At 46.2% G+C, this 72,089-nt stretch overlaps 1 protein-coding gene across 1 annotated transcript; it reads right to left on the minus strand.

Annotated features, from left to right (window-relative positions):
• Positions 1-11,981: 11,981 nt before the first annotated feature.
• Positions 11,982-45,283, minus strand: MARCO (macrophage receptor with collagenous structure). Its single transcript, XM_058548608.1, has 14 exons — positions 45,175-45,283; positions 34,109-34,210; positions 33,034-33,255; positions 30,767-30,811; positions 28,141-28,248; positions 24,696-24,794; positions 24,554-24,589; positions 23,968-24,066; positions 23,818-23,880; positions 15,833-15,877; positions 14,763-14,861; positions 14,190-14,234; positions 13,462-13,638; positions 11,982-12,266 (listed from the first exon to the last, which is right to left on the minus strand). Exons 1-14 carry the CDS (start codon positions 45,281-45,283, stop codon positions 12,136-12,138), a joined length of 1,380 nt encoding a protein of 459 aa, XP_058404591.1. The 3' UTR covers positions 11,982-12,135.
• Between the last annotated feature and the right edge of the window lie 26,806 nt (positions 45,284-72,089).

A 72,089-nucleotide genomic window follows, 5' to 3' on the forward strand; every position in this document is an offset into this window, starting at 1 on the left:
ACCCGGCACGGTGCCTGGCACGGAGAAGCTGCTCCGTATACCTTTGTCAAGTGAGGGTACCATGTGGTTTCCTGCCACAGGTAGGCTTGCGAGGCCTGCAGGCTTTGGAGCGTCATTTTGCCTCCGGCCCAAGCTGTCATGGGCCCACATGAGTCAGCTCAGATTGAGCCCAACTAGGAGAGTTCCTGTATGGATGGGGATGGGGAAAGCTCTCTGGAGCAAACTGATGTAAGCAGTGACTCCTCGGCCCCTTGCCTGGTGTGGATTCAGCCGTCAGCCAGGAGACTCTGGGAGAGGCAAGTCCATTCATCCAGGAGATAAAGAGCCGTCAGGTGCTGAGCTGGAAGCTTCTGTAAACACGCTCACCAGGGGAGGAGGCTCATGTTTAATTAACTGCAGCCTCTTTCATCAATGATAGCAGGGGCCACAATCAGCACCGCAGAACCACTTTAACTGCCTCTGAGAACTCTCCATACTTCAGGTGCCTTGAGAGGGCCTCCTCAGCAGGCCCAGGCAGCCCTGATGGGTCCCTCCTGTTCATGCCAATTGGACAGCTCCTCTGGGGCTCCCACAGGTCAAACCCAAGCTTCTCTCTCCCTCAACCTGTCCTCCTCCCAAATTCTCTGTTTTGGTGACTAGCACAACTGCACTCCTGGGTACCCCAGCCAGGAACCCAGGAATCGGCTTGGAGTCCACCCTCCACTCCAGGCATCGAGGGCCCCCCCATGACCTTTGCCCCTGTTCCGGCCTTCACCCTCTCTTAGCTGGGCTGCTATACCCGTCTTCTCACTGGTCTTGTCCCCTAAATGCCCAGACCCCACATCCCCCTCATCCAGCCCCCTTTCCCTGGAGTGTCTTCTCTCTGCCCTTGCTCTCTGCCTCATTCTCCTTGCTGACTTTGCTTAACCTCCCAGCTCAGGTGGGACTCCCGCAAGAAGCCACCAATGACCTCCAACACCCCCAGTCCTCCTCCACCACACTGTCTTCCTCTGTGCCCCTGAACCCTGTATTGGGTCTTCTAGTGGTCTGCTGATGGTTCTGTCTCCCCGGCTGGACCGAAAGATCCTTGAGGGTCTGGCTGGCACAGGTCGTCTCCATCTCCGTGGCCAGCATCTGCTGCAGGGCCCAACACTTAGAATGTGCCTGAGCAGGGTTTGTGGGAATGGAATTAAACCCAACATGCTCATAGGGGAAAGAGCCCAAGGAGAGAAACAGCTTCCATCAAGGGAAGGGTGGGCTGTCAAATGCTGGGGGCACTGCGCAATCCCAGAGGGCGTGAGACAAAACCAGTGGCTGTGGGCCCACTGAGACCATGGGTGACTACGTGCTGGCGTGGGCATTTACTGCCCTGCTCCCCTGCCTTCTCAGACCAACTTGCCACCCTCAGGCAGTCCTGGGGCAGGAGCATCTTTCAGGGCCTCTGGTCCTCTGGTGCCCAGACCCCACTTCACAGATGGCACAGCCCTGAGACAGTTTGCATGAAGGCCACTCTTGGCTCTTTTCTGTCCTCACTGGCCAGCCCTTGGAGGAAGTCCCTAGTTGGAGAGTCCTCCGTGTGCAAACTGTTGGAGATATTAGGGGTCTTTGGAATGACCTAGTCCCACCCCTCCATGTGTCCCTTCTGGGCCCTGGAGGAGAAAGACTTGGCCTGAGGTCACAAACCAATATTTGACTGAGTAGGGACTAGAACTCAGCTCCCCTGACTACTTTGGTGCTTTTTCCACTATAGAACCCTCAGTTTCCCCCAAGCTCTTCAGGAGTCCCTCCAACAAACCTCCTGGAGTAGCTACCCCCTCCTGCCCAAATTCTTTACCAGGGGTGTGGGCACAGGAAGGGGATGGCAGGTATAGGGGAAGGACATGGGTTTCTGGGTCAGCTTTGGGTTTGGACTGTTGGCTTTGCTGCATACCAGCTCGCTGTGCGGCCTTGGGCAAATAATTTAACCTCTCTGTGCTTCAGTTGTCTTCTCAGTAATATGGGAGCTATAGAATCTCATGGGATTGTTCTTAGGTGTTAATATATATAAAGAACTTTATGCAGTACCAGTTCACTGTCAGTTCTTAATAAATGGGAGTTTTCCTTAAGGGTGCTGACCCTCTGAACGTGCCCTTTTGAATGCGTTCTGCCGAGGGCCAGCGGTAAATTGGTTATTACTGAGGATCAGAAGGAGAGAATGAGGAGAGAGTTTAGTGGAGGCCCGGACTGGGCACAGATGAAAGGGGTGTACTTCTTCGGAGGCAGGTGGGCAGGTCCAGACGGCGCCGGCCCTGGAGCCTTCGCGGGAACCGCAGCCTCCCTAGGTCCCGGCCCTGGCAGAGCCGAACGGAGCCCGAGGCCGGCGCCTGGCGGGCTGAGCACGGCCTGCAGCGCCCCCGCGTGCCCGCAGCGAGAAGGCGACCTCCCAAACCGCGCCCGCGTCTGCAGGTACATGTCCCCAGGCCTTGCCCTCTGAGGGGAGAGCGGAGTCCGGCCAGCAGGCGTGGAGGGAGAGGCAGTCAGGTTACATTTGTGGGAGCGGGAGGCCTGAAACCCACCCTTCCCCACACCGTTCCTCAGTCGCAGCCCCGCCACCCCCTGCAATGGTCAGTCATCGCTCAGTGTTGACCACGTTCTCACGGGGGCGCCAGGAGCCTGTGTACCGGGCACCTGCTGTGCTCCATGGTGCGCTTGCTGTGTTCTTCCCAGCCCCCACCAAAAGGGGCAGGGGGCCAGAGAAGAGCTCCCATCAGCTTATCAGAGGACTGCAATCAGAAAGTCTAGGAAAATGCCGTTTTAACAAACAGGCAAATTTCGTCTTATCTTTTGATGATTTTGAGTGCAGTTAGTGGGGAGACACCGTAAAGCTGTTTTGTGTGTGTTCATTACAGATTTGGGAAGAGGAGTGAGGGAAGGAATCCCAGCCCTGCCCTGAGCCTGGTGGGGCTGAGCAGAGACCCTGCAAGCCCCCACATTTCTGGGCCAGCCCAGCCCATCACTCTGTGCTGAGACTGTATTCATGGTGGTTTCCCCCGTGGACTCCGACATCAGGGGACAGGAACCGGGTCTTTAATCTTTGTGTCAGTGGCTCCCAGCACAGCGCCTCACATGCAGAAGGCACAGGTAAATATCTGCCAAATTGCAGAGGAAAATGAAAGTGTGAGATGGTGAGGCTGGGAACAGGGTTGTGACAGGTGGAAAGGAAAGCAGTGGAGAGGCACAGGATTAAGCACAGAGAGTGGCCCTCATTAAAAACACCCCTGACCTCTCTGTTAGGACATTAATGTGTTAGAGCCCCCAAATTTGCTGGACCCTCGGGAAATGGGGCCTGACCGGGAGGTGAGCAGTGGCGCGTGGTGGTGGCCAGCCGGGCAGAAGCAGCATAGGCATCTTCAGCAGGGTGTGTGGAGGACCCTTGTCTCTGTGATCAGATGTACCTGGGTTCAGATCCAGCCTCTGCCTCTTAGTAGCTGTGTGACCTTGAACACACAGCTCCTCGTCTGCACAGTGGTCCCAGGAATCCCCACCTTGCAGGTTGTTCTGAAAATTAAATGAGAGAATGTGTGCCTGGCCCAGAGTAAGCCCTCAATGGATGGTTGCCTGGTGACTCCTAACGTTTCCGATAAAGGCAGCAGGGCAGCCCTCCTCCCCGCTCCAGAATCAGATCCTCCTCCTGTGACACCCCCAGTACACGTTCCTGCCCCCCACCCCAACCCCTGCTCAGCTGCTGACCTTGGCTCGAGCCCTCTGAGAAAATAGAAGCAATCAGTCGAGAACTTGCCCTATCCCTCATGTTCCCACCACCACATCCACTGACTTCTGCATCTTTATTCGTGTTTTCCCCTGCCTGCCTCCCTGCTATCATGGAAGAACTTGCTCCCACCAACTGCTCAGAACCCCTTGCTCTCTAGTCCTTGTAAGGACTTGACTCCTGAAATCCTGCCCTCTCCTGAATTATTAATTTCTCCCTCTCTCTGGGGTCATTCCCTGCAGCATACAAACAGGACTTATTATATCTTGTTATAAAACATAAAGTCCTCCCCTGCACCCCACCTGTCTCCCTCCAGCTGCAGCCCCCTTTCTCTTCACAGCCCACACAGCATAGGCATTCTCTGGACCCTGTACCTCCCATCCTCTGAGGGGCATGCGCACCAGGGACACACAGGAGGACCAGGACTGAAAGTCTGAACTCAGGAGGGGCTCTTTGATGATAAATATTGTACTTTTATTATTTACTTTAAATAACAATTTCTTTTCTGCTTATAAATATATATTCATAGTAGACAACTCCCCAAACATGGAAAAATACAAAAAATAAAATAAAAATCAATCATAATCCTACTGCCAAAGAGAAATATTTTTGTGTTTCCTTCCAAATTTTTCCCTAAGCATATTACATTTTTAAAAAATTATTCATTTATTAAATATATATATATATGCTGCATGTCATGCTCTGTGCTCAGCAATGGGAGTACAGCAAGGCAGACACAGTTCCTGCCGTCAGAGCAGGGAGAGGCAATGAGCTCCTTAACTATGCTGAGTGCCAGCAGGCTGGCTGATTCCAGGTGTGTGGGGCTCAGAGGAAATGAGGATGAATGGCCACAGCTCTTCTCAGGGGTGAATGAGATTCTTCAGGCTGGAGAGTAAATTTAGGCTAGGTGGCAAGTGGCAAGTGACAATTCAAAGACTGAGCAGTCAGCTGGGACCGGATGACCTGGGGTCCCTTATACCACGGCTGGGAGTGGGGACTTCCTTGTGATGGCAGTGGGTGATCTTTGAAGGGTTTGAAACAAGGAAAGGGACCAGACCTATGGCCACTTGGGCTGTTTTGGGTGAATGGCTAGAAGGCGGCAAGACTGAAGGGAGAGAGACAAGGTTGGAAGCGATTGCAGTCATGCAAGCCCCTGTCGGTATGTCTCAGGCCTCGGTGGGGGTGGGGATGGGCGGTGGAGGGACGAGTGGACACACCAGCAGGCATCTGAGGGAGAACACACCCGTCTGTGGTGCTTGATTGAATCTGGGGTAGGGATGGTGAGGAGATTGGGGAAACTGTTTTTATAAAATGGTGGTCCTTCTCTACAGACTGTTTTATAACGTTTTTATCTTAAAATAAATATATCATGAATACTTCTCCATATTCCTAAATATCGTCTGTAATATGGTTTATAACGGCTGAATGGTCTGTAATTGCATTTTATGTACTGTCATTAATTAACCAAACGCTGCTGTAGGCCATTGGCTATTTCCAGTTTTTGTTGACAAGAGAAGCAAATCTCAGCTCATAAGGGGGAAATCACATACAGTCAAAATACCTTTGAAAACCCCTTAAACTGCTGGTGATGTACTGTCTTCGTTGTTTTGCGTACACAGTTGTGTATAGTAATGTGTGTGTGTAAAAATATAATGTACAACATCTAATAAAGAAGATACATGCAAAATATAACTTTAGACCACGATTTAAATTGCCATTTTTCTGTTAGTTTTTCTGAACTCAGGTAGTTGGATTTACATAAGTGAAAGGCGGGTCTGTGCGACTCCACGGGGTTATACACAGTGCTCCGAAGAACTTCGACGCACTTCTGTGGGTTGGTAGATGCCTCATTGGCCCCAGTCCTGCACCCTCCCACACATGCCCCTTGCCCCTCTGCTCCCACCAGAGGCGGAGGGAACTCCCTGCCCTATGACTGTGGGCTCGGCCGTGTACTTGCTTTGGCCAATGAAACGTGGGCAGAGGTGACAGTGTACCACCTCTGAGCTAGACCCTAAGCGGTCTGACGAGTTCCTGCTTACCCTATTATGCTGCTGCCTTCACCAGAAGGCAGGTTCTAGAGGGAATACAGGTGGAACAGCCAAAGCCTGAAGCACAGCAAGGAGCCAAACCCAGCTGGACCTGCCGCTGGAAGCAGCGCCGCCTAGTTGAGCCCAGCCTAGGTCAGCTGCTCTCAGGCCCACCTGCAGATACACAGAGGAGCATAAATGATGGTAACCTACCAAATCCTGGTGTGATTTTTGATGCAGCAATAACTAACCAATCCAGTGGGCATTTCTCATCAGTTCTTTTTCCTGTTTGAAAAAGCTCACATCACATCTTGCCAAATCCCCACTACCCCCGGGAAATCCGTCTACAGTTCTGTTCACAGTGGGCAACAGTGCCTGTTTCTCTCCTCTCTGACCAGCACCAAGGATTTTTTTTTAATCACCGATTTAACATGCAAACAAATGATCTTGCTTTTTTTTGCATTTCTTTTATTATAAGTGAGGATGAACTTTTTTTAATATGTTTACTGGCCTATGGTCTCTCTTTTGTGAACTGATGTTTTATATTCCTGGGTCTTGATCTTATTCACCCCGATCACCCTGCCATAAAGGGGAACTGAAGAAGGTTTGAATGAAGGAATTCCTTGAGTCCTGATCCCCTCCTCGGCCCCATAGACTCAGAACAGCCCTGTCAGGTGAGTGCTGTTCGTGTATTACTTTAATAATGAAGATTCCTACATTGCAACAAGACTCATTTTCTGAATGCTTCCTGAGTCCAGTGTGGTCCAGCACATGAAAAAGGATTCAGAACTAGAAGACCTAGAGATGAGTTCTGATGATCAAAGGAAAATCGTTTTATTTCTCCCAGGCTTAGTTTTTCCATCTGTAAAATGGAGATAATAATGGAACTTTCCACTCAATGTTGCAGTGAGGAATAAATAAGACCATGGGTAACCAGCACAAAAATATAATGCATCTAGCATGGTGCATACCACACAGTAGGCCCTCAGAAATCCTTATATTTTGCTCTGGTTTTTCCTTCCTTATATGAATGGGCTACAGGGATTGAGAGAAAGGAAAAATTTCTGGAGTGAGAGCAATCAGGAAAGGTTTCCTAAAGGAAATACAATTTGAATTGGGCCTTAAAGTGTAGAAAGGATTCTGAAGTGGTAGATAGAAGGGAAGATATTCTGGGTGTGGAGACATGGTTAGAACGAGGCTTCGAGTCAGAAGCAGTTCTAATAAATACTGCTGTTATTCAGTCCCCAGTATGTGTCAAGAGCCCACCAGTAAATACACATAAGGGAGTTTTTTATTTTCTTTTCATCATCATCATCATCATCATCATTCCCACTTTACAGATGAGGAAGCAGAAACTCAGAGAAGTCACACGATTTCCCCAAATCCGCACAATTGGTCATTGGTGCTGGGATTTGAATCTGGTCCCAAATCCCACCCTCTTTTCAGCAAATCATCTTAGCAGCCGTGGAGGTGCTTCTGGGTCTCCGGCTTCAAGAGAGAACCTGCTGTTCAGCTGTGGGAGCGCAGGAGCCCCCGGCCTCAGCACAGCACCTTCAGGATCCACCTCCACTTCTGGGGCAGGCCCCTGCCAGGGACTGAGTGGTGTTGTGGGGGCAGGGACTAGGGCCTGGCTACTCCTGCCCAACATGGGACTCCTCTGAGGGGCAGCCTTTGCTCCGGATCTCCCGCAGAGTTGGCTGCGACTTCGTCATGTATGCGTGTGGGTCTGAGGCTCTCCTGCACAATCCTGCTCCCTCCACCTTGTATTTGTCATAGGCTTATCTCCAATAAGCTGCTCCCACTCCTAACTCCACCTCTCTTGGCTTCCAGAAGACCCACAGACACACCACCCTAGTCCATCCTACCTCCCCGGCCTGGTGTGGATGGGAGGGCCCCAAGAAGACCCGTCTACTTTGTGCAGAGGGCTCAGTGGGGCAGCGCTGGGGGTGAGCGGTGGATGTGAAGGGTCTTGAAGGATCATAGTAACTAACACTGAGCATTTACCATGTGGCAGACACCATTTTAAATGCTTGTTTTAACTTATTTCAATTAATCCTCACAAGAACTCTGAGAGGAAAGAATTATTACTATCTTTATTTTACAGACGAGGAAAGCAAGGCCCAGAGAGTTTCAATAACTTGACTATCCAGGTAAAGGTCTGTTACATGGCAGCATCAGTATCCTAACCCAGGCAGTCTGGCTCCAGAACCTTCTTTCTTAGCTGCGTCTCTACAGCTGGATACTGGGAAGCTCTCTGGGCCTGCCCTGCTGGGCAGGAGAGTAATGGGGGGACTTTTGCACAGAGGGTCCTTTGCGGGCACTGCCATCTCTATCCTGCCCAGCCAGTCTGCTTGGTGCTGGGGTCTGTCCCATGGGCCATAGCCAGGGCACAGTGTTTCCAAGAAGGGGAAGCAGGAGAGGGGAGAATTATTTTAAATGGACAGCAGGGTCACACAAGCAGGAGGTCATGGCCGACATTCAGAGACCCCAGGCCCCCCCAGCCTGCTTTCTGGCAGTTGAGGATGCTGTCGTGGTAATTTTACCCAGTTCCCCTTCAGCCCCACCATCAGCCCCTGATCAACCACAGAACCAGCGTTCCCACACTCTGCCGGTGTGGGATGTGGCCCCTGTGGTTCTGAAAGGGGAGTGTTCTCATCCTAGCTCGGCCTGAGAGCTTATCAGAGGACCTGCCTGGCAGAGGTGGCAGCTACCGTCCTTTCTCTCTTAATCTCGCTGGTGTCAGACAGACCTGGGTTCAAATCCCCCTCTGCCTCTTACTAGCTGTCAAGCTAATTTTATCAGGTGGTTATTGCTGTACCACAAACCACCCCCAAACCCAGTGGCTTTAACCACAACCATCTGCCATTGGTCATGAATTTTTGGGTTGGTTGGAGGTTAGTTCTTCTGGTGTGGGCCAGGCTTGACCAGTCTCGGCTGGGCTCACTAACGTGACTGCGGCCAGCTGTGGGTGGCTGATGGACATGTGCTCACTCAGCCTCCAGCAGGCTAGCCTCAGCTTGTTTGCATAACATGGCGGGAATCTGAGAGAGACAGAGAGAAGGAGCACCAGACCTTCTTCTGATGAGAAGAGCTGCAAAGTCTCATTGCACAGGCCCTGAATGTGAGGGTGGTGAATTGGAGCCAACATTCCACATCACGTCACCTCTGTGACTCAATGTGCTCGTTATAAGATGGGAGTGCTCTCCCTTGTGTCGTGTGATGCTCCAGTGTTCTGTGTCCTTTTAGGGGACAGTGAGGTGCAGCCACAAGAGAGGACACAGGAGAGGCGCAGGAGAACAAAGTTTACTATATCACAAGTCCTAGAGCCACAGAGTCACTGTAGGCCAAGAGGGGGCCCCCACAGGGAGAGCACCAGGGGAGGGGCTCAGCCAGGCAGGCAGGGAGCTGAGAGAGGGCGAGGACCCATGGGCAAAGGCAGGGTGGGGACGGGACCAAAGGATGAGAGGGGGTTTCACTGGTGCATTTGAATGTCACTAAGTCACAGGAGGGGGAGCTTGTGGCTGGGGCCCACCTTATCACACTGGGGCACGTGGTCACTGGGGCTGGTGCTCATAGCCTGTTTGTGGGGATACGTAGGCAGCAGAAAAATATGAACTTTAAAAAGATGTTTAAAACTACACCCAGTAAAACTTGGGCCCCATGATTCCATTTTGAAAGCTAACCTTATAAAATGTAAAAGGCCGAGGATTAGATTTGCCTTTGGAGGAAACCATTCCGTGGTATTTGGGAAACTGAGTGGGGGCCTCTAGTCACAATAATGAGAGTATGATGTACCATAAGCATGCATCTCCTGAAGAAAGACTAGGAAGCAATCCCAGGACAGAGAAGCTAAGTGCTCTGCTTAGCATTCCTCAGTTTCTTCATTTGTTCATGTAGCCATTCATTTATTCAGGAAGTGAATCAGAAGATATTTATCACGAGCCTATTGTGTAAGAGACATTGTATAAGAGAAACTGCATGAACGAGGGACTGGATGTAATAGAGATTAAAGGAGACATGAAGGTTGCTGGAGTACTGTGTGAGATGGATTGTTGGGGGCACTTCTTTGTAAGACACCGTGATGAGTTTGGCCCACTGCCTGAGGGAATGGGGAGCCATTGAAGGTTTTAGTCCTGGAGTGACATGGTTAGCTTTGTCATTTCTAAAGGTCTCTCAGGCTGCTGTGTGGTGAATGAACAGGTGGTTGGTTGGTGGAGCGTGGTAGAGGAAAGAGACTAATTAGGAGATGTTCCAAGCATCCAGGCCATTGGTGCTGTGGCCTGGACCATTGTGGTGGCAGAGATGGAGAGAATTGGATGGACTGGAGAGATATTTGGGAGGTAGAATGTGGGTGAAGGGTAAGTGACATGGAGGCATGGCATCTGACACTCAGTTTCTGTCTTGGGCACTGGATGGAGGGAGCCATTGGCTGAGATGAGGAACAGGAGGGGCAGATGATGAGTCAGGCTTTAGCTGCCTGGCCTTGGAGGTACCCGGGCAGAGGCAATTGATAGACAGATACCTATGACTAGAGCTCAGGTGAGAGGTCTGCACTCGAAGTGTAGGTTGGGGAGTCAACAGCTGAGAGATAAAAACCAAAGCCATAGAAGGGAAGTGTTGGGTGTGGCTGAGCCACAGCCCTGTCTCCAAGCTTCCTTGCTATGGTGGTGGTGAGGAGGGGGTGGGAGTAGGGTGGCGTATGGTCCATTCTCTGCAAGGATTTTGACTATTCTGTGCCTGTAAGCTGTTGTTTGTTCCTATGGAAAGACATATGTGTGTGTATGTGTCTGTGTGTGTACGTACATGAGAGAGAGTATGTGTGAGAATGTGTGTGTGTGAGAGAGAGAGAGACAGAGAGAGAGAGAGAGAGAGAAAGAGAGAGAGAGAGAAAGCACGCGTGCTGACACATCCCTAAGGATGGCGGAAGGGATCCAGGCAGGAACCAGTCCCACAGTCCATCATTCTTGGAGGAGGCACATCCTAGGACAGGAAATGAAGATGGGGGAGCTGGGCCTGAGACGGCCAGGGAGGACCCTCCCCTCTACTTCTGTCTCCTCGTCTCCTTTTCCCACCATCCACCGGGAGGAGGCAGGGGGAGTCTCGTCATATGACCGTCCTCTTTGCTCTGCTCAGACTTCTCTTACCTAAAACGCTATGATCAAGTCAGCCAGGCTTGGCTTTTGATAAGCTAAATGGAAAAAATTAGGAGATTGTTTCTGCTTTCAACTCTATTTTCATGGCTCCTATGTTTCTAAAGAGGTTCAGGAAGTCAGCTTCGAGATTCAGATGGGAGAGATGACATCTTTGTTTCAGGCAGCTCCTGCCCTTTCTTTCCCTTAGGCAAAAATACTTCTTGGGACATAAGGAACAGGCAACAGAATTTGAGAGATAAGGGGCGCTGATAAGACACATTAGTTACACATTTGCAAAATATTATATCCCACAATGCCTGATATGGCTTAAAATGTCTTCTTTCCTCCCTGACCTAACACTCCCTGATCCCAACATACCAGAAAAAGGTGCATCATTATTAAAATTAAATTTTAATTGCCAAATTAAAACAGCCAGCCCTCCTCCCATGCCCCCTACCCTGCCGAGAGCCAGAGCCCTTCTGTCCTGCAGCTCTGACACTTGTAACACCTGGAGAGAGAGGGAAAGAGAGAGAGCACGTGATCACACTTAGAGAGTATATTCCAGGGAAGACTGAGAAGGGAGCGAGAAGCCAAGTTCCTCAGAGAGGGTGAGCTGCTGTACCTTCTTGGTTTAATTCAGTCGTTCATTCAATAAATATTTACTGAACCCCTACAGGAGTGAATAAAACAGACAAAAGTCTGCATTTAGGGAGCTCACATCCTAATGAGAACTAATTTTCATGCTTAAAGGTACAATTCCTATTTATCATGCAACGTGGTGCCAATCGCGGGCCAACCTCTTCACTTGCTGGCAAACAGCTCCAACACTGAACGGAGAACTCGCTGTGAGAGGTGCTATATCTGAATGACTGAAGGGATGGTCGTGACTAAATTTGACTACGGGTGGTCTTCACTTTCTGCATCACATTTAGACCCCCCTCAACCTCTCCCCTCCCCCTGGCTATAAGCTGAGACTCCCTGTCCCTGTGTGCAGGGGCAGGTGGGGACTCCATGAAGTGTTGTGTGCATTGAGTGGGCACATCAATAAGGGATGGGAGGTATGAACTAGCGATTTCCGCCACAGACAATGACCTTGCCAGGTAGCACTTTGAGCTTTATTGGTGACCCCACCCCAGATGCTGCTCAGCCGCTCCCAGGGAACTCCTCCGAGATCGCTGGCCTTCCCCGGGGGGTTGAGCTTCTAGGCTGCAGACGCCTCGGGAGCAGAGCGGTGAAGGGGCTGCGGGGGTCAGCGGCAGCTCACGCCAGCGTCCTCGTTGTGGTTACAGTTGTGAGTGCCCCAGTTACTCTTGTTGCAGCTCCAAAGGGTCTGCTCTGTCCCTCGGCATGCGACATCATCCAGCCAGATGGTCCCAGTGCCTGATACAGAGAAAGCAAGGAGGAAGGGGGGAGTAGCATTAGGGTCAAAGCAGAGCACCAGTTTGTCCTGGGGGCTTCCATTTGGGGTAGACAGGCCCAAGGTGCTGACTACTGGTCTACTCTCTTATAATGACTCTGCCTCCATTCTGCTTTCTACCCTTTGACAAAAGTCTCATCCGAGTATTTAATACTTAATCCATGCACTATTTGAAATCCCTCCTAGGGGCCGCCCAGCATTTGTCTCTTCCTCAAATGCCTTTTTAACCAGCGCATTCACACCTCCCTCAAACTCCCTTCCTTCTAACGTAAGTGACTTCAGATCAAGATCCCAGAGGAAAACAGTTGGATTATTTGATTACAGTAATTTCTACTAGTGTGACAATCTATAGAGCCTTAATCTATACAAGGAAAATGTGTATTTTAAAGGTGTTTTACAATCCAACTGGACTTAGATTAAAAAGTACATGTGCACTTTGTGGTGGAGTAAGGGGAGTGGACATTTGGGGGTGGCAGCAGGAGGAACTGGCCTAGGGTCCCTGCCAGGTCAGCTCTTATGGCCAAAGAAATGGTCTCAGCCTGGGGACTCAACTGCTTTGTTGGAAGTTTGAACCAGAAGGTTCAGCAGAACTGAAAGACGTGGGCTAAGTCTCTAGCACCCCAGGACGTCTTTCCAAAACTGGTTTTAGGGAGTCCCTGCTCTGATTTGGTTTCTCTTCCCTTCACACCTTCTCCTTACAGATGACAACAGTGTGGGCAGTCCGGGCCTTTAGCCTTCAGACAGCTGCACTGCACCCCCGTGTTTGTCTGCCTGCCCTGCGTCTTTTCTCTCCTTCCAGCACCAGTGCCTCAGTTGTCCTTCGGAGAGGTATGCCCCACGAATGCCCGCAGCCAGGTGGCATTCTGCCTTCAGGGCTGGACCGACACTGACCCCAGCCAGGCCAGCCAGAGCCCCAAGCAAGCCTTTGCTGTCACTGTTGGGGGAGAGAGGTCATCTTTCTCCTGGGACTGCCAAACTGGAAGGATGTAATCCTGGGTCCTGAGCTGCAGAACTTTTCAGTGGCTTGAATCAATCCTTTTCTTTTAACCCAAACCATGCTGAGTCACTTGGAACCAAAAGGTGCCAACACCCCACCAGGGAGAGAAAGCCCATGTTAGCACCTCAAGGAAAGAGGCTCCTGGTTGAGGACTCACTTACCAGCTCCCACATTGTTAACGGCCGTTCCCGAGGAGTAACCCAGCATGCGGCAGAAGACAGTGGCATCCGAATTATCCCAGTCATCATCGCAAATTGTTCCCCAGGCACCGTTATAGTAAATTTCAGCCCGGCCTCGGTTCACAGAGCCAACAATCCTCACATTTAACTGGGCCTCTCCTGGGTGAGAGCACACGTGTGGGAGAGGTGAGGACGGCAGCCCAGGGCTTTGTGCGAAGGCAAGCTCTGCCTTTTCATTTTTGGAAGTTCTACAGTTAGGGAACAGAAACCCCCTGCTTGGCTCTCACCAGAGCTGAGAAGATCTCACATTGTGGCACCAACACAACCTGGCAAGCAGCTTCCGTGCACCTGGGCCTGCAGGCATGACGCCCTCGGAGCAGGTGCCTCTGTGGCTGGTCCTGCAAATCCAGCCACCCACGTCTTGTGTTGTGGAGAGAAAAAAAGGAAGAGAAGAGAAAAAAGGAAGGAAGGAAAGAAGAGAGGCAGGGAGGGAGGAACGAAAGGGAGAGAAGGAGGGAGGAAGGAAGGAAAATGGCTGCACTCTGGCTGTATGCCATGGGCAGGCTTATTCAAGAGACGAGCCCATTAGCTTTTCCCCAAAATGAGGAATTTCTCTGAGAACAAAGGCCTCTCCCCCCACCACACATACAATTTTCAAGTACAGAAATGACTCTAAAGCACAAATTAAAGAGAATAGAAATAGCAATTACCTTTTTGACCTTTTTCTCCCTTTGCTCCTTGTAGCCCAGGAGATCCTGTCACGAGGAGAAAAACCACAGTTTGCAGTAGACCAAACCAGGGTCCCCTCGCCCTCCTTTGCCAGCAGTGGAGACGAGGGGGGAGGGGTGGGGAGGAGGTCAAATTCTCTCCTCCAGCTTTGCCAGTGACCTGGCGTCATGGGGACTGGATGTGCCACGGGCACCAACGGTTGAGCAAGAAGAAATAGGCCTAAGCTACAGCAGGAAGGATTTAAGCTAGATTAGTGAGGGACATGAGAGACACGGAGTGGGAGCATCTCCTTCGTGGAAAGATCTGGTCAGTCACAGGAACTGGAGCGGCCGGGGGCATGGCTGGGCACGGTGCAGGCACATGTCCATCAGTCTGCCTCTCTGAATGCCCGGCCGTGGCCCATTCTCTCCTGTGTGCTCAGCACTGAGGGCAGTCCCAGCACAGAACTTGTCCACTGAACCAATAAACCTCTGCCCTTCTGGTCCGGAAAACTCCCAAACTCCTTACAACAGGGCCTCTTCTTAGAAGGCACAAATCAGAAACAGAGGCCTTACCTTTCGCTCCTGTGTCTCCCTTTTGGCCACCTGGTCCAGGTGCACCCTTGAGGCCTGCCAGACCTGGGCTTCCCTTTTCTCCCTTCAGGCCTGCAAATCCTGGAGAGGAGAGAGACCGCCTCCATCAGGTGCTCTGCTCTGCTTCCCAAGGGGACCAAGGGCCTTGGTGTCTAATGAGTGAGTAATCATTAACTCCCAGGTCTCCCCCAGGAATGGGCTGTCTGGATGCTCAGCCTGTGTCTTTGGTCCAAGTAGGGGGTGGGGGTGGGTGCTGCTCTGCTCTCTTGACTCCTATGTGAATGCTGGTTGAGAACATGCGGGTGAAAACAGCTGACGGGATTCCAGAGGTTGTTGGTCCTCACCAGACTATAATCGTGTGGAAGTTCTAGCCATCCTGGGAGAATTTGCTAGGATGTTTCTAGGCCTCCATTTCTCCTATTCCTATTTAATAAATTAGGAATAGAATATCCAGCTGATGAGGAAGAAAGACTGCTCAAGAAATTGGTCTGAGAAGTTGTGTTTCAGCGTTCCTCAGGGTCGGGTGTTGGGAAGGCTAGGGAAGCTGTGTGGAAGGTGCCGATCTCAGTAACCAGCCCAAGGGCTTAGTAGACGAGGAGGATGATAAGAGTCTAGTGAGAAGAGCAGGAGGAGAGGAGGGCCTCGAGGGGCCAAAAGGAAGGTCGAGATGAACCAAAGCAGGTGTGCGGAAGCAGATAGAGACATTGCAACCCACCTGGGGGTTGGAGAGGAAAGATGCACAGCTCGTGGCTGAAGCCACCACCTGACCCCCAGCTCTCCCGACACTTCTTACCTGCCCCCCCACCCCCTGCAGCTCCCGCCCCTCTCCCTTCATGCCTCAGGTCACTGACGTCCTGTCATTCCCCAGGTTTTGCTGGGGAAGAATCTGAGGCGTAAGTGACAGAGCCTGGAGTCTTAGCCTCAACCCGGCCTGGGCCCGGGACACTGCAGGAAGGGCACAGCGGAGCGCTCAAAGTCAACAGGACCCGCCCTCCGAGCACGCGCCTTTCCAGTCATCATTCTGAGAAATTAAAATGAAGCCGGCCCTTTACCTGGAACTCCTGATTCTCCTTTTGTTCCTTTCTGTCCTTGAAGTCCTAAGATCAAAAGACAAAAAAGGGGAGAAGATAATAAAACTTAGATATTAGACACTTTTAATCTTAGACAACCTCTACCTTTTGTCTGATTAATGCAGATGGAAAGATACATCGGTTCTCCCTGGTTGTTTAAAGCCTCTTTCGCAGACCATAAAAGGAGACAGACTGCAGATAAATGGGGACGGTGTGTGCGGCAAAATAGAAATGTATCTGGTGAAAGTCTGGGTTGGATAGGCAGACCCCAGACCCACCGCTGGCCTTCTCTGTTCAGGGAAAACCTGATGGGGAGTCTAAATCCAATCCCGTTCCTTCCTGTTGCATTTTATTGGAAAAGAATTGAGAGAGATTTTGACAATAAAGTTATCTTTATTTACAAAAGACTGTGGAGGGGGCTCAGTGCCACCAGGAGCTTTGGGGGGTCCTCACTCGTAGTAGATGTTCCATAGCATCTGTTGGTTTATTTCATTGTGGCCCCCAGTGTGGCCAAAGATTCGTGTGGCTAAAGGATCTCAGGTCCAAAAAATGGAAAAATAATCACTGCAATCGTTGGTGATGACCCTGTCTGTGGTTCTGATGTGAGAGAGCCTCTCTCCCTTCCCCCTTTTGTCCTTCCTTCCTTCCTTCCTTTCTTCCCTCCTTCCTTCTGTCCCTCCTTCCTCTCTCCTTTCTTCCTCCCTTGTTTCCTTCCTTCTTTCTCTCCTCCCTCCCTCCTTCCTCTCTTCCCTCCTCCCTCCCGCCCTCCCTCCCTCCATTCACCCCTTTACTCAGAGAACGTTCAGGGAGGCCCACTGTTCCCAGCACTATGCTGGGTCACTGTGTGGGATGATTATTTGTTGGTTTAGCAACATCATGGTCTCTCGATTTTAAGTGCCAATATTGATTTCATTTCAGAGAAATGGGACTCTCCAAGTTACACAAACTTGGGGAAATGAAGCTCATTACTGACTGTGCAGTAACAGTTACTAGAGGGTAACAACAGGAATTCGAACGGCTCTTATGAGTGGCTGTGCTCATCGCCATGCCCTTGCCTGGTGTCCCTCCCATGGCGCAAGCCCAGCCTTGACCAAAGACCACCCCTGCTGACCACCAGAAACCACAGGGAACCCGACTCCCCTCCTTGCCAATTCCTGGGAACGTTCCTATCTGAGGGAGTTCCTGCCTCCCACTTCAATTCCTGACTTTCCTGAGCACCTACTGTGTGCTGATCAATGGAGGGCAGGCGAGGGGCCTGGCAGCCTCTTCAGGGCCCCTTCTTGGAATAATGAGCAAGGGAAGTCCTGGCTCCTGGCAGCCTTTCTGAGGCCAAGCACTGCCTGGGGAAGAGGGTCAGAGGGCCGAGGAGCTAGGAGCTGCTCCTGCAGGCCTCAGCACCAAAAGAAGCAGGGAAGCGTTGGAAGGATCTGAGAGGATGACTAATTCAGCCCCTCATTTCAGGGAAAGGGACAGGACTGAGGCTCAGAGAGCTTCTTTTAAGAGCTGAAGGTACCCTAGAGTCAGACCCTGGCAGACAGGCCCCAGCTCACCCCAGGCCATTTGTGGGCATGCTGGTCCCTTTGTTTAGAATGCCTCCCCACCGTGGTCCCCTGGAGAACTTGGATCAAGCTGCTAAAACCCACTAAGATGTCAGATGTTGCTGACTGTGAAGGCCTCTCTGGCCTCACTCATGGATGGTGCCCTTCCTCCCAAGGCGGCAAAGCGGTCCAGAGTCAGCCGCCTGGGCTTATTTCTGCCTCTGTGACCTCGAGCAAGGTGCCCCTCTCCCTGAGCTTCACTCTCCTCCTCCGAGCCTCCTCGCTGCCTCAGAGGACTGTTGTGAGACTGAAATGAGGCCGTCTATGTCAGTGCTCAATAAATGGTACCACAAGGACCCAATGGACCCTGTTCGCACGTGTCTGTCTCCCCTCCAGGAGAGAGGCATCTCGGACACTGAGGCCCAAGCCCCAGCGTGAGCACCGGCCTTGCTGCCCAGCAAGCCCCTGTAAATGTTTGTTGTTGACCTGGGGTCGCCCAGCAGAGATGGCAGACGTTTCCTCTCTGCTCACCTGCATCTGAATCGCCTATGTCAAGATCAGGGAGAGAAGCCACATTCAGAAATACGTCTTTGCTTGTTATTAAACAGAAAAACAGTCCATATCTAGACTCTTGGCCCTTTCTGTTTGCATCCTAGAGGGCGCCATATTGCGGAAATCTCTACCTCAGTGGCTATCCTTAGAAGGTTCAGGGACCCCAGGAACTGTGACCTCTCCATATTGCCCCCTGCAAAGAGGTGCCCCTCTCCAGCTGTCCTCCAAAGCATGGAATGGCAAACACCCTGTACAAGACAGGAACCACAGGGAAGCCCCTGTTCACTGCGTGTATGGCACCATGGCCAGACCCTCCCTTCCCAGCTCCTTGCTTCCTGGGCATCTGCTGCTGCCTGCACTGTGCCAGGCACCATGTCAAGGGCTTTACGTACATGGCCTCGTCCCATCTCTCAGCTGCCCTGCAAACTAGTGCCGTTTCCTTCTTTACGAGAGGGGAAGTCCACACTCAGAGATGATAGGCGATTTATCCAGGGTCACACAGGGAGTGAATGGTGAAGCTGGGGTTGAAACCCAGTTTCAGCCTCCTCCTGAACCCTGTAGCTGCCTACCAGCCTTCCAGCTCACGCCTCCCTGGAGGCCTGGAGTTTCACTCGGGCTGTCTACCGCATTCCAAAGACACTCCCAGCCCACCTTGAGTAGTCAAACCGGAGTGTGCATCAGAATCAGCTGCACAGGGCTTGTTAGAAAACAACTTGCTAGACTCCACCCCAGAGCTGCTGATTCAGTGGATCTGGGATGGGGACCTGAGACTCTGCATCACTAACAAGTTCCCAGGTGATGCTGCTGCTGCTGGTCCAGGGACCACATTTTGAGTAGCACTGCCCTAAACACACTGCACTCAATCTTCAGGCACCAGCTCCCAGCTGGCATCCTCTGGGCAGCCTTTGTGTCTCTGAGGAACTCACAGCCCCTTCCCCATCTAAGCTCTCCCAAAACCTGACAGCTCTTGATAAAACGCCCTCTGATATGTGTATGATGGATGTCGGTTTTGTCTTTATAACTCCCCTTTTCAGGAGGAGGAAATTGGAATTGAGTTTTGTGTGATTTCTCTCCAAGCCTCACCGAACTCTAAGAGGGTGCTTGCTGAGTGGCTGTGCATTGACTAATCGATGGAGGGGCCGGTAATTACTATAAATCAAGGCAGCATCCTGACTGGATCAGGGAGAGGGAGAAATGGCTGAAAATAGGATCTAGAAGTGCATGTTGTAAAGCAAGCGCAGACAGTGAACGAATGCTGGGGTTTTCCTCTTCACCACAAGCAAGCTGGCTTTCCCTGGGTATCACAAACTTCTCAAGCTGAGAGGGCCTAAAATATTTATTTGCATTGTGTTTATTTAGAGAAATGATTTTCTCTCAAGAAAATAGTTTATTTAGAAAGCACATGCCTTCCTATTGTTTGGTGTTCTGCCTAAAATCTTAGAATGTTTCTGCTCCAAGGGGAAATTGCCTATTTTAGGCCAGTGCTGCCAAGCTGGCAGGGAGCTGGATATTATTCTAGGCTGCTCCTCACACTCCACAAAATAGGAAACTGAGACCCAGGGAGGTTAAGTCCCGACCCACTGTCACCTAGCTAGTCAGTGGCAAGTCCAAGTTGAGGTGCAGGTCTGCTAACTCTGATTTAATGTGGAAATTTCCAGTACCTTAGGAAACTTCCTTAAATACCATCCTGACTTACAGGCTAACTGCAACCTGGCAAACTTAGGATTAATTTACTAACTGACAAATTGAGCTGTGCGGCAAGATGTAAGATGGTGGGTAGGGTATCCGAAACTGGGATGTATGCAGACTTCTGCAGATGTGTCTAAGAAAGTTAGAGGAAAACAGGAAAAGTTTTATAAGTGACAATTTAGTAACATGATTTGATAGAATTTAACAAATTTTTAGAATAACTCAGTACTTAGACATGAGGAATGGAATTAACTGAGAAATTATATTCACGATATAGGGCTTAATTGCGATTACGGATCATTCTTTGTTGCTTATCTTTAAAAAGTCTTAAAATACAGATGAGAAAATAGAGTTCAAGTGATTTGTGCTTTGGCTTTGCCTAAGAGGAAAATAAAAGGACATAGAAAATTCAGATTCTTGTTATTTTTAGATATGAAGGCTGTTAAGATGCAGAATTTCTGATCAGATTGGTGTTTTGGATCTTAAATGTGCCGGCTGCTTCTAACATCACTTCATCAGGTGGAAATGGTAGAAAGAGAAACGCCATGATTGGAAGTGGAAGTGAGCCCTTCCTCATGTCCAAACAAACTTTACTTTTCAAAATGGCTAAAGGATTTAGAGCTAAAATAAGTGGTTTTTAGAAAACACTAAGTTTTGGGGGTTTGATAAAACCCTGTTTTGTGAAGGGTGAAGGAAATTTCCTTTAGAGAAAGTTGTGCTGAATGATAATGCCCTACTTAATAAACTATGCAGTTTATCTTCCCAATAGAATGGAAGGAGTTTCCTCTTCACCATCTTTAATCTTCGATGGCTCTTCTCTCTCAAGAGGTGTGAACAAGGGGAAACATCCCACCAGAATGGGTTGGAGTGTGGTTAGCGACCGTTCATGACAGCAGGAAGACTTGGTGACCAGGTCAAGATTTACCCATCCACTGTGGGGCGCAAGGTGTGGGTGATTCTGATTTCTTTTGAGTCCTACGCTCTGTTATTCTATACAACAAAATCTGGAAAAGCACAACTTTGGAGTCAGGCTGTGGGACTAACTCCCAGATTCAGCATATATTAACTGTGAGACTCTGAGGAAAAGGTTTATGTGCTGGAAATCTTTGCTTCCTCAGCTGTAAGGTAGGGATGATGAAACTCAGGTGTGTGGGTGGATGAACTAAGATCATGGGAGAAAAGTTGTAAGCACAGTGTCCGGCCCAGAGGCATCGTTAATAATAAACAGACCTCTTACTTTTTTATGGTTAATGCACAATAATGAGATCTAGCTGTTACCCAGGCCAAGCCAATGCACTGTAATTTCTCTATTTTCATCCAGTACAGCTAGATATTCTCTTGAGAGATTAATGATTTTATTTACAAAATGGGAAATATATCAGTTTGAAAAGCTGGCTTGATATAATCAAAACTGGACCAACACCACGGTACCTCTAGCTTGGGGAATACCAACACCCTGACATTGAAAAGTACGCATTATCTTCTATGATGAAAAGGTCTGTCTCCCACTCACCACCTACCCTTCCTTCTCCCACTTTAGAAATCTAATCTCTCCAAAAGTTCATTAACCTATGACTTCAGGATGATGTCTAGACCTGCCTACAGTCAGCCAGATCACGGTCCCATGGGAATTCCCGTCTGAGATGTCCATGTGGACCATCAGCTACTTGATCAAGACAAGCATTTGGATTTGTGTGGGAAACCTCTGCCATTTTATGTAAGTTGTAACTATCACATGCCCAAAATTGAAAACATAATTCACCATGTTTACTTGGGCAGCTGAAATTAAGGAATAACTCCTAGAATTGGCCTGGTTAGCATTTATCCCTAGGCCTGATTGATGGAGATCCCTGTAAAGGTGCTCGACAAATACACGGGGACTCGATGGCGGAGCTAAAATGATTCCCAGACTGTGGGCCAAAAGTGTCTGTGCTAAAATGGGGGCAGGATCTTGGGTAAATAACAAAAAGCCATCACAGGGCCTGAGAGCTTCATGTTTCCTTCTATGAGTAGAAGAAGCTGCTGTAGCTTCTGCTCTGATCCTTCCTGGACTGGGATGGAGGGAGAAGGTGTTGCTCCTCAGAGTGCCCTGATAGGGGTAAGGGGCACTTTTAGGCTGCCTGGGGAAGAAGATGGCGTGATAGATTGTAACGGATAGGCCCTCGAGCTGTGGGTTGGCCGGGCCTGGATTCCAGCCCTGGCTGCATCTCTATCTGTGAAACAGCACCAACAAGAGCGCTTATCCCATTGAGTTGTCGTGAAAACGTCCATTGTTGGGAGCTGCTCTTATTATGCAAACCCTCCCAGGATGCAGAGTGCAGGGCAAGATTCCCTATCCTCAGACAGTGGGAGACAAGCTGGGGGCCTGGGGAGTGGGCACAGTGCCCTTGTGGGTAAAATCAAGTTTTACCTTCAATATTCTTGTTTAGTCAAGAACCATTAGTCTGGCAATGAGGGGCGGGTGGAGGGGTAGGGAGACTCCTCGTTTATAACTGAGAGAGGAAAGCCCTCATCGTCATGAAGGCAAGCAGAAAACTCAGGGGCGAGACAGCCTCAGGGCCCAAAGTCAGACACCCTGAAATCTGGGACCAGGGAATATGGAAGCATAAGATCAGAAAGAGGCAGCCAACAGGTCAAGCACACCTGACCACCACTCCCAGGCGGAGCCTTTCTGGAAGGCAAGACCTTGCTGGTGACCTTCAGGTGGCATCTACATGGCATCAGGTAGCAGAGCCCTTCCCACACTGACACACAATCCATGAAAAAGAAATCAGCTCCAAGGCTGGCTGGATGGGAAGGACAGCGGGTGTAGGAGCTGCCCATGCGACGGCTCACAATAATCTTTAGGAAAACCCCAAGGGTAAAAGGCCCAGAGTCCAAAGCCTACCAGGAGGTGGCCCCACCTACCCCTCTGGCCAGAGCTCCTGACCCTCCCCCACATCACAACACTAGACACCAGGGACACCAACCTACAGAGCCCTGCCTCACTCCTCTGTGATTTCGCCTGCTCTCTTCTCTCTCTCTAGACTTCCCTTCCCCTCCTCCATGTGGCCAAGCTCCACTTGTCCTCCAAGACTCAGCTCGAGCTCTTACATCACCCCTGCACTGGTCTGCCTTTCTCCACCCCCACCAGGCCGGGGCCACTGTGAACCTGAAGCATTTAACAGAGTTAAGTCATGTTTGTTTAAGGAATCAATCATTCAATCAGTCAACCGCTTGATCAATGAAAACTGAGAGGACCTGCCCCTGGTGTGGGTCTCTACACAGCCCTGGGGGAGGGCATCCAGGTTGTCTAACTCAAGCATGGCCTTCTGCTCTGGCAGAGAGGGGGCTGTGGCAGACTGTCCGTAGAACCCTAGGGAGCTACACAGCCCTTTCTCACAACCCTGCACTGCCACACCACCTCCTGGCCTGCGCCTGCTTTCTAAATGGCATGTGAGAAATGCCCACGTCAGAGGGTGCCTGACACAGTCTGGCAAAAGTCTGTCTGCCTGTCTCCTGCACCAACCTCTGTGTTCGAGGGCAGGAACCAGGTCTCATGCATTATGGGGGCCCAGACTTTTTAGATCATTGTAGGTGCCTAGACTTACTTAGTGACTATAAACCACTTACTAGTCATAGTGGTTTATAAAGTAGACCACACTGGTATGATGGTTTTTAACCTAAACTAAGTTGGCACAATGGTTTATAACCTGGACTAAGTTGACATAATGGTTTATAAACTAGTCTCTGTGAGTTCAGTTACTGTGGGTCACTCCTCCCAGCCTGAGCATCCCTGGGAGAACATGCAAGAAGGGGTTTCTTGACACCCCTGCCCGAATCCAGAGCCCTGACCCTTGCGGCCCCACTGCAGGTCAGCAGGAGAGAGTGGAAACTATGCACACAGCTGGAAGGCAGATCAGGAGACAATGCGGGGCAGGTGTCCAGCTCTCCTCTTTGATGTTGGAGGTTTGGTCATGGCATTCAAGGCCTTTCAGGGACTCTGCGCAGAGAAAGGGCAGCCCAAGGGCCTTGGGCTCAAAGGGTCCTGGCAGAGGAAACTGTCCCCTTTAATCAGAGTGCCTCAGAGGCAGAGCACAGGAGACCCTCTGCCTCCTTCTGGTGGGCCTGCTGGGAGGCTCTCTTGTCCCCTGTCCATCTCTGACACCCAGCAGTCCCACTCACCAACCTGCCCACACCCTCTGTTACCTGTGTCTCCCTTGCTTCCTTTCATGCCTTGGGCTCCTGGGATCCCGGCTGTCCCTGGTGGTCCTGGACAACAGATGCCATGGAGGGCATAAGGCTAGGTGGATCTTCAGACACCACTCCCCATGCCCACCACAGGACTGAGGACCTCACCTGCTGGCCCAGTGGAGCCGGTGCTGCCAGGCTCACCCTTGGCGCCTGGGGATCCCGCCACGCCCGGAGGGCCTGGAGGACCCATCACTCCAGGTTGTCCTGAAAGTTAAGACAATGACTGCAAGCTGGGGGAGGTTGGCAGAGGGCCTGGCTGCCCACCCCCTCAACATACCCCTGTTCTCAGCAGTGAGGCATGCATCTCCTAACATCTTATATGTTCCCTGGGAGCTTTAAACATCTCTCTTTAGAAGCCAGGAAGTAGCCTTATTAGTGGGAGGAAAATTACAGTCTCAGTAATTTGTTAATTACTTCCCTTCACTGCTGCAGTCTGGGGCTTGTGGACTTCCTAGGAACTCTGGGTTGTGAATGTCCAGCTCTACACCCCTGGATGGCAGAGTTGGGTGAAGCTCTAAAGAAGAAACCAGTTAAGCCTGTCCTGCACACTCTGCTCTGCGGGCTTAAGAAACCCCAGATGCTCTGGGTTAATACTACAATGAAATAAAAGATAGTGGAGTCAGGTTCTGAACTGGACTTTGCCCAGGGACAGTGGGAGCTGGAATGATGCCCAGATTCCCACAATTCTTACCTTGATCTCCTTTGATTCCAGGAATTCCAGCCACACCTAAAAGGAAGAAGGACTTTAGGGATTTGTTTCCCTCTAGCTCAGACTGCTGGAAAAAAAAAGGGAATACCTACAGGCCAATGGACCTGACCGTGCAGTCTCTTACCTGGGGTGCCCGGCTTCCCCAAGTCACCTTTACTTCCCTGGGCTCCGGGGGGTCCCATGAGCCCCCTGTCTCCTTTCACGCCCATGTCTCCTTTGCTTCCTGAAAAACCAAGGAGTTGCTGTCAGCCATGGGAGAAGGGCAAACCGTGGGCGCCAGGTCCACCCTGACACTTCCCGTCCCACTCAAATTCCAAACTCAAACTCCTTGACCTCTTCTTTGGCATCCAGAAGTGGAAGATACGATAGCTGCCATCAAGCAGCACACCACCTTGCCCCAGAGACAAGACGTAAGCTCATGAAAAATGGACGGGGTGACATTGCCTGGCTGATGGGCAGTGGAAGGCCTGGAAGCCGGGATCTCAGGGCCCTGGTCAGCACCCTGGTCCCCTTCGGAGGGACTGCAGCCCAGGCTCAACCAGCGGTGCCTGGCTCATTTTAGTGTTTGCATTTTTGGAATCATTTTTTCAAGCTTCCCAAACTGAAATCTGAATATTCCAGAAGACAGATCCCAAATGCTGAGAATAGAAACTGTGAGGCATTGGTGGAAAGAAAAACATTGCAGCAGCTCATTCTCCTGCCAGTGGCTAAGCTATGGGCTTTCCTGGTGCCCAAGGTTTCAAATTTTCCACTTGTCATCAGCATTCAAGGCTTGTCCCAGCCTGTCCTCTTCTCGGTCCTCCCTCCTCCATTCTGCCACTGCTCAGTGCATAGCAATTGAGGGACGCTCCTCACAGGGCAGGGCTAGGCAACTTCTTCCCAAACTGTGAGTTTGGTTTGGGAGCAGGCTGTACAGGCCCCGCCAGCTGCACCATGCAGGGCCTGCTCATCAGCAACCCGCTGGCTTAGGTGGTATTCAGGAAGCCGGTGAAGTCCCACCACCAGCCAAGTCCCATCTGGAGCAACTCCCTCAAGCCCTGGGGCTGGCTTGTTGGGATGGAATTTGGTTAAAAGGCTCCATGCCATTACTTTCATGATATCAGAGCCGGAGAGGACTCAGAAGGATGCCAGCCTTCTCTCTAGTGAGTTAGGAAAGGAGACAAAACAGTTTGAAGAGGAGGGAAAGAAGCAAACCTTTCTGGGTCTAAGCTTTGAGTGACATTAGGGGGAAGGCTTGGGAACTGGATTCTTTGAGATGGTTTGGATACTTAAAGAATGATTATTCCTTCGTGGAAGACAGAACAACCATAGAGAACTTGGTGACAGTTGAGTTGGTTACAACAGGCTTGGGAGAAACAGCACAGATGGCAGTTCTTGGTCATTCAGAGTGTCCACTTCGGCAGAAGGGCTGAGTGGCACTTGTTAGAAGGGACTAGGAATTATTTCCCTAGAAGAATTTTTTGGTGCCCTAAAGCTCTGGGCCAGCCAGGACCATCACATTATGGCAATTTTGTGACTGAGGTTTCTCGAGAGTGGTCTCCATCAAAGGGGGCGACCTTAGGAAGCAGAGCAGAATCAGTGGAAGGACCAGAGTCTGGAGCCAACTTTAGCCATCATAGCTAAAGGTGGAGTGTGTCCCCCAGAGCTTCACCACTATGGCCCTACCCATCTGTTGGGACAAAAGCAGAAAACCTCAGTACCACTGGGCAGGTCTCACTTAGTTGCTAGCCCCGTCCATGGGCAGCAGATTGGGCAAGCAGTGGGTAAAAGAGATCTTGTGGTCTTGGGAGAGGAAATTTGGGAAGAGGAGGGGTAGATTGGAGCCCTAATTTCTGAGGAACTGAAGCTGCTGGGTTTCCCCTATTGGCCACAGCATTTCCAGGCCTGAGTCAGGATGTGGGCTTGATGGCCTCAAATGTGGCAGTGGGTGAGTATGGGATGGGAAACTCCACGAGAAAGGACTGGAGAGCAAAGGTCTGGCTGTCATCCCTTCTGTAGGGCTGGCAGGGCCACCTCGAGAAAGTCTGGGCCTCTCTTTCCCATCGCAAAGAGAACTGCAGAAGGCTACCTTTGGAACCATCCTCAGAGGTCATCTGTCTTACCATTTGCCTGGTGCAAGGATTCCCCTTCAGTCCCACCAAAGAGAATTCTGCAGCACTCTTTCCCTCCCCAGTAGCAGGCTAGCCCCTAAGACCCACAAGTTTCGGCCCCTTTCATCCTGGGGTAGCCCCAAGTCCTAACCCGTTCCTCCTCCCTTACCTCAGTATAATTGGTTCTCCTGAATCATTTGCCCATTGGTCCTCATTCTTCTGCTGGGAGCCACCTAGAGCAAGTTTATTTTCTCTTCCACAAGTGCCTTTCTAATATCTGAGGATGGCTGACACGTCCCTGCAAAGGGCTGTCTTCCTGAAGGCAAGAACCTCAGTTTCTTATCATGTAAATAATTCCTATTGGCAGGTACAGTATCACACATCTTGTATGTCTCAGATTCCTGTTGTAACTGATCCTCATTGAAAGTTGCTATTATTATCCCCTTTTTTATAGGTGAGCAAATTGAGTCTCAGAGAGTTTTAGTAATTTGCCCAGGGTCACACAGCTAGTGAGCCACGTTAGAACCCAGATCTGTCTGATCTTGGAACTGAAGTCCTTTCCTTTCTACTTTACAGGATTTCTAATACTACTACTACTAACGGTTATCACTTATTTAGTGCCTACCATGTGGCAGAGTTTAAAAACATGCTCTCCAACCCTTATAACTGTCCTGCAGGGTATGTATAATTTAATTATCATTCGTTTAATTTAATTACTTTTATTTTTCTGAAATGAAGAAATTAAATTTCAGCAGGTTAAGTCATGTGCCCAGTGTCACAGGTGAACAGATGCAAAGCAGGGATGGCAACCAAGCCCACCAGCTCCGCAGCCCTCATTCTCCGTTCTGCACCCAGAGCCACCCCAGGGCCACAAGAGGCCACGAGACAGGAGCAGGAAGGTGCTCAGTCTTGGCCAGAGACCCTAGGGCAGTGCCTCTCAGAGCGTGCCCCCCAGATCTCCAGGGTCAGAATCATCCAGGGCCTTTGAAATATAGACCGTTGGGCCTGGCCTGCATTTGGAACAAGCACCCCGTATGGTTCTTATCCACAGCCCCTAGCTTGAGAAGCTCTGCTCTAAAGACAGCACCTGCCATCATGGGGGGATTCTAGGTGCCTGAAGTCCCCCTTCTGGAATTTAGCCCTTAGCCCTCACTGCCAGCCAGTCTCCGTTCCTTCCCCAGGCCCACCACAGCCCCCTTCTGTCCCTCATCTTCCTCTCCTCTGAGCTCCTAGCACTGCCTGTGTCTCCACTTGTCACAAGTTGTGCCTGGCATGAAACTGTTCCCCCCTCACGTAGCTCTTAGCTTGCATGTTCCTGTCCTCTGCTCTCTGGACAGAAGGGACTGCATCAGTGCTCCCGGGAAGCCCGTGAGCAGAGCACAGCCCTGCCCTCACGAGCACTGCATAGACATGATGCACAGAGGCGGGGCGCAGCCCCTCAGGCTCCCGGCAAGCATCGACCCCCAACACAGCCCTTACCTGGGAGGCCTAGGTCTCCTTTGTCTCCCTTGTCTCCTCTTTCCCCTTTAGGGCCAACGAGACCTCCATCCCCTTTGCTGCCCTTCTCTCCCTGGGGTCCTGGGGTGCCTGCGAAGGGAATGGCCATTGAAGTGGGCTCCTGCCATCCTCCTGGGGACAGGTTCCCAGGCAATGGGACAGGGGCATTCTGGGGAGAGGGGAAAGGGGTCCCCAGAGGAAGTCTGGGGGATGTGTTAGCTCCTCTCTCAAGAGGTCTGGATGAGGTACCAGAAGACTCAAGAGAAGAGGACTGTGAGAGGTGTTAACCCCTGAGGCTGGGTGTGGGAGGGGATGCTCGGGGTGACTGGCTCATTGCCTGGGCCAAGGCCTCACTGAGCCCAAGCAGAGGAAGCACAAGTTACCAGCAGCGCCTTGCTTCCCTGGAGTGCCCTTGGGTCCTTCAAGGCCTGTGAAGAAGGAAAGGAGAGCTGAGTCACTGTGGTCTGGGCTCTGCCATCTGCCAACATTCTAGACCCTGGACTGGGGCAAGGTGCCTGCAGAAGATCTCTCTCTCTCTCTCTCTCACACACACAGAGGCACGCATGCACACTCATGCACACACACTGTGGAGTCCCCAGCGATTCCAGGCAATGTTTGCTCTATTCTCAAAGGGTGGCATAGCACCTGGGAATGTACCCCAGGTGGTGGTGGAAGGAAGGTTTTAGACTAAGGCAAGGTAGTTGGAGTCGTAGCTCTGTCACTCAACAGGCTGGATGACTTCGGCAAAGTCACTTCAGCATTCTGTGCCTCAGTTTTCTCATCTGTAAGATGGGGCTGGTAATGACCGCCTGGTCCTTAGCAGGTGCATAATTATGCTCCAGTGCCCGGGAGAAAATGGAATTGAGAAACAATAGTTCCTTCCTGCAGGGCACAGGGATCACAGGCTAGGGTGTGGAGTACAGACTGGAGGTGCAGGGTGTCCTGGAGGTGGGAGGAAGTCAGGGAGGGCTCCGTGGAGGTGGAGAGGCAGGAGAAAGATAGTGAAAGTGTGAAGGGCAATTGAGGGGTCCAGGAGGGAGAGTGAGAAAGGAGGGGAGGGGGAAGAGAGACAGGTGGGGAGGGTGGAGAGAGAGGGCTTAAGGGAGTTTCTGAATTACATGACTATTCCCGGGGCTGGGTTGGAGGGCACAGAGGGGCTCTGACTCCGCACTCCCTGTGGAAGCACGGCAGCCTTCTTCTTTGATCTGCGTGATGTGTGCGGTTCCAGGCGGGGTCTGGGTTGGAGAAACGGTGGCCCGGTTTTAATGAGATTGCACAGACATGCTGAGTCCTCCGTCAGGGCATGTGATGTGAATGCCAGCAGAGTCCTGAAGAGGGGGACACTCCAGCCTCGTCCCTTCTCGAAGGAACGATGGAGCAACTCGGGTTTCTGGCTTGTCCTTTCAGGCAGGCCTGCGTGGGGCTATCTGGTGAGTCCCGGGAGCCCTGCCCATTCCCTTTCTCTCCGGGAGAAGAGAGGGGGGAGGGAGACCCACCACCTTCCGGGTGACCCGGCCCTGCCCTGAGCTCCACAGGCTGAGTGTGAGTGCGTGTGAGTGTATGTGCACGTGTGAGTGCATGTGTGACAGTATGTACATAAGTGTGTGTGCACACGTGGGTGAGTGTGCAAGTGCCTGTGCCTGTCCCTCACTCAGCATAAACTCTCCTCCTATCGTTTGCACATCCTCCCTGCAAAAACTCCCTTGGAAAAACTCCTGCTGGAGACTTAGAACAATAGACTCTTTGGGATCCTTTCTATTAAATTCCTTCCAAAAATTAGTTCCTCGAAAAAGATTTTCCCTCCTCACAAGTCTCCCTTCTGTAACTGGTGGTGTTTTCTTTCTGCCTCAGTGGCCTGGAGGCTTAGAGACTTGAGGTTTTTTACTCCCCGCTTCCTTATAAATCCTGTCATTCTGCTCTTTCTCTAGTAACATCTTATTGTCTTTGCATCTTTATGTCTCAGCAGCCTCAGCCCCTCTGGGGATTGGGAGGTGGGAGAGTCTAGGTGGAGCGTGGAGCGGACTGTGACAGCTGAGGGGATCTGGTTTGGGTCTCCTCGCCCCAACCCTGGCGGGGCAGCTGAGCGCCCCACATTCTCTGACCCAGCCGTGCCATGGCCATTTGTAAGATGGCTGGGCAGTTTTAGGCTACAGCCTAAAAGGCAGAAACTAACATGGGCTTTTAATCATTATGTGTTATCCCTCAGAGACCCTCTGAAGTACTCTCATCCCCATTTTACAGATAAAGAAACTGAAGCTTGGAAAGGTAAGGGAACGTTCCCAAGGTCACAGAGCTAGTCCATGGTGTCAGACTCTAGAGTCCCTGCTGGACCAATGAGCTTGACTCTCTCAAGTGATGCTCACAGGCTTGGACTCCTGAGCACCGGAGAGATTGGAGCATCCACACGCTCCGGCCCCGCCTAGATGCACTCCCCGTGATGCAGGGGACTTCCTAGCATCCCCAGCCCATCCAGGGTCTCGCACGGGGCTGGGCTCCCTCACACACAGAACCCCCTGGGTGCTTAGACTCTGGAGTGGGGCTGCGTCGGCAGCCCTCCGCACTATCTCTGAGAAGCCTGCTGCATGTGCACACACTAGCCCCTACTCACCTGCCTCTCCCTTGGTTCCTGGAGGACCTCGGGGGCCTGGTGGGCCTGGAAAGGAAAACAAATTCAGAATGTAGTCCAGACCAGGAGGGGAAAGAAGATTAAGGGGCCAGGAGACAGAGGCTGGCATCTGTGGCTCCATAGTGTCCCATGGCCTCCTTGTCCCCCTTCACAGCCAGCGGCCATGGCAGGCTCCCTATCAACCAGAGCTGTCCCTCTTCCTGGTCGATCAAGCCCAGAGGCTTCTGCCCCAGGCATTTCTGGAGAAGTGCCCCACTCCTTGACCAGATGGGTCCAGGCCCCTCGGAGGGGCTTTCCAGGGCGAGCCCCTAGGATCCTGTGCCCATCAGCATGGTTCCCTCCCACCACAGGCTGTCCAGGCTGTCCCAGCTCTGCTGTGGTGGCCTGGCTCCCTGGGGCAGGATGGGGCTCAGCATCTGAAGTCTAACTCAGGACCCACTACGTTATACACCCTCCCCAAGTCATTGTGGTCCTCTAGGAGAGATGAGCCATGCACCGCTGGAAATGATCACAGCCGGATGGGGTGACAATTGCTAAGTGTTGGGTAAAAGGCACCTGAAAAGAGCGCTTATGGGAGACAGAGGAGAGCTGTGCTTGCAGCTGGAGGCCTGGGGGAGAGGCTGGCTGTGGGAGATGCGCTTGGCCTGGACTTGCATGGGAGGGGTGGGAGGGGGGAGGCATTTCCTATTTCAGGCAAGGAGCAGGATAAAGGCCCAGAAGCTGGGGGTCAAGCATGGTCAGGGGACAGAGAGGAGACCCAATGGAAGACCAGCAAGTTTGTGGGGAGGCAGTGGGGACCAGTGGAAGGTAAGCTGGGGTCAGGTGTTGAGGCCCAGCAAGGCACAGGCCAAGGAGGCCATGGGGGAAGGTTGTGGGGAGAGGGCAGGGCGGGTCAGAGTGGAAATGAACCTACCTGGAGCACCTTGTTCACCTTTGATCTGGAACAGCTCTGCAAGGGAAGGAGAGCGGGTTGTAAGCTGAGCTGTGGGGGCATGCACCGAGAGCTCCCAGCCTGGTGTCGGAAGGCTGAGCCCTCCGGGGTGAGGAGCAGAGGTTTCGGGCAGATGTGGGGGTTGGACGACAGGGCCCAAACACCTGGGGCTTCCTGGGAGCCGCAGAAATGTGGAAAGTGAGTTGAGACCCCCGGAGCGCACCCCACATTGTTAGAAGACTACGGAGCCAAACCAGCTGAGAAAGAACCTCAAGTTAAAGGAAGGGCACCTCGTGTTGACCTAAACGAGCCCCTTCACCTCTCAAGGGAGAGAGAGACACCCCCTGTGTCCGAACATCCGAGCCTGGACTCTGCCTGCCTGCCACAGCTGTCGCCTCTCCTGGCATGCTGACTTGGCCTGCATCTGTGCTCACTGGGGAGACCGCAGCATCTTGGAGGGGTTTTCCCTCCTGGACCCCATGTCCCGCACGTGCTTCCATGGACGCAGGACCCCAGTCATGAGACCATCTTCTTGAGCCTCAGCCTGCCCCGTACACAGGGGCCAGACCGAGGAATTGGAGCTCCACGTAACAGTGTAAACCCTGCAACAGTCAGGTCACACCTAGGAGTTGGTTTTGCCCAAATTAGCCCTTCCTGTTCTGGAACAGCCTGAAAAGGTGGCCGGTGTAGTCTCACTTGGCCCAGCAGCAAGGCCCAGAGGGGACTGAGGTAAGGGGGACCCCTGTTGTTTCCACGTTTGGCTCCATTTTCTCCTGCCTGCAGCCCTTCCTTCTAAGCCACCCCCAGTAGGTCCAGCTGTCCTCTCCCCTCCAAGGCCCCTGCACCATCTGGACAGGCTTGGTGCCCACCATTTCTCTCTCCTCAGCCTTGGGCCAATATTGTTGGTTGCATGGGAGTGGTCCTGGGAATCACCCCAGGCTCTGCATCTTACCTGCCCTTCTAAACATTCTGGATCGGTCTGAAGGCTTTGTCATTCAGACCTGGCCTTGGGCTGGTTGCTCCAGTCCCTGGCCCTTGCAGGTCACGCCCTACTTGGACAGGGTCCTTGGTTCCTGACCCCACTGTCTCCCAGAGACCTGTCTGCAGCCACTCCTGGGGCCTGTAACTTGACACGCACCCCATAGAGCTCTCACCCCCCGTCTTGGCCACTACCATCCCATACCAGTCCAGGGTTCTCAAAGCCCCCTTTGCCAGGGAAGGAGATTCAGGCCCAAAGACCTCCTTGCCCGTGACCCAGCAGCTCCTCCTTTCCCATCCCCCTCTGAGGAGTCCCAGGCCAGAGGGGAGGGGGCCAAACCTGGGCTCAGAGTGAGGTTGTCCATCTGTTGCAGCAGGAGCTCCTGCCCGGTCTGGAGCTGGGTGACCTGGGCCTGCAGGGCTTGCAGCCTCCCTGCACCCACAGACAGTTGCGGGGCTGGCGCCGAATGGAAGGAAAAGAGGGATGGGCTGTCCTCGGTGGCCAGCGTTTCATTGGTGAAGTGCATCTCCAGGGCCCAGAGCCGCTCCTGCAGATTCTGAACTGGACACCCCACCCCCACAGCGTTCTTTTAGGGACCTCATTAAAGCCTGAGGCATTGGAGCATATCCTTGACATTGTTGTGTCATATGTGCATCACCTCTGTAGGTCCTGAATACGTAAACACACATTTCACGTGCTGTGAGGACCCAGCGCCAGCACAGAGCTTTGTCTGCATCTTGCACGTGTGCACTCCGCACTCAGTCATGATGTTACATGTCCATATGACATTCCTGCCTGGCCTAGAGATGTACCCACTGAATCCACGATCAAACTCAACCTGTGCAGTTAGGAGCTTTGTGCATGCTCTGGGCATAAATGCACGACAACTAGTATGCTGGTCTGACCCAATCCTGTGTGACCTTAATATGCATGTGACGTGTTTATGACAACCGGGCACACAACACTCTTGAGTGACTTCAGTGTCTGCTGATGGAATTGCTTCATGACCTTAACATTTGGACTGGGAACACATAGAAAGTAAAATTATGTTAAAATGAACACTGATCAACAAAGCTCCTTCCCACCCAGAGGTTGGGAATTCTTGATGTAAGATGCACACGGCATACCTAAGTGAAGTCATTGCATATTTCACTGCCTTAGACACACACAGGCTCACATGTGCATTCTCTCTCTCTCTCTCTCTCTCTCTCTCTCACATACACAGACACAACACACACTCCTCTCTCTGCTTCCCCCCCCACCCCCATCGCTGTGGCTACTCAGGGACTGAGAACTGTCCCCCAGAGGTGGGCAGCAGTGGCCCCAGGGCTCTCCACTCAACCTGAGCCCTGTGTTAGACAGGGCCATGTTCAGTCACCCCAGGAGGCACCGGACATGACCAAGACTGCCTTACCCTTCAGCGCCAGCAACCCGGCACCCACGGTGAGCAGAACTAGGTAGACGACCACCATGGCCAGGAAACAGCTTGTCCCATTTTTCTTCTTGGGCTTTGGATCTGAAACACAACCCGGGAAAAAGGCGGCTGCTGCAGAGGGCAGAGAGCAGGGGACTCCAACCGGTGCTCGAATCCCCTTTGTGTGAGCAGAGGGTTCCCTGTGAGGTTGAGGAAAAAGACACAAAGGTCCACAACCCCTAACTCTTCCTCCTAATCCCCCATTGCTACAAGGCAAGAAGTGCCATTGTTGGTCACTCATTTGTGCGGCTGGGCCAACAAACCCTCGTGCCACATAGCGCCAGCTGGAAGAGTACTGTCTTTAAACCAGGTGTGATGCCAGCCTTGTTCACTGTCGAAGCCCCCACCGGTGCCTGGCCACAGGGGGCTCTCAACTACCTATTAGGCAATAAAATGCAGATGTGGAATTCACGTCCCAGCCTTTGTTTTCTTTTTCTTTAAATTTTATAATTATAAAAGTAAAATGTGCTTAACATAATTTATTGAACAATGCAGACAGCATTACAAGGGTTAATAATCTTGTAATTGGGGACCTCAGGAGACTTCCACCCCTGAGGTCCTAACCCGCTGAGGTAAGCTGTGTTAGCATTCTGAGCCGTGGCCTTCCTCCTAGCCCCCTTGCTCTCAGAAACTTACAAACCCATATACTCCTAGATAGACTTGTCTTCTTCTTTTCATTTTACACAGATGATATCATTTTACATATAATACAGCACATTGCTCTCTGCAATGAATGATTTTCCATGGACATTCCTCTAGTTTTCTTTGTAAAGATTTAACTATTCATTTTAATAGCTGCCTAATATTCCTTAAAGACAACAACCACAGTTCATGGGAATACTTCCCTCCTGACCAGCCGTTTCCAGTCCGGGGCATTACAAAGAGCTGCGGTGGCTCCAGCTTCAGTCTTTCCCATGCTGGCTGTCGCTCTGTTTAGGAGCGTCCGAAGGCAGGGGCCCGACCTGCAGAAAGCCCTGTGGTTCCCTCACTGACATTGACTGAGCACCCACCCTGCTCCAGGCAGTGACCAACGTCATCTCTGGTCCTTGCAGCAATCTCGCAAGGGAGGTGTGAGCCCCTTTCTATAGAGGAGGCACCTGCACTTCAGAGAAGGTAAGCTGATGCAGCGGGCACACGACCCCTGTTCCATCTAACTCCAAGGCCTGAGCTCACCTCATGTGGAGTATTCACCAAGATAGACTATATCCTGGGTCATAAAACAAACCTCAACAAAATGTAAAAAAATGAAATCATATAGAGTATGTTCTCTGACAATGGCATCCAAATAGAAATCAATGATAGACGGACAACAGGAAAATCTCTAAACACTTGAAAATTAAAAAAAAAAAAACTTCTAAATAATGCATAGATCATAGAGAAAAATCTCAAAGAAAAATTTTTTAAAAAAAAGAACTGAATGAAAGAATGCAACATATCAAATTATAGGACTCAGCTAAAGCAACACTGAGAGGGAAATTTAGAGCATTAAATGCCTACATTACAAATAAGGAAAGGTCTCAAACCAATAAACTAAGTTCCTACCTCAAGAAACTAAAAAAGAAGAGCAAAATAAACCCCAAGCAACCAGGAAAAAAAGAAATAATAAAGATCAGAGCAGAAATCAATAAGATTTAAAATAGGAATACAAAAGAGAAAACTAATAAAACAAAATGCTGGTTCTTTGAATAAAATTGATAAGGCGTAGCAAGACTGACAAAGATAAAAAGAAAAAAGACAGAAATCACCAATATCAGGAATGAAATGGGATATTACCACAGATCCTGCAGCCATTAAAAAAAATAAGGACATACTTTACTAACTTTATGCTCACAACTTAGAAGAATGGGTCAATTCCTCAAAAATCACAAATTACCAAAACTCAACCAATATAAAATAGATAACATGAATATCTATAACTATTAAATAAATTTAATCTGTAATTAAAATCTCCTGAAAAAGAAATATCCAGGACCAGATGATTTTATTGAAGTATCCTAACAAACTTTTAAAAAAATAATTAACATCATTTTCATGCAATCTCTTATAGATAATAGAAGAGCAGAGAGCACTTCCTAACTCATTTTATGAGGTCAGGATTACCCTGATATGAAAACCAGACAAAGACAGTACAAAAAAAAGAAAACTAAAGATCAACATCTCTCATGAACTTTGATGCAAAAATTTTCAACAAAATATTAGTAAACCATATCAAGCAATGTATAAAAAGAATTTATATGCCGTGACTAATGGAATTTCCAGGTTTGCAAGGTTGGTTCAATACCCCACAATCAATCAATATGATCCACCATATCAACAAGCTAAAGAGGAAAAATCATATAATTGATGCAGAAAAAGAATTGACAAAAATCAACAATTTTTGACAAAAATTCACAGAATTGACAAAATACAATTCATAATAAAACTCTAATAATTATAATTCATAATTACAACTCTTATAATAAATAACGAATTCATAATAAAAACTCTCAGCAAAGTAGAAATAGAGGAGAACTTCCTCAACTTAAAAAAAAAGGAACATCTGTGAAATGTCTAAAGCTAACATCATATGTAATGGTGAGACAGAATACTTTCCTCCTAAGATTGGAAACAAGGCAAGGATGTCTGTTTTCACTTTCTTATTCAACTACATTTCTATATGCTACTGGCAAACAAGCGGAAATCAAAATTAAAACATAATGGCATTTAAAATTGCCCCAAAGAAAATGAAATATTTAGATATAAATTTAACAAAATGTATACAGGATTTATATGCTTAAAATTAGAAAACGGTGATTTAAAAAAAAGACCTAAGAAATGTAGAGACATACTATCTTCATGGGTTGTAAAACTCAACATAGTAAAGATGTCAGTTTTCCTCAAATTGATTTATAGGTGTAATACAATTCCTACAAAATCCCAGCAGGGTTTTTTGTATGTATAAACAAGCTTATACTAAAATTTATATGGAAAAGCACAAGCCATAAAACAGCTAAAATAATCTTGATAAAGAAGAGTAAAATGTGAGAAATAACTACCTGACGTTAAGGCTTACAATAAACCTACAGTAATCAAGACAGTGTGGTTTTGGTGGAGGGATAGACATATAGGTCAACAGAACAGAATAAAGAACACAGAAATAGACCTACGCAAATACACCCAATTGATTTTTGACAAAGGTGCAAAGGTAATTTAATGGAGGCAGGATAGCTTTATCAGCAAATGGTGTTCGAGCAATTGGACATCCATAGGCAAAACCAACAAACCAACCAACCTTGACCTAAACTTCAACATCTTACTAAAAAATCAACTCAATGTATAGGTCATTCACCTCCTTGGTAAGATTTATTCCTAGGTATTTTATTCTTTTTGATGCAATTGTAAATGGTATTATCTTTTTGAGCTCCCTTTCTGTTAGTTCATTATTAGCATACAGAAATGCAACTGATTTTTGTAGATTGATTTTGTACCCTGAAACTTTGCTGTAGTTGTTGATTATTTCTAGTAGTTTTCCAATGGATTCTTTAGGGTTTTCTATATATAAAATCATGTCATCTGCAAATAGTGAGAGTTTCACTTCTTCGTTACCTATTTGGATTCCTTTTATTCCTTTTTCTTGACTAATTGCTCTGGCCAAAACCTCCAGTACTATGTTGAATGGGAGTGGTGAGAGTGGGCAGCCCTGCCTCGTTCCTCTTCTCAGAGGAATGGCTTGCAGTCTTTCCCCATTGAGTATGATGTTGGCTGTGGGTTTGTCATAAGTAGCCTTTATTATGTTGAGGTACTTTCTTTCTATTCCCATTTTGTTGAGAGTTTTTATCATAAATGGATGTTGTATCTTGTCAAATGCCTTCTCTATGTCTGTTGAGATGACTATGTGGTTTTTACTCTTTGTTTTGTTGATGTGATGTATCACGCTGATTGATTTGCAGATGTTGAACCATCCCTGCGTCCCTGGTATAAATCCCACTTGATCATGGTGTATGATCTTTTTAATGTATTGCTGTATTCGGTTTGCCAATATTTTGTTGAGGATTTTTGCATCTATGTTCATCAGTGATATTGGCTTGTAATTTTCTTTCTTTGTATTGTCTTTGTCTGGCTTTGGTATTAGGGTGATGTCGGCCTCGTAGAATGACTTAGGAAGTGTTCCATCTTCCTCTATTTTTTGGAATAGTTTGAGAAGGATGGGTATTAAATCTTCTTTGAATGTTTGGTAAAATTCACCAGAGAAGCCATATGGTCAGACATTTTTGAAAGAAATCGATGATGACATAAAGAAATGGAAAGATATCCCATGCACGTGGATTGGAAGAATAAACATAGTTAAAATGTCTATATTACCTAAAGCAATCTACAGATTCAATGCAATCCCAATCAGAATCCCAATGACATTCTTCATGGAAATAGAAAAAAGAATACTAAAATTTATATGGGGCAACAAAAGACCCCGAATAGCTAAAAGCAATCCTAAGAAAAGAGAACAAAGCAGGAGGCATCACAATCCCTGACTTCAAAACATACTTCAAAGCAATAGTAATCAAAACAGCATGGTACTGGTACAAAAACAGACGCACAGATCAATGGAACGGAATTGAAAGCCCAGAAATAAAACCACACATATACGGACAGCTAATTTTCGACAAAGGAGCTAAGAACATACAATGGAGAAAGGAAAGTCTCTTCAATAAATGGTGTTGGGAAAACTGGACAGCCACATGCAAAAGAATGAAAGTGGACCATCTGCTATCGCCATTCACAAAAATTAGCTCAAAATGGATCAAAGACCTGAAGGTGAGACCTGAAACTATAAAACTCATAGAAGAAAATACAGGCAACACACTATTGACACTGGTCATAAAAGAATCTTTTCGGATGACATGCCTACCCAGACTAGGGAAACTAAAGAAAAAATAAACAAGTGGGACTTTAATCAGATTAAAGAGCTTCTACAAGACAAACGAAACCAGAATCAAGATGAACAGACAACCCACCAGCTGGGAGAGAATATTTGAAAAATACACATCCGACAAGGGGTTGATCTCCATAATATATAAAGAACTCACATAACTGAACAACAAAAAAACAAACAACTCGATCAAAAAATGGGCAGAGGAAATGAACAGACACTTTTCCAATGAAGGTATACGCATGGCCAATAGGCACATGAAAAGATGTTCAACATCACTAACCATCAGGGAAATGCAAATCAAAACAACACTAAGATATCACCTCACACCCGTTAGAATGGCTATAATCACCAAGACAAAAACAACAAATGTTGGAGAGGATATGGAGAAACAGGAACGCTCATACACAGCTGGTGGGAATGCAAACTGGTGCAGCCTCTATGGAAAATGGTATGGAGATTCCTCAAAGAATTAAAAATAGAGATGCCCTAGGATCCAGTCATCCCACTACTGGGAATCTATCCAACGAACCTGAAATCAACAATCCAAAGAGGCTTATGCACTCCTATGTTCATTGCAGCATTATTCACCATAGCCAAGAAGTGGAAGCAACCTAAGTGTCCCTTGACTGACGATTGGATCAAGAAAATGTGGTATATATATATACAATGGAATACTACTCAGCCATAAAAAAAGACAAAATCGTCCCATTTGCAACAACATGGATGGGCCTGGAGGGTATTATGTTAAGTGAAGTAAGCCAGAAAGAGAAAGACAAACACTGTATGATCTCACTCATATGTGGAATATAAACCCACACATGGACAGAGAAAACTGTATTGTGGTTACCAGGGGCAATGGGGGTGGGGGATTGGGGGTGGGCACAAGGGGTGAAGGGAGACATATATATGGTGATGGACAAACAAAAATGTACAACCCAAAATTTCACAATGTTAAAAGCTACTAAAACATCAATAAAAAAATACCAAAAAAAAAAATCAACTCAAAATGAAACATAGACTTAATTATAAAATGTGAAACTATAAAACTTTTAGAATTAAACATAGGAGAAAATCTTCAGGACCTAGTGCTAGGCAAAGAGTTCTTAGACTTGATACTAAAAGCACAGTCCATAAAAGGAAAAACTGATAAGTTGGACTTCAATAGAATTAAATACTTTTGCTTTCAAAAGACTGTTAAGAGGAGGAAAAGACAAGTTACAGACTGAGAGAGAATATTTGAAAACCATACCTGGCAAAAGACTTGCATTTCAAATATATAGAGAACTCTCAAAATTGAACAGTAAAAAAACAAATGATCCAATTAAAACATTGGCGAAAGACATAAAGAGATATTTCACTGAAGAGGATATGCAAGTGGCAAATAAGCACATGAAAAGATATTCAACATCATTAGCCATTAGGAAAATGCAAATTAAAATTATGAGACATGACTATCATACACCTGTCAAAATGGCTAAAATAAAAATAGTAATAATACCAATTACTGGCAAGGATGCAGAGAAACTGGACCAGCTGTACATTGCTGCTGGAAATGTGGAATGGTACATCCAGAGTGGAAAAATAAATCAGCTGCTTCTTGTAAACCCAAACGTACAGTTAGAATCCTGGGGCATTTATGCCAGAGAAATGAAAAGTTAGGCTTACACAAAAACTTTTACATAAGTGGTTATAGCAGCTTTATTTGGAACAGCCAAACACTGGAAACAGCCCAAATGTCTTTCACTGGGTGAATGGTTAGACAAACTGTGGTATATTCATATCATGGAATAATACTCATTAATAAAAAGAACCAGCTATTGATATGTGCAAGAACTTGGATGGATCTCAAGGGAATTATACTATGTGAAAAAAGCCAATCTTAAAAAAGTTACAAACTGTGTAATTCCATTTATATAAAGTTCTTTAAGTAACAAAATTATAGAAATGGGGAACTGATTAGTGGTTGCCAGGGTTAATGTTTGCTTGCGGGGGGGAGGGAGGAATATGTGTGGATATAAAAGAGGAGCATGAGAGAGATATTTGTCGTGATAGAACAGTTCTGTGTCTTGATTTTGGTGATAGTCACACAAATATATACATATGATAAAACTGTAGAGAACTATATTCATACACACAGATGAGCACTTGTAAAACTAATGAAATCTAGAGCCAGCCCTGATGGCCTAGTGGTTAAAGTTCGGCCTGCTCTACTTCAGTGGCCTGAGTTCAGTTCCCAGGTGAGGAACCACACCAGTCATCTGTCAGTAGCCATGCGCTGGCAGTAGCTCACATAGGAGAACTAGAAGAACTTACAACTAGAACATACAACTATGTACTGGGGCTTTGGGGAGGAAAAAAAAAGAGAGGAAGACTGGCAACAGGTATTAGCTCAGGGCGAATCTTTCCCAGAAAAAAAAACAAAAGACAGGGGGCCAGCCAGGTGGCGCAAGCGGTTAAGTACGCGCGCTCAGCTGCAGTGGCCTGGGGTTCGACAGTTCGGATCCCGGGTGCACACCGACGCACCGCTTGTCAAGCCACGCTGTGGTGGCGTCCCACATAAAGTGGAGGAAGATGGGCATGGATGTTAGCCCAGGGCCAGTCTTCCTCAGCAAAAAGAGGAGGATTGGCAGATGTTAGCTCAGGGCCGATCTTCCTCACACACACACACAAAAAAACAGACAAAAAACTAATGAAATCTAAATAAGCTCTGTGGGGTGTGCCAACGTCAGTTTCCTGGTTGTGATATTGTACTATCTCTGTGGAAGACGTCACTGGGGGGAACTGGGTGAGGGTCACAGAGACTTCCTTGTACATTTTTTTGCAACTTTCTGTGAATCTGTAATTATTTCACAATAAAAAGTTAAAAAAAACCCCAAACTCTAGGGTAAAGCCAGATGTTTAAAAGTACTGAGAAAGAGTGACGTGACAAAAAATCAAGTCAGAACAATGACATGAAGTGACAGTAGTTGTGTCAGCAAGACTGACTCAGAATGGAGTCCAGGGTTTAAGAGTCCCTGGAGAATGTTTAAATGTTTGGAGAATGTTTAAAATTATCTTTAGAGCAGGAAGAAGGGACAGCTAGGCCCACTGCTGGGAGACAATGCTTAATGTTGATTAAAACAAATAACAACGACAACACCCATAACTTCTCTATCTGTATTTTTTGGGGTCTTCTCTGTCAGGAAGAATGTTCCTTGGACTGAAATTTGTGGGAAGAAATATCATGCAGAAAGATGTGAAGCCTGAAGTAGCCGAGGGCTCAGGGTGACAGGGCCAGACAGATTACGTTCCACAGACCTGGAGGAGCTTGCCAAGGGGGTAGCAGATCTCCTTGAGAAACCAGACACAGCAGGAGAGTGACAGGAAGACTCCAGCAGGACAAATGTTCATAATTTTCAAAAAGGTGGGAAGGAGCACATCTCAGAATGATGTCATCAACAGGGACAAATGTAAAGTCTCTCATTCAAGCTCAGATACTGCACTGTCGAAGGGGCAGATGGACTGATACCTGGGGTACATGAGGGAAGACCTGGGGTTTGATTGGACCTTCAGGGCAGCAAGAGCCAGCGCTATGTTGAGCCTCTTCAGAAAACTAAAGCAATCTTCAGCAGACATAAATAAATAAGTAAAGATGCCTGGAGCCATTTAGTGCTGAAGCAACTACAGATCTGCCTCGATTTACGTTGGGGTTACGTCTCAATAAACCCATCATGAGTTGAAAATATCAAGTCGAAAATGCATTTGATATACCTCAGCTACCGAACATCGCAGCTTAGCCTAGCCTACCTTAAACATGCTCAGAACACTTACATCAGCCTAAGGTTGGGCAAATCATCTAACACAAAGCCTATTTTATAATGAAGTTGAATATCTCACATAATTGATTGAATACTGTACTGACGGTGAGAAACAGAATGGTCGCATGGGTCCAGAATGGTTGTAAGTGTATCAGTTGTTTACTCTCGTGATCGTGGGGCTGGCTGGGGGCTGTGGCTCGTTGCTGCTGCCCAACATCAAGAGAGAGTATCGTATGCATATTGCTAGCCCAGGAAAAGATCAAAATTCAAAATTTGAAGTACATTTTCTATTAAATGCGTCTCTCTTTTGCACCACTGTAAAATCGAAAAATCGTTAAGTCGAACCATCATGAGTCAGCGACCATCTGTACTTTTATTCATCTGAGTAAGCTCTGAGCGGGTCACTATGTTACAGCTCCTCACAGTGATTACTGTCCGTAATGGCACTCATCTAGAAAGTTCCATATGTTCCATGATTGTATGACAAGACAGAAAGTTGTGAATGCATTTAGGAAAATGTTCCATCCAAACTGGAATGATTCGGGTTTTGGGTTAGATTTTTAGTTAGCAGCATCCATAACCCAAGTCAGGAATCTGGGCTTCACCCCTGACGCCTGCATGTCCCTCACTTGCCTGTCCCACCATTATAGTCCTACTGATTTGACTTCTAATGTCTCTCCAGAGCGTTCTCTCTTTTCCTTCCTTACAACCACTGCCTCTCCTCATCTCTTGCTGCCACGCTCCTCTCTGTCCTCAGCATTGCTCTTTCCGGCTGGTCCCCCACCTACGATGGTGAGTAATCTCAAAACCAAACCAATGCCTCTCAACCCAACTTCAGCCCCTTAAAAGCTTCCCATTGCCCTCAGGATAAAGTCCAGATTAATTGACCCTAGTCTCAGTCCCCACTGAGCCTCCTCACTCAATTTTGGCCCAACAAAATGGAGCTGTTTGTATTACTCCAAATATTCCTTGTGAATATATCATAAACATGTGGTGCTCTACTCCTGCCCCAGCCACCCCCTCCTTTCTCTAACTAATCTCCTTTTTCTATTAAACCTTAGAAGAGGTCTCAGCTCTGACCTCCAGGGCCCCACACTAGGTTACATCCACCCAAAATGTCCTGTGCAATATCAGTCAGAACCGGTGATGAATTGTATAAAAATGGGTTATGGGTAGGCTCACCCTGCCGTCCTCCTGTCTGTACCGACATGACTGTGGGCTCCCTGAGGCCAGAGGCCGTGTTTCTTCTTGTCTGTTTCCCTGGTGCTGAGTGCAGAGCCTGGCAGACACTAGGTGCTGAATGTGTTTGATAGCTGACTTTGCTTGAACATTTTCAGCATCTTAGAATGTCATAATCCAGAATGCTGCGTTCTCCAAAGTTCTGAATAGCCAACAATTATTAAAGTCATTTGTATGCATGCCTTCTCTGTTACTACACTGTAAATTCCTTAAGGCAGAGCACCAAACCCTTCATCTTCGTACCCCCTAAATTCCAGTCAGTGACCTGAACAAACAGATGCTGGATGAGAGGGACAGTCAGGCAACGGGACAGAGCTGCAATTCTTCCTGAACATACAGCTTCCAGAAAAGATTGGGGGTGGGAATGACTGATCGACTTGGAAGATGATTCCAAGAGGATATTCTAGAATGGAAAATAAGAGATCCCCTATGGCAAGCATTCACTGGTGACTTTAAATGCTACAAATTCTAGATTTAAAAAATGTACCACCTGTGTAACGTTGAGGGAGAAAATAAAGACAACAGTGTTGACCAGATTTTTAAAACCTGGGTTTAATCTACGAGAAACTAATTATGAAGCTATGAATGTATCCTAGGCAATACGAAATGGAGAAAGTGCTCCCTGATGCAACACAACAGTTACAACAGATGTCACATTAAAGAGTTTTAAAGGAATTTCGTTAAATAAATATGTGGCACTTGGCTTCAGTTTTGTGGAACTTTTTCACCCCTCTTGTTTTGTATTGCCATTTCATCACAGAACCTGTATGTCAGAATAAGACACCAATAAAAGGGAGGGTAAACATTAGCATTAATCTAAGGAAAATATTTAAATACAATTTAAAGGAATGGTGAAGCTAAAAATAAAAAACCCAACTATATGCCAAAGATACAGCATCTATTGCTAACATTACACAAACTCCAGATCGAAGCATTCTAGAAACGTATTAGTGAGAGGCTATGGTACAAACCTAGGCTTTCCACACACTTGTCTACTCTTATGTCGCCAACAGACACACTACATCAGCAGGCAATGCCATTATTGGGGAGCAGTACTTTACCGTTGATTTCAAAGGTCTCCATGGCAGAGAACATCGTTTGGTTGAGAGCCGCTCCTTCTTCAGTGGCAGTCAAGGTCTCTTCCTCCTTTAAAATTTCCTTATTTTCCATTGCTAAGCTTTATAGATGGCCAAAGTCCTGGGGCCAGCAGAAATGCTCCCCTCAAGAGGAACCACTAGGGGAAATATTGTTTCCATTTAAGTACTGCAGCTAGTTGTAGACCACGCGGCACTTCCTTTTGGCTCCGATTTTGGAATCTGCAAAATGTTTCCTGACGTGATCAGGGTTGGGCATTTCTCAAAAACAGACTATTCGCCTGTGGAGCTCCTGCTCAATGCAGATGCTTGTTAAGGGGAGGGGTGGAGGTGGCTTTAGGGCACAAATCACAGGTACTTGAAACCACTTTTACTCCCAAGCCCCGCAGAGCAGACAGCTGGATGACCCCGGGGAGGATGTTTCTCTCCTTCCCTCTCCCTATTCAGGCCCTGCCATCATCCCAGGCTCAGCTCGCTGTCCCAGGACCTCTCCAGCCCACACTGATATCTCCCTCCTCTGACCTACTTCTACTCTTAGGATTTATCCTTGCTTCTCAAAGTGTGGTCCCCAGGCCAGCAGCATCAGCATCACCTGAGAACTTGTTAGAGATGCATTCTCAGATCCCAACCTATATAGACTGAATACAAATCTACGGTTTAGCAGGATCCCCAGGTGATGTATGTACACATTTAAGTTGGAGAAGCACTGCTCTGTACCACACATTTCAGCATCTAATTATATTTCCCTTTATAGTTTTCCCAAGTTCTGTGTGTTCACATGTGTGCTTGCTCTGGCCACAGTAGGATCTGAGCAACTTGAGGGGAGAAACTGCCTCCCCACCTCTCTCATGCCGGGCACTCCCTACCAGGAGGTTGTGTAGCGTGGTGGGTAAGACACAGACCTAAGAGCTACGATGCCAGGGCTCTGGTTCCACCTCCTCCATGGAGCAGCTCTATGACCGTGGGCAAATCACGCAAGCTTTGAGTGCCTCACGTTCCTCCTTTGTAAAATACGGAAGATGGTACTAATTGCTGTGTGTATTAGATGAATTAAAATACGTAAGGTGGCTAGGGTGGCACGTGGTTAGTGAGCACTAAGGTCGTGTTGCTATTATTCTCACTAGAGACATTGTGAACCTACTGGGTGCCAGAGAGAGGAAGGCATCAGCCTTTGCCTTAAAGGAGCTCCCAGTCTATGTGCAGAATGGATGTGGATGCAACCGAATTCCAGAAAATTGCTAAAGGCAGTGGTGATTAAAACACCTGAGATGACAGCAGAGGCCTGGAAGGAACACCACCACGAGCTCTACAATCAGATCTGGGTTTAAAGGGATGACTGGGAGTTGACCTGGAGAGCAAGATAAAGCGAGGGCCTTCCAAGTGCAGCCCCACAGAGGAAGGATGGCTTGGGGGCTCCTTGGAACATAAGAGGCAGCCGGAAATGAGGTTGGGCCCAGCTAAGTCACTTTCTTTGGCCTGTAATGTGGCAGAGAACAAAAGGGAAAAGAAACTCAGGAAAGTGAGTTACTGGCAGCGCCCCACTAGGCAAAGGTCCCCAGTGGCACCCACAATTTCAACACTCAGGAAGTCACTGGTTTGGGCTGAGGGCTAGGAGCAGAAGCCAGGACAGAAAAAGTTAAAAGGAGAGAGTTGGAAGTGAGGAAATGGAGGCGGCTGGCAGCTCCCATTTGGGGAAATTTGGGGTCAGACCACACAAGAAAACAAAGGCTGCAGTGCCTCCTCTCTCGGCCTGGTCAGCTCAGCTCTGACCAAGGGCAGGCCTCATTCATGGGGGTGGGGAAGGGGCTCATTGGAAAATGCTGTGGCTAATTACCTAGTGGCACCATCCTTGGAGGGAGCATTTAGTGGATGCCATGTGTAGTCATTTTGGCTCTCGCTATGGGGCCAGATAGACCTGGGACCCAAACCCAACTCTTTCATTAACTTGCTGTGTGACCTTGGGTGACTTACCTAACTTCTCTGAACCTCAGCACAAAGTAAAGCTCGTAGAACCATTAACCATTATCCAGGATTTATTAGGTGCCATGCACTGTGTTAGACATTTACATACATTAGTCAACACTCACAACAACTTGTAACTTGTCTCAGATCTTGTGGTTAGAAAGTGATGACATAGAATTCGGATCCAGGATCCTTTGCCTCTATAGCCTAGTTTAAGCCCAATTTAATTTGGGTTTAATCCAGGAGCTGTAATCCAGAGTTTTGCATCAGAGCAGCTTTGTGAAAACACACCTGCCAATCCCCACCTCCAGCCCAAGGCTCTGGTTTTAATAAAGCCCCATGGCTGGATCTAATGCACAGCCAGGCTGAGGACAGCTGCGTAGGACAATGAAGTGGTCACATGCAGCATGGAGACCCGTGTGAGCCCTCAGGATTACACCCTGGGAGGATCTGTTAGGTTGAACTGTATGAAATTACTGATATTTGTCCATTTTTGACATGGGATTTGAGCTGATCCATCCAGCCTGCAGGGCTGGGACTAGAGCAAGAAGAGTGAGACAACTGAGGCACTAGCCTGGGGTGCAAAAGACTCAGCAATCAAGATAAATATTATTTTAACACAATATTTTAAAATTCAAAGTTAATGCAAAAAGCCTGTCATGAACAAAATACCAACATTTTAAATAAATATAGGATCCTGAGCTACACTTGCAATGACTCTGCTCACTTGCTCACCCTGGGCCCAACCCTGCTCATTGCTCTGTGCTTCAGCAACCCCATTTGCAAACTGGGGTACCAACAGTTGCCCTATTTGCCCATAGAGTGGTTGGAGGATCAAACAAAATAATAAAAGTGTGTGCTTGTAAATGAAAGGGCTTGTAGAAGAATAGCATCTTCTACCAAACCAGCATGCCATGTGAAACTCCTTCATTGTCAATGTTACCAGAAAAAATCCCCTAAATCTTCCATAAAGTACAAAACACACAACTTAGGAAATATTGTACAATTTCTTCCTAAGTCCCACTCAGACACCTTTAACTCCAGGAATACAGATCTGGCTGTTACTTCCCTGGAGCACTAGATAAAGTGGTCAGCTTGCATTTCGGGACCGAGAAACGCAGGGTTTGGCTTTATTTTTCTAGCAGAGTACAAATAATTGGATTGGAGAATTTAAATGTGTGTTGAGAGTGGCTCCGATGTAGTTGTATCAAGTTATGATGTTCTCCAAAGTGACCGCCAAGTGGCTCACTAGACTTTATTAGACAGAGGTAATGGTGCCAGGCCAGTGCGACTCCACTCTGGTGGCCTCTGCAGAGCTTGACTCTCTATGAACTAGTTGGTCCCAAACTAGTTTAGCTGATGGGCCACCTGGCAGATCACCAAGAACTCCTGAGTAACCCCATTCCAGCTTAAAACTGGGGCAACCATGTTAATGCATCCTGTGAAAATCACCGACACAAACCCAAGACTTCAAAACAGACAAAGAAAATCCAACAACAAGCAGGCAAGTGAGGGTCTCTGTGGTGGTGCCTGAGTCCCCGTCACACCTCACTGGTTGTTTGGCCACTTGTTGTGCCATCTGCTTGGGATCACCAGCAGAGATGATGGAAAGGGGACCCGGGCTAAAGACAATGTATAGGAGACAGATGTTAAAAATTTCTACCTAAATTGTCTTCATTTTTCTTACCAGTTGTGCATGACAGCAGTGGTCATTGTCCCCAGGCCTAGCTCAGTGTTTACTTAACAAAGTAATCTCATTAATGGTACTTAATGAAGCTCAATAAGTGCTGATTAATTTTAAAAATAAAATAATCAAGAACACAAACGACCATCAACAAGTAAACAGATAAACAAATTGTGGTACATCCGTTCAATGGGATACTACTCAATAAAGAAAAATAAGCAACATGGATGAATCTCAAAAGCCATAATGTTGAGTGAAAGAAGCTAAACCCCAAGAGGACATATTGTATGATTTCATTTTTATAAGGTTCCAGAACAAGCAACACTCATCTATAGTGTCAGAAAACAGAGCCATGGTTTCCTGGGGTGGGGATAGCGGACAAATGACTGCAGAGGAGCACAAGGGAAATTTCTGGGGCAATGTTCTGTGTCTTGATTGGGGCGTTGGTTACAAAACTCATTGAAATTTACACTTGAAATGTATATATAGTATACAAAGTATACCTCAATAAAGTTAATTAAAACAGAAATTAAAGGAGAAAGATAAAAGGAACAAAATATAACAGGAAGAAGATAACAAAAGGAACAAAAAATAACAGAAATTAAAGGAAAAAGATAACATTATTGTTGGACCTTGGCCCAACTCACAGGAGTTCATCCTTTGAGAGCCATTGGAGGGTGATGGTGCCAGCCTCCTAGCAACAGGTGTACATGTGGGGGGAGGTTCCCCAGGTGCAGCACATGTGAGGCCTCACTGAGCCACCCACACCCTCTCTTCCCTGTGTTGGGATCCTTACACACGCTTTGGGATTGCCAAGTCAGGACTGCAGCCCATGCTTTCAGAACACAGGAAAGAAAAGGGAAGCAAACTGGTCTGTGGTGAGACTTTCCCATTGACCCACCCCTTCCACCCAGGGCCGACCCAGGGCAAAGGCCAGCAAGGCAGCTGTGCCTCCCTGGTCTAATTTCAGGAACACAAGTTCCCCTGACCCCAGATACCACTCTCTTCCTTCTTGACACAGGCAATGTTTTCACAGGGGCCCAAACTTTTATTCCCCAAATTAAAATGTATCCCCTCCTAGGAGAGGAAACAGTGACTTATTCACACTGAAGTATAAATGAGCAATATTATTCCTTTCCCAGAGCAGGTTTGGGGGGTTGGAGGAGATGCAGAAACAGGAGACAATGGGACCATCCTGGACCCTAGAAGTCTCTGCAATAGAAGGTGTTAAATATGCACTGAAAGAAAAGCAAGAGCCACCACTAGAAACTTTGCAGGTTTCACAGTTGTGCCAAGGGTCACCTGTGCTAATTCCCATTGATCTGAAACAATTTTGCCTGAGCAATCCTGGGCCGAGAGCAAATGTGATGGAACAGAGAAGATAGGACACCAATTAGAATTGCTGTGGAGGTAGTTGTCAGTCATGCCTCGTTCATTCAACAGGTGTTTACTGAATGCTTACTGTGTCCCAAGCTCCGTGCTGGTAAGAAAAGAGAGCTGTTATCCTTTCCGATGAGCTTGTGATTCATCCTCCTTTGTCACGTGCTCCCAGGGTCATACTCTACCTTGTCGTTTTTAGTAACTGTAAATCTTTCATAATAGCTCACCCATTCCACTCTCGGGCCACACCTCCTATCTTTCCAGCTATTCCTTTAGTGTACTGCTTCCGACAATCTTTTGCCTCTAGGACTTCTGATCTATTATTCTGCCACTCGGCCACTGTCCATTACCCCATCATGTCTTCTCTCTCCTACTTAATCAACTTAAATTTATGATCAGTCATTATAATCAGCTCCTTGCACACATCCTCAACTCCCTTGCCCCTCTTTTGCTTCATTGTACTCACTTGACAACAACCATAACAGGTTAGATCCAACCGTCCATGCAGCTGAGTGTAACTGGAGAAAACAATGTGACCATGTGGATGGTCTTATTTTAATCCTTGACATGAACTGCAAATGAACCTTAATGCCGTCTGGCAACTGTACTATAGTTCTTTATTCAACTCACTCTCCCAAACAACTCTTTCATGCTTGTCTTCACTCATCTTCGCTTCATCTCTTGTCTTCACTCTCAGCTGATGACTTTGCACTCCTCTTTACTGAGAAAATTCAAGCAACCAGAAGTGAAATTCTCTGGACTCCCACCACCACCGGCACCTCCACTGAGGATTCCACCTGCCTTCCTATGACTTAGATGAACTTTCTAAGCTCCTATCAAGAGCCAATTCCTCAACCTGGGCACTAAATCCCATCACCTCTCATCTTCTTAAGGACATTCCCCAGCAGCAGTTCTTCCTTCTCTCTCCTCCACAGTGTCAATTTTATAGTCTCTATTGGATTATTCCCAACTGCTGAACATACATACTTTTATTTCTCCATCCTAAAACACTTACTCTTGAACCACTTCCAACAACCAGCTACCCAATTTTTTACTCTCTTTGTAGAAAACTTCCTCAAAATTGTTGTCTATGCTCACTGTCTGCAATTCCTCTCCTCCCACGCTCTTTTAAATTCTCTACAATAGAGCTGTCTTCCCCATCATTCAACCAATACTACTCTGGTTACCATTGCCAATGAACTCTACATGGTGTCATACTATAGTCAAGTTTTAGCCCTCATTCTACTTATCGGAAGCACTTCATAGGGTTGCTCACTTTTGAAGCCCTCTCCTTTTGAAATAATCTCTTCAGTTGCATTCTAAAACATAGCACTCTCTTGATAATTTTCCTACCTCACTGATCACTCTTGGTTTATTTTGCTGATTCCCTCTCTTTTTCCCCTGCCTCTAAATGTTAGAGTGCCCCAGGGTTCTATTCTTTGTCATCTTTTCCATCTACACTCACTTCCTTGGTAATGTTATCTAGTCTTACAGTTTTAAATTCCACCTATGTGTCATTATTCACAAATTTATATTCCTAGATCAGACTTCACTCTTAAACTTCAGATTCCTATTTCTACATGTATGTGATAGAGACATCTCAAGGTCTATATGCTAAAACTGAACTCCTGATATTTCCTCCATCTGATGGCAATTTTATCACTCCAATTGTTTCAATAAAAAATCTTGAAGTCAACCTCGACTCCTTTATCTCTCTCACTCTTTTTCTCTCCCCATATTCGATCCATTAGGAAATCCTTTGACTTTACCTTCAAAATATATCCAGAATTTGAAACTTCCCATCATCTCCCTGCTATGATTTTTGTGCAAGTCACCATGATCTCTCACTTGAATTACTTCAATAACTTTCTAATTGGTGTCCATACTTCTGTCCTTGCTACCATATACAGTCATGTGTTGCTAACGATGAGGACACATTCTGAAAAACGCATTGTTAAGTGTTTTCACTGTTGTGCACACATTATAGAGTATACTTACACAGACCTAGATAGTATAGCGTCCTACACACCTAGGCTTTATGGTACTAATCTTATGGGACCACCATTGTATATGCACTTCATTGTTGACCAAAATGTTATTATGTGGCACATGACTGTAGTCCACATTCAATTTAACAGCCAGAGTTATCCTTTCAAATATAAGTCAGGAGTGATGGCAGGGAAGATGATGGAGGAGGAGGCATCAGGAATCTCTCTCTCCAGCTGGACATCAATTATACTTGCAGAAACGATCTGAAGTGACTATTTTGTAACTCTGGAGTCTATTTGAACACTTGCAGCTTCCAGGGAACAGATTGGCTGGTAAATTGCAGTTAATTTCTATCAATTTCAGCCATCAGCATGGTGGCAGCTACCCGTCTCCCACCTACCCCCAGCCCTATGGCAGGCATTTGCAAAGATAGCAACCCATATTTCTGGCATGACTTGTTAGAGGCAATAAGGACCTTGTCCTCCAAATATTGGGGCTCTGTGTTCTGACTATGGATTGCTGCTTCAAATTACTGAGGGGAAGACATGGAGGCTATATGCTATTGTTTCAATAGCTGAATCAGCTTTCAGGAGATTTAAAGGAGCAGCACCTTTTGTTTTGGACATTCAAAAACAACCCTATGTACGGTGAAATTTAGAAAGTATGCTGAGTGAAAGAAGTAGGTTCAGAAAAAACCTGAGAAAACCTTAAGCTTTTATCTCAGGCTGATCCCCAGCACAGAGACACCCTACAGCAATAATAAGCAAATGAATAATAATAATAAAAAAAAACAGCAAACTTTGTGGAAGAGAGAGAATCTGATTTACAGATTTACCACATTATAAGATTCAAATGTCTAGCTTTCAACAAAAATATCACAAGGCATATAAAGAAGTAGAAAAGTATGGCCCATTCAAAGGAAAAAGATTAATGGGCAGAAAATGTACTTAAGGAAGCCCAGATGTCAGACTTACTATACAAAATCTTTAAAACAATTGTCTTAAAGATTCTCAAAGAGCTAAAAGAACACATGGACAAAACAATGTATGGATAAAATGAGTATAGCAATAAAGAGATAGAAAATATAAAAGCAGACCAAGAAGAAATTCTGGAACTGAAGGGTATAATAACTGAAATAAAAAATATACTAGAGGGGTTCAAAAGCAGATTTAAGCAAATTGAAGAAAAAATCAGCAAAATGAAGGTCTAATCATTGAGATTACTGAGTCTGAACAGAATGAAAAAAAATGAGGAAAAGTTAACAGAGTTTAAAGGATCTGTGGGGCACCATCAAGCAGACCAACATACACATTGTGGGAATCCCAGAAAAAGAAGAGAAACGGCAGAAAGAATATTTGAAGAAATAATGGCTGAAAACTTCCCAAATTTGATGAGATACATGAATCTACAAATCCAAGAAGCTCAACAAACAAGTAGGATAAACTCAAAGAGACCCATGGTGATACACATTATAATCAAGTCATCAAAAGGCAAAGACAAAGACGATGAGAGAATCTTTGAAAGATTCAAAGCTGTAAGAGAGAAGTGACTTGTCACATACAAAGGATCCTCAATAAGATTTCACCTGATTTCTCATCGGGAACCTTGAAGACCAGAAGGCAGTAGGTTGATATATTCAAAGTGCTGACAGAAAAAAATTGTCAACTGAGAATTCAACATCCAGCAAAACTGTCCTTCAGAAATGAGGGAGAAGTTAACACATTCGCAGATAAACAAAAGCTGAGGGAGTTTGTTGCCACTAGACTTGCCTTGTAAGAAATGACGAAGGGAGTTCTTCAAGTTGAAGTGAAGCTAGTTAGTAACTTGAAGCCATATAAAGAAATTATTATCTCAAGTAAAGGTAAATACAAAGGATATTATAAAAGTTAGTATTATTGTAATTTTGTTTGGTAACTCCACTTTTAATTTTCTACATAATGACAAAGGTATAGAAAATTAATCTATGTTGATGGCCACAGAATGTATAAAGATGTAATCTGTAACATCAATAACAGAAAGAGGGGACAGACACTACAGGAGCAGAGTTTTTGTATGCTAATGAAGTTAAGTTGGTATAAATTCAAATTATATTCTTATAACTTTAGGATGTTAAATGTAATTCCCATGGTAACCACCAAGAAAATATTTATAGAATTTACACATAAGGAAATGACAAGAGAATCAAAATGTTTCACTACAAAAAATCAACTTGACAAAAAGAACGCAGTAAAGGAGGAAATGAGGGACAAAAAAGCTACAACTTGTGTAGAAAACAAATAGCAAAATGGCAGAAATAAATTCCTCCTTATCAGTAATTACTTTAAATGAAAATAGACTAAACTTTCCAATCAAAAGAGTTTGGCAGAATGGATAAAAAACATGATTCAACTATATGCTGTCCACTTGAAACTTATTTTAGTTCCAAAGACACAAACAGATTGAACGTGAAAGAATGGAAAAATATATTCCATATAAATAGCAACCAAAAGAGAAGAAGTGGGTATATTAATATCAGACAAAATAGACTTTAAATTCAAAAAGTATACAAAAGACAGAGAACAATATATATTAATAAAAGTTTCAATATAGCAAGAAGATATAATAATTATAAACATTTACCGACCTAATAATAGACTCAAAATATATGAAGCAGAAATTGACAGAATTGAAGGGAAAAATAGACAGTTCTACTATAACAGTTGCAGACTTCCACACCTCACTTACAACAATAGATAGAAAAACCAGGCAAAAGGAAGGTAAGTAAGGAAACAGAGGACTTGGACAACACAGTAAACCAATCAGACCCAACAGACATCTATAGACACCCCACCCAACAGCAGCAGAATGCATATTCTTCTCAAGTGCACATAGGACATTCTTCAGCATGCACCACATGTTAGGTCACAAAACAAGTCTCAATAGATTTTCTAAGATAGATATACAAAGTATCTTCTTCAACCACAATGAGATAAAGTTAGAAATTGGTAATAGAAGGAATTCTGGAAAATTCACAAATACATGGAAATTAGACAACGCACTCTTAAATAATGAATGAGTCAACGAAGAAATTACAAGAGAAATTAGAAAATACTTAGAGATGAGTGAAAACAAAAGCACAACATACCAAAACTTACGTACACTTACAGATGGTTAAAATAAATGTTATGTTATGTATATTTTACTAAGATAAAAAAAAAAGTAAGATTGGCCAGAATGGCCTAATATCATGCCTTGCTGTGTAACAGGCCATTACACACAGTAAATCTGGAGGATGGGCATCTATCTTCCCCTTTTCTCCACCCTCAAGCCTTGTTCCTGCCCTACTGTCTCCAAGAAGTCTGGGTACAGAGGAATACTCCCTTTGGGGAGAATCAGGGTTCATTCACTAGCTATTCAATGTCATATGACTTCCTGGGAGACTCCAGAAATGAATGGAGTGAACTGAACCGAAAAAATGGAAGTGGGTGCTTGTGAAAGACGAGCTGAGGCTGGAGTGATTGCTTAGGTTTCTCTTCTCCTCTGACTCTCGTTCCTGGACACCACCAGCGGCGAGCCTCTGGCAGTGAGAGGGCTGAATGATCATGTGGACTGCAAACGCAGGGTGAAGAAGGGTTCCTTTGCAATCTCATTCATTCCAGAGAGCACCTTGAGAGCTTTGGAAAGGAAGGGAGTAGTGAGTTGCAGTTTGGGGTGAGTGACAGATGAGTAGATAGATGGTACATGATTGTTGCATCATGGAAGACAGTTGGCCTCACAGATCCAAAGAGAATTCTGCGTCACGTTGTCTCCATGTTGGCTGAAGCAAGGATGGCAGGTGGCCCCCAGGGTACAGGGTAATGTAGCCAGGCTGAAGTCAGGAGAGATGAAATCGGAGCTCATGAGACTATTTGACCTGAGCTAAGCTCAGATGCAGGTGGAAGGAGGGGGCTTCTCGGGTCACTCCAGCCATTCAGAACTGTTGAAGCTGTGCCACATACTTGCTCAGGATTGCTAGTGGACACTGATGGGTTTAGGGGATGTCTAGCAACCATTTTCCCTTCTTAGAGTACCCCAACTTCCTTTGTCCATAGTACTCTTCCCTATTGTCATTCAGTCCACCCCAGTTATAATCAGGGGACCTCCATTACCCAGCCAAGGGATAGGCAAGCAAACAAAGCCAGGCCAATGGCATGATCCCTTCCTGGTACTTGAGTTATAGGCAGAGGGACAACAGCCTAAAAAGAGTTGGGATTTTACTCCTTCCTAACAGTGTTGTCCTGAGCAGGCCATTCCTGCCACCTGACCTTAGCTCTGCCCTGCTTCCTACTCTCTCGAATTGCCTGTTTCTCTCTTTTCTAAGAGAGTTCTTTCTGTCAAATGTGGAAGTCTCCAACACTCTTCTAATAAATTTCCTCTTGCTAAATTGGCTAGATTTGGTTTTGATTGGGCATAGCTAAAGAAACCAGACTCCCCTAGTTCTGCACAAAGGGCTTTCAGGGCCTTCTTCTGACCTTCTTTCTGCTCCGCTCTCAGGTCGATGTGCCCTGTGACTCTGGATTCCCATTGCTTTGGGTCAGGTACCCCTTTCATCAGCTTTAGCCTCATGGGACCCAACCAGCCCAAACTCAAGCTGGAGGAGGGGAGGCTTACAGTTTTCAGAAATGATATAGTTGATTCACTCCCCAATAACTTAATTCACTCCCCAATTCAAATCCAATAATTACCAATCCTTTTTCCCCAGTTCTCAATTTTACCTGTTTCTGAAGGAACAACTTTTTCAATAGTAAAATAGCAACAAACAAATTTTTTGAACAACAACAACCCAGAAACAACCATCAACTGGCAGTGAGGAGAGTGTCCCTCTCAAAGAGGACCTAAGAAAAGACTCAGAGGGAGCCCCCTTCCCTCTGGTAGCTCATGACTTGATACCAAGTCAAGAATGCTCCAAAGGCTCTGGATGAGGCATTTTTCCGTTTGTTTAGTTATGACTGACCTGCATTTGAGTCCCCTTTCAATGTTTGGGGTCTTTCTCACCTTTGGAGAGATGGGAGGCAGAAACTACGTTCTACTAAAGAGGCTGAAGAGTCTAGTTGCTTGAGTTCCCAGCCTCGCTCGCAGCTAGACATGGGCATGTGGTCAACCAGACACATCCTCCATGTTCCTTTAAAAGAGAAGCAGGGATACTGCACACCAGAGAAGGGGCAGCAGCTGCGGCAATGCCAACGGTCCCATCTCAGCCCTCCAGGGCAGCATAGGCAGCAAAAGGGCGGCAGCAGCAGATGGGTCCTCACTGGATGGGTTCTGTGGCATGATTTTGGCTGTGGCCTGGTATCCCAGTCCCTGACCTTTTCCCAGGCCTGGTTTAGCAGTCTTATCAGCAATTCTGTGAGCTCCCAATAGTCTTCCAGTAATTTCCTTCTTGACTTAAATCAGCCAGATTTCCATTTCTGTTGCTTACAATGAATATTACAGACTGGTATAGAGAGCAAGAGATGCAATCAACAAGGCCCAAGTGTTCAGGGGAGAATAAAGAAGTCCAAGTGCCTTATTTGCTTGGCAAATAAGCCTCTGTGATGGTGCCAGCACCTCCCTCCTAGGCTCTTCCTGCCTTCTCCTCCACTCAGTCATTTTTCTCTGGTCGTCCTGATCACTACAGTTTACCAAGGCTGTTCCTTTAGTTTAGACAGACTTTCCCACCTCTAAATCTCATCTGTAGAATGACCATCACTTAACCCATGGGCACTTTCTCTATGAAGCCTACTGTCAAGTATAACAGACCCCCCACACTCCCTACCCACCTTTTCAATGTATATTCTGCACAGACTTGTCGATAGCACAAATAACTCTGCAGTGGTTGTGTTTATTGGTCTCCTCCCAAAACTGTGAGCTCCCCAAGAGCAGGAACCATGCATTACCATTGCTTTAACCCCAGTTCAAACAAGAATGAAGAAATAAAGGAATGATTGGGAAACATCCAGATGCTGAGGGGCAACTCCCACACGGCATGCCAACAGCGCCAGGAGTTGTATGTGTCCCCCAGCCACATGGGGAAGGAGACAGGAGGACAGGGAAGGAAGAGGCCCTCTTCTTCTCTTATGAACACTGTTAGATTTCACAAAGAATGGTGATCCAGAAAGGCTTGTGGGGACCTGTAGTTTGTTTTTATTCAGCACAAAATGTTATCTTGTGAAGACTGTAAAGAATTTTGTGGGCAATTCCATCTCAGATTCATTCTTCAGGGTCCTTAACCTCAATGTCTAGACATTAACAGCTGCTGACTTTGGGTATTCATCTTCCTGAGAACTGGAAACCTTAACAGGGAACCTAGACTATCAAGTGGCTAAATTTCTGCGGAGAGGAGACTGGGGCTTGAGGCCTCTGCTGAGGCTGCCCCTCTTTGTTGCTCTGGCCTCGCTGAGAAATGAAGCATACACATAATGGCATTTCTGCCCATCCAGAGCCAAACTCTGCCCATCTCCCCATTTTAACCCCTAGTCTACAAAATTCCCAGGCTATTCTTATCTCTCTGGTTGTGTCGTTTCTGATCACACAGACAGGAGTTCACTAATGGCAATTGTGCAAACTGGATACAAATTAGATGGGAAGCAAAGTCCTGATGCAGAATTTTTCAGGACTGGGTGGAAGGGAGCTGAAGAAATTGCATTTCCGTACACTTCTCCCTGAACTGGGTTTACTTCCAAAATGGTCGATTTTATAGAATCAGTTCTCCAGGAAGGGGAAGTGAGAGTTTACATTTTAGTACCTATTCTGGGCCTGGCATAGTTGGCGTTTACAGGGGTTCATTCTTCACAACCATCTCCCTGAAATGTAAATGTCGTTGCTCCTTTTTTACAGACGAAGAAACTGAGGCCCAGGACCATTAAAAGACACATGCTGAAGATCACACAACAGGTTCATCTGACTGCAGAGCTCAGAAGTGTCCGGTATGGCTCCAATGGAGGCTAGAGTCCCTGGGCACCAGAGTTATTTAAATGGTGCATTCCCGAGACGATTTTTGTCTGAAGCAAAGGAGCTAAAGTCATCCATTGTCAGAAACACAAAGAACCAGAAGCTGGTGAGCCCACAGGAAAATCCTGAAATATATAACATACGTCTTTGATGCTGTTTCCTCTGCTTGAGGTCCGTGCTGTCTCTCTGCAAGAGACTCTGCACTCAGCACTTCCACAGTCAGAATTTACCCTAGGGAGATACTCACAGATGCACTATGACCCAAACACATTGCCTCGTTTTTCACAGCAAAACGCTGGAAGGAGTCTGAATGGCATTCAGTAGGGGACAGAATCAATAAATTATAGAATATTACACAGCCATTAACAAGAACTAGATCTGATTACGTGAATTAGGAGAGAATTGCAAGAGTTATTATTAAGCAGGAAAAAAAGAGGGGCAGAATTAAATGAATAGTATGATGCTGGTGATGCAAAGTAAAAAGTATATGCATAGGCACACTCTATGGTAGGTTATTTATAAAATGTTTTAGAAGTGGAATAGTACACAAAGACCTTTCATCAGTGTCTGTCTTTGAGATAAGAAACTGTGGGTGGAAAGGGTACAATTTTTAAATCATTTTTAATCATCGTTTCATAACAAGAATTGTTAACCTTTATATCATGTTTACATCACTTTGCACTGTTCTAAGCCTTTTGTGTATTTTAATGTATTTAATCCACATGATAATAATGCTATGAAATTGGTATCATTGTTAGCTCCATCCAGCAGGTAAGGAAATCTGGGTCAGAGAAGTTAAGCAACTTGCCCAAAGCCTCACAGCTAATAACTGACAGACTAGGGGTTTGAGCTCAGGCACTCAGGCTCCAGAGTTGAGGCTCATAATCACTGCACTACACTGCCTCCTAGAACAGCATAATACATGCACACAAATTAAGAAGGAAAAATTGATAAAAGGCTAATATCTAAAAAGGACCGGTCCACTGCCTCCCCAGGGGCAAAGCTTTCTAACTCTTTCAGCTGCTTCTTCTGCTTATTACCTCCACATTCTTATGATAATATGTTTATGCTGCTATTTTTGATTTACCAATTCTAGAACAAAATCTATTGACTACTTGTTATGGAAGATAAGCATTTAGCTCTCTTCTACTGCCACCTCTTCCTTCTCCCAATCCTGCTCTCCCAAAATGTAACCAAATCTAGAGTCAATGCTTAAATCTCCATGACCATGTACATGTGTTCTCAGGTGAGCAAAGTCATCTACAATGACTGCCTTTCTTTTCCTTTTTTGTCTCTCTTGAGTCAATACTTGGCTTATTTTTTTTTATTGGCTTAGTTTCCTATGAATCCATCCCTAAATTTCTCTAAATGTTCCATCAAATCTGTTTAAAAACTATAAATATTAATTTTCAAATGATCAAATATATTAGATACTCCATGAATTCCCTTTTTCAGAAAAAACTCTCTCCTGAAGTTTTTAATCAAATAATTTTCTACACTGCTTGAATTTTTTTATCATGTGTTTATATTACATCAAAAATACTAAATAAGAGAGCCAGCCCTGATGGCCTAGTGGTTAAAGTTTGGCAAGCTCCGCTTCAGCAGCCCACGTTTGGTTCTTGGTCACAGAACCATGCTACTCGTCTGTAAGTAGCCATGCTGTGGCAGCAGCTCACATAGAAGAACTAGAAGGATTTACAACTACAATATACAACTGTGTACTGGGGCTTTGGGGAGGGAAAAAAAGAGGAAGATTGGCAACAGATGTTAGCTCAGGGTGAATCTTTCCCAGCAAAAAAAAAAAAAAAATACTAAACAAGAGTTTCAAGCAATTTTATTGGGGTATAATTGACATACAATACATTGCACATATTTAAAGTGTACAGTGTGATATGTTTGGCATATGTATACATCTGTGAAACGATCACCACAATCAAGATAGCCTTCACCCCGAAAAGCTTCCTTAAGCCCCTTTGTAATGCCTCCATCCTGCCTCTCACCACAGCCCACTTCCCCAAGCAACCACCAATCTATTTTCTATCACTATGGATTAGTTTGCATTTTCTAGAGTTTATATAAATGGAATCGTACAGTATGTAGTCCATTTGTTTGGCTTCTTTCACTTAACATAATTATTTTGAAACTCTCATCCATGTTATTGCATATATCAATTATTCATTTTTTTATTACTTAGTAGTTTTCCATTGTATGGATATACCACAATTTGTATTCACTTGTTGATGGACACATGAGTTGTTTTCAGTTTTTGGCTATTACAAATAAAACTCTTATGAACATTTGTGTATAAGCCTTTGTATGGACATATATTTCCTTTTCTCTGGGGTAAATATCTAGGAGGGGAATAGCTGGATCATGTGGTAGGTGAGTGTTTAACTTTTTAAAAACTGCCAAACTGTTTTCCAAAATAGCTGTACCATTTTACATTCCCATCAGTAGTATATGAGAGTTCCATTTCCTGCACATCCTCGACTGTGGTGGTTAATTTTATGTGTCAAGTTGACTGGGCTAAGGGATGCCCATATAGCTAGTAAAACATTATTTCTAGGTGTGTCTGTGAGGGTGTTTCCAGAAGAGATTAGCATTTGATTCAGTAGACCAAGTAAAGAAGATCTGCCCTCACCAATGTGGGCATTGACATCATCCAATCCATTGAGGGTCAGGATAGAACAAAAAGGTGGAGGAAGGGCAAATTCCCTCTCTCGCTCTGTCTCTTCTTGAGCCGGCACATCCATCTTCTCTTGCCCTTGAACATTAGGGGTCCTGGTTCTCAAGCCTTTAGACTCAGACTGAATTAGATCACTAGCTTTCCTGGTTCTCCAGCTTGCAGATGGCAGATTGTGGGACTTCTCAGCCCCTATAACTGCATGAGCTAATTCCTATAATAAATATCCTCAGATATAGGTAGTCTATTGGTCATATTTCTCTGGAAAACCCTGACTAATATACCAACATATTTCTTATGGTCACTCATTAATTTTAGCCATTCTAATAGGTATATAATGATATTTCATTGCAGTTTAAGTTTGCATTTCCCTAAATGACCAAGAATATTGAGTATCTTTTTTGTGCTTATTTGCTATACAGATATCTTCTTTGGTGAAGTCTGTTCAAACTTTTGCACATTTTTATTTTTATTTTTTTTATTTTCTAAGATTTTATTTATTTATTTATTTTCCCCCCAAAGCCCCAGTAGATAGTTGTATGTCATAGCTGCACATCCTTCTAGTTGCTGTATGTGGGACGCGGCCTCAGCATGGCCGGAGAAGCGGTGCGTCGCTGCGCGCCCGGGATCCTAACCCGGGCCGCCAGCAGCAGAGCTCACACACTTAACCCCTAAGTCACGGGGCCGGCCCATGCACATTTTTAAATTAAGTGGTTTATTTTCTTATAGTTGAGTTTTGAGAGACCTTTATACTTTATGACTACAAATCCTTTTTTAGATATATGGTTTGCAAAGATTTTCTCTCAGACTTGGCTTGTCTTTTCATTCTTTTAAGAGTTAAAGAAGGAAAAACTAGAAAAGAAAAACCATATGGTCATCTCAGATGCAAAAAAAGCATTTGAAGCAATCTAACATCAATTACTGATAAAAGCCCTCAACAAATTTGGAATATAAGGGAACTTCTTTAACCTGATAGAAAGCATTTATGAAAATACTAAATTAAATATATTTCATGATAAAAGACTGAATGCTTTTCTCCTAACATCAGGAACAAGGTAAGTATATCTGTCCTCACCACTTCTACCCAGCACTCTACTGAAGGTTCTAGTCATTTAATAAGGCAAGAAAAATAAATAAAAGGAATCTCAATTGGAAAGGAAAAAGTAATACTGTCTTTATTGACAAACAGCATGGTCATCTATGCAGAAAAATCCAATGGTATCTACACAAATGTTACTAGAACTAAAAAATGAATTTAGCAAGGGTGCAGAATACAAGATAAATATGCAATTAAATTTCTATATTCTGGTAATAAACAATCAGTAATTAAAAATTTTTAAATTATACAATGGGCAATAGCACCATATATATGAAATGCTTAGAGATAAGTCTGACAGGAGATATATATAAGACAGAAGATGTATCAACTAAAATCTATAAAATATTGTTGAGAGAAATTAAACAAGACTTAACAAAGTAGAGCCATCTACCATGGTCACTGGTCAGGAAATTCATAGTTAAAATATCATTTCTTCTCAAATTTGAAGAAATTTCTTCCTAAATTCTTAAATTTGTTCTATAGATCAGTGCAACCTCCATCAAAATTGTAAGCTGATTCTCAAATTTATATGGAAATGTAAAGGACCTAGAATAGCCAACAATACTTGAAAAAAAGAAAGAAAGAAAACGGAGTTAGAAGACTCATCCTACCTGACTTCTACTCATTTTAAAGCTGTAATAGTAATTAAGACATTGCAGCATTTGCAATTTAACAACGTGCTTGTTTAAATCTTTTGCTCATCTTATTATTGAGTTTTGGGAGTTCTTTATACCTCTGGATACAAGTCCTTTGTCAAATACGTGATGTCCAAATATTTTTTCCCCAGTCTTTGATTTATCTTTTCATTCTCTTGAGAGTGTCTTTTGATGAGCACAAGTTCTTAATTTTGACAAAGACCAATTTATTCATTTTCTTTTTTTCTTTTATAAACAGTGTTTTCAGTGTCATATCTCAGAAATTCTTTGCCAAATCCAAGGTCACAAAGATTTTTTCCTATGTGTTCTTCCAGAAGTTTTATAGCTTTAAGATTTTGAATTACAGTCTGTGACCCATTTGGAGAAATTGAGAAGCCTAAGACACTTTCAAGTGATCCTGACCTCACACTCAAGGCGACCTTTAACGTCAATGAGCTTGAGTGATTGCTGATAGTGGTGTGTGGACTACAACGTGTTCAGGTGCAAGTATCAGAACACCCAGCTTAAACTGCCTTAAACAATAAGGGGAATCATTGGCTCATCAACTGCAGGTTGAAAGTGCGGGTGGGCTATAGGTTTGGTTTAATTCAGCAGCTCAATGATGCCCCAAGGTTCAGTCTCTCTGCAGTCAGCTGTATCCGGACTTGGGTCCTTCTCTGGGTCACATGAAGGTTGCCAACACCTCCTCAAAGCTCAGAGAGAGAGAGGCACTCGTGGCTGGAAGCCCCATCACATCCTAAATTGGACCACATATCTAACCCTGAGTGTGTAGCTGTGGCCAGCAGTGGGGATAGGATTATCGTGATTATTCCAGGTATAAGCCACATGCCTCACCACCAGAGGCAAGGGACAACAGCTTCCCTAAAAGCATGGACTGTGCAGGCAAGGTGGGGATGGTGACGTGTGAATTGAGGCAGCACCTAGGAGAGGAAGGGATGGATGCTGAGGAAACAGCCTCACTGTCCATTACAGGTGGACTTGGGGCCAGGGGAGAAGACAGTTTTAGTGATGTCTTATAACTGAAATAATGAAAATTTTCCATAGAAATTACTATTATTTGCAGATTTGTGACTATGTACCTGGAAAACTCAAAAGAATCAAACAAAGTAACAAAAACATTAATAAAACCCAGTAAGGCGGCTGGTAACAAAATTAACATGTAACCATAGATTTCCTTATATAAACAACCATAAATTAGAGAATATAATGCATACAACATAAGAAAGTATCTTGGAGGCCAGCCCTGTCGCGCAGTGGTTAAGTGCGCACGCTCCGCTGCTGGTGGCCCCGGTTTGGATCTTAGGTGCGCACGGACCCACCGCTTGTCAGGCCATGCTGTGGTGGCGTCCCACATAAAGTGGAGGAAGATGGGCACAGATGTTAGCTCTGGGCCAGTCTTCCTCAGCAAAAGGAGGAAGATTGGCACAGATGTTAGCTCAGGGCTGATCTTCCTCACAAAAAAAAAAAGAAAGAATCTTATTCATATTGCAAATGAAGGACGTAGGAATAAGTGTAAAAAGAGAATGTTAAGGCCCTACGTGAAGAACACTTTGAAATTGCACTTAAGTACATTTTTAAGAGACTTGAATAAATGTCTTGGATAAGAAGATTCAAGGTTATAGCAGTGCCAATTGTCCCTAAACGAATCTACAAATTTATTCACACTCAATAAAAATACTAACAGGATGTTTTTCAGAGCAGGGAATTAGGCAAGTTCTTTCTAAAGTTTATGTGGAAAATAAACAAGCAAGCATAACCAGAAAAATGAAAATTAAGAGTTCTGAGAGAGGACTAATCTTACCAGATGTGACACAGGATCATGAAGGCACAGTAATCTAGCGTGTCCTTGTCTACCTATGACCAGGCAATAGCAATAGAAGAGAAGAGAGAGTCCACGAATATTGAAAACAGACATTAAAATTCAGGGTGCAAAGAGGAGTGTATTTCATATCAGAAAAGAAAAGATGGACCATATGATAAATTATGTTGAGACAACTGGTGGGCCACTCCTTACCAAAAAGGTAAATGCTGAGGAATCAGAGATGTAAGTGTAAAAAACAAAAACTGACAGTACCGGAAGGAAAAGCGATCTGTTTTAGCATATTTGTTAACATTCTTGGAGTAGGAAAGAACTTTCAAAGCAAAACCAAAATACAGGAACTAAAAGTTTGAATACTTAAAAGTTAAAATTAGCTACATGGGGAGAAAACACTGTAAAAAATTTTCATTTTAAAAGGATAAGCCAAGAAAAATATTTAAAACGTATTTCACAAAGGACTAATTTCCTTAATACGTGAAGAGTCTACAAATAAATAAAAGATACTAATAGAAGAATGGGCACAGCACATGAACAAGCAGTTTGTAGGGTGGAAAATGAATCATAAACAAATGATAATGCAAGTCATATTTCCATTTTTTCAATGTCAGATTGGAAAATATCAAAAAATTTGACAAAACAGTAATGGCAAAAGTATAAGGAGAATAGGCATTGTCATGCAAAATTGACGTTACTTAAATCACTGTACCTTCTTTGAGGAGCAATTTGGCAACATCTATTAAAATAGCGATCTTTTGACTCGGTAATTCCACTTCTAAGCATTTATTTTATAGGCATTCTTGTACATGTGTACAAGCATATTCATAGAACCAGTGTCTGTAAGGAAAAGAATGAAAACAACCTGAATTCCCCTCAATGGGGAGCCAGTTAAATAAATTATGATCCATTCATACAATGGAGCCCTACCGTAGAACAACGATATTTTTGAAATATCAACCAATGTATTTCCCTTCTTGGTAATTTTTTTCCTTCTCTTTTTCCCTCCTCTGCCACCGGGCCATTAAGGCAAGGCCTAGAGGCCCAGGCTTGTGACAGGTGCATGCAATGCCTCAGGTGGGGAAGGCTGACACAACCCAAAGCAGAGAAGTCACTTTTCAGCTTTGATTTCTGGGCCTTATAAGGTTCAAATTGAAGCCATAATCTTGAAAGTTCGCATTTCCTGAAATAGAAAAGGGACTTCTCAGAACTCCCAAAGCTGGATTTCCACATTTCAAGAACCAGAGTTTGGAGGGAGAGCCCATTCTTGTGGCCACAGAGTAAAAGACAATAAAATGACATAAAAGGAAAAACGGAGGGGTGATGCCCTCCTAGAGCGAGAAGAGCAGCCAGCATGGAGACTCTGAGGAGGAGGGAGAACGGTTGAGGAGGGCGAGGGCTTGGAGGGGCAAGTCTGGCTCCTCTTTCAGGGTGCACCAAGATAGGATGGGGGGAGTCAGACCATCTTGGGGCTCTTGTGCTGCTCTTCTAGGTGCTGCTCTTCTAGGACACTCCTATGGAGGTGACAAGCCTTCAGCATAATGTCATGTCCCACCTGGCTTGTGACTGACAGGAGGGCCACACCTGAAGGGTAGGTGAACTTGAAGTCACTTCTCAGACCCCAGAGATCCCAGTGTGATGTGGAGAAAGCACCCAGGAGACCCAAGGAGCTGCAAGCACAAGTAGACCAGACGTGGGTACTGGGAAATGCTTGGTCTTAGGATGAAAGACCACAGAGTGTAGAATCTTGATTCTGAAGGCATCGGCAATCTCTGAGAACAGGGACAGAGGGTGCCAGAACTTTGTAGGGTCAGCCAACTTCAATGGATCCCAGTGGGGGTGCTCACGGCCAGCAGCTGACTGCAAGAGATGCCACACACACACACAAAGTGTAAAGTTGGGTAAGCTTGTCTTTGCAATGCCTGCTTACAGAAAGAAGCATAAGAAACTGATTCTAGTGGTTATACCTGGGGAAGGGGCTTGCAGGATTGAGGGTCTGGTAGGGTCCACGCAAGCTCAAAGCAGGTGTGAGCTCCCCAAGGGAAGGGTCAGTTTTGCTCTCATTAGACAAGGCACTCACTAAAGTTAAGGTCATTGCCGTCCCTATGAGACTGGGGGGCTCTGCAAAGGCAAGGAATGTGCCTTCTCCAGCAGGTGTTGGGTCTGTGGGCTTCCTGACTGCATCTGTCAAGACCTCAGTGATGACCTCACTGAGTCCTCCCCCTCTGGCCACTAACCACCCCCTCCCAAACTTTAGCAAACTTGGGCTGAAGATGATGGTAAGTATGAGCTGAATGGGAGCAGAGTGATGGCTGAAGAGGTGGCTCCAGAAGTGGATCTCACATGCTTTGTAGAAAGGACGGTTCCAGTGTGATTATTAATAGCGTCCCCCTTTACTCTTAAAAGAGTCCCAGTTTTGATGATAAATCATATTGTCACTATTTCTAAATAACCCGCAAAGAGAATGTCTCCTGAAGCTCCTGGAAGGGAGAGTCAAGACTGCTCTACCTTTGGTCTCCCAAATGCCTTAGCTCTCATTCACCAAGCACTAATTCACCATCTCCTCTGAGAGACGAGGGAAGGCATCAGACACCGTCCTTGGTCTCAGAGAGCTTCTAGTCCATTGAGGGAGGCAGGGAGCCATGCAGAGAAGTAACACCACCACCAGACGGGCTTGCTGAGTGCTTAGCAAACGTTACAAGAGCTCTAGAATTCCTTTTCGATTTCCTCTTGGCCTTTCCCTCAGGTGGAAATATTGTAATTGCAACAATACTAAGAATAACAATAGCTACCCACTATGTGAGGTTCCCTTCTTTGGGAGCACCCAGACCAGTGTGGGGAAATGACTGACTGTGCCCCTGGGATAGCCCAGTCTTGTGGGAAATGCATAGCTACCATCTTTTGTAATTCCCAGACCCTTTACTAAACCCTGCAAGATAACTATCCCTATCCCCATTTTACAAATGAAAAAGGGGAGGGTCGGAGAGGTGATATAACTTACCAAGGTCACACAGCAATTTAGTGGCATAGCTGGCATTCAAACTACAAATCCCATTATGATGGGATGGACCATGGAATTTGGTGACAGAGCTTAGAGGAACAACTGTACCTTTTAAATCTACTCCCATCCAGAAAGACACAGGTTCTTCCACGCCCTGAGAACTGCTGCAGTTTCCATGCCCAGGTACATTGTGGCAGCACACCTGTCACATGTCCTGTACACATGGCTACCGTTTCCTCAAAGGCACTGAGTACCACCTTCCAAACATTCTATATGGAGCCCTGAGCAAAGGCTAGGCTGCCAACAGCACCAGAAGCCAGTTTCTGTCCCAGCTGCTATGACACATGCACAGTGTTAACAAGTTTAACAATGCTGACAGGGGTTCCTTTCAGAAGGATAGTCTGATTTCCTCATCTGGTTAATTTTTAAATCTTCTTAAATTGTCTGTGCATCTCTATGAAGGCTCAAATATTTTTTGAAACAAGCCGGGAGAGAAAGTGACAGAAAGAGAAACAGATAACGGTGAAGCCGGGTGGTTGGGGAAGGGTCAGAGACTATCCTGGGTCTGCCTGTTTACACAGCCCCTCCTCACATCTCTGACCAGCATCCTGGACTAGCACCCATGATGTAATTGCTCTGGTTACCAATCAATATCCCTACAGTGCTCTGGTGGGGCATGCAGGAGTCAACACACAGCACCATCCTCAGGCATTTGCTCAGTCTGAGGTGTTAGGCACAGAAAAACTAACAACATCCTTCCCCTACCCAAGGAACTTGTAATGTCGTTAGAGAGACAAGAATCTCGGCTCTGAAACAATCAAGGTCATGTATAAGGGACAAGAAGGGAAGACACAAGGAAGCAAATAAAAGCCATTTCCCTTTTGAGAAGAACTTTCTTTCCTCCAGAACATAGGGAAGGGGGCTTTGGCAATTATCTAGGCAGAAACCTCAGGCCACAGACCACTGGGAGCTGAAGAACGCTGCCTTGGCTTCCCGGGGACCCAGAGTGCCTGTACACACTGATCTAATAACTCCAGTGAATCAAACTTCCTCTCCTTGAACTGTGTAGACAGGGCCCCAGGCTTGGAGGCTTCTAGAAACCCTCAGATGCTGAATATTGAATGGACAGAGCATCCAGGTATCTGGCTGAACTTTTCCTTATTTCAGAAGTTCTAGAGTCAGAGACAGTGGATGGGACTACGTTGGACTACTCAAAAGGCCCTCAGTCTTTATAGGAGCTGGATCCTTTCCAGGTCAGGACTCACTAATATATGCTCTTCCCTTCTTCCTAGGTCCAAGGGGGTTTACTACTCAGCCCGCTTGATTTAGTTGGAGCCATGAGACTAGTTTGGGCTAATGGCCCATGAGTACCAGTTAGACATAGTTAAAAGCCAGTGTGAGTGTTTCATGCTCTCTCTTGCTCTGCTACAGTGACTCAGGAAGCTGTATGTAAAGATAGCAGAGCTGTAGGAGGGAAAAAGTATGAATTGCTCAGTCATCATGCGGAGGACAGCTGCTCACCAGAATTCTAGGAGCAAGAAATAAACTTTGGTTTGGGTTAAGCCATTGAGATTTCAGCATCAGTTTTTTACTGCAGCATGACCTGGCCTCTCCTGACTCCTGGAAACATCCAGAGTACTTATAGAGAGGAGAGACTGGGAGAAGGGGAGAGCCTGGATGGGGAATCCCATAGTTTGTCTTTTAGGACTCTGCCTTTGCATTTAATGCTCTCGTGCACCCTCTCGCTGCCCCCTCCCACCTCCCCTCAGTTATCCAGACATCTACCACGGCACTTATGCACTGATCTGTCACTATAGACAAGGGGACTTGCCTGATGGCCTTGCTTCATAATCTATTGTGATTCAGAAAATATCAGGGCCCCGGGGCCTACCCAGTTCAATATCCTCATCAAACAGAGAGAGAATCTGTGGCTTAGGGGGTGATATAACTTGCCCAAGGTCATACAACTCCTGGGTGATGGGACTGATACCCAGGTCTCTTGGCTCCTAGGCCCCAACTTTCTCCTCCACCTCATCCCACTGACCTTGGTCCTAGTCTCACCTGACGGTTAAAGGCATGTTATTCCACATCTCTTGTGTTAAGAAAAAATTATCGAAATATTGGAAATTGAAAGAAAGTATAGCGTGTCTTTCAATGTTGTAGTACCAGGGCGTTGTTTAACAAACCCACAAAGGGGTTATTAATTCCCTGCAAGAATGTACTTGTGCTTCATACTATTTGATTAGAGCCGAGACACTGTGAAATTATATGTTTAGCTGTAGATTTCTGTCTGGCAAAAGAAGATAACCCCAGTGGCTATGCTTTTATTGCCCTGTAGGACATTAACCAATTTTTATCTAGTCTGATAATCTTTTCTTTCTCTATTTCTCTCTTTTTCTTTCTCTTTCTTTTTAAAAATATTTTTCTATTTTTTTGTGTGTGTATGTGTGAGGAAGATTAGCCCTAGAGCTAACATCTATTGCCAATCCTCCTCTTTTTCCTGAGGAAGAGTGGCTCTGGGCTAACATTCACGCCCATCTTCCTCTACTTTATAGATGTGGGATGGCTGCCACAGCATGGCTTGAGAAGCAGTGCATAGGTCTGCACCCGGGATCCGAACCTGTGAACCCCGGGCTGCCAAAGTGGATGGCGGGAACTCAACCACCATGCCACCGGCTGGCATCTAAAAATATCTTTCTTGATGGTGATGGTGCTCAGGGCAAGCTACCCCAGGAAGCACCACTCTGGTATGCGGATTATTTCGAGCTGAAGACAATAAGGACTCAGAGAACTCAGGAAGAACATTACACTTTCCCCTCCCAAACTGCCTAAAGAATTTAAAACAAAAGATCTGTTTCAGGAAGGAGTTATTATCATGACTGCTATAAAGATAATGTAAGATAGAGGTTACAATAGAAAAGGCACCAACAAGCCCATCTTATTGGAAGTTCTGTCTCTCTGGCCACATGCTCTGGATGGCCCTGCGAGGAGTTACCAGACAATCATTTACAAGGGAAGTCTCCATTTGTAAAGGTATCTCCCTCTCTGTATTGGGAAGAGGGGGGATGACCTCATTTCTAGAGACTTATCAATGTGGAAGGTGAGGCCTTAAAACTGCATAATAAACCTTACTCTTGTTTACAGTGCTTTAGTGATAATCTCCTATAACTGACACCCCCACCCCCAACATCCTCCTTGTCTTTGGTTAGACATGGTATTTAAGACGAGAATTTCTGCTATTGTGTTGAGAAATGCAGTGTCCCTGCTTTCTCCCATGTATACATGTTATTAAACTTGGTATTATTTTCTCCTGCTAACCTGTCTTGTTAATTATTTGGCCAGCCATAAGAACCTTAAGGGAAAGGGCAGAGGGAGATTCTCCCTCTTCCCCCGACAGTTTTGGCGTAGTCGCCAGGAGCCACACTGGCTGGCAAGTTGCCTTCTCTGGCTGGAAGACCTGCCTTCTCCCTGGACTACTGCAGATGATGAGATACGGGAACGTCTGACAAAAGCCAGCAAAAAGGTAAGACTTCTTACCACGTCAGCCTCCTGGAATCTCTATCTGCGGAGTCCGGCGGAAGGAAATGGTGAGAATTTTTTCTCTTTCTAAATTTAGATTGGCAGGAGAAAATATTTGGGAAACTAGTTTCTTGTGTTTTTAGTGACT

The sequence above is a fragment of the Diceros bicornis genome, chromosome 10 (genome assembly GCF_020826845.1).
Source record: "Diceros bicornis minor isolate mBicDic1 chromosome 10, mDicBic1.mat.cur, whole genome shotgun sequence".
Lineage (NCBI taxonomy): Eukaryota > Metazoa > Chordata > Mammalia > Perissodactyla > Rhinocerotidae > Diceros > Diceros bicornis.

Bases quoted from the DNA above. Each gene is read 5' to 3' on its own strand.
- MARCO (XM_058548608.1), bottom strand. From the start codon at position 45,283: ATGGAAAATAAGGAAATTTTAAAGGAGGAAGAGACCTTGACTGCCACT. The intron at 33,256-34,108 runs GTAAGGCAGTCT...TGGGGTGTCCAG, and splicing joins CGGGTTGCTGGCGCTGAAGG to TTCAGAATCTGCAGGAGCGG. The intron at 24,795-28,140 runs GTAAGGGCTGTG...TTGGTTTTTCAG, and splicing joins AGGAGACCTAGGCCTCCCAG to GAAGCAAAGGAGACATGGGC.